The following is a 60,948-nucleotide window of genomic DNA, read 5'->3' as shown; positions in this document are numbered from 1 at the left end:
TTCGGCCATAATGGTTATTGAGGATTAAGGTTATGTTTCATGCTAAACTTGATGAATCTTGGTGTATGGGTGCTTGAACTAAACGAATGATCAAGTAGATGCATAAATACAAAGTAAGAAGAATCGGCTATTATGTGTAATACTATTGCCGAATATGAAAATGTTATACTTGAATAATGTATATGGTTGGAGTTGATAATATGAAAGGAAGGCTTAGATGTGTTTGTTTAAAGAAGGAATTGTTGAAGAATGTATGTGAACTTGGCCAACGTATCCGGCTTAGTACATATATGATGTGAAAGTCTTGGAATTTATTTTTGATTTTTGTGTATTATGACCATGTATAATCGGCTACATGAGTAATTTGAGCACTTGATGTTATATTAAAATTCTTGAGCTTAAATATATGGATGTATGTATATGTGGTCATATAAAGGCGTTTTGATTTAAAGGTTGAATGATAAATTATAATAAAGCGAGATGATATGAGATGCCGAATGTGATTGACAAGTAAACATTATTGATAAAAATATTGAATACTTCTACTTGTATTCGTTAAGCTCAAGAGCAAAGGGGAGCTAAATCCGATAAAGGGAAGGAAAAAGTGGTCGAATAGCCGTTGAAGCCGTTCGACGACATCCGAGGTAAGTCCTCAAGAAATGACCCTACTCGAATTATGTGAAATGAAATATGGATGTGTAATGATTATTGATTTATGTGTGTATGAGTATTTGAATGATACCCGGGCTAAGTCCCGAAGGCGATTATGTTAAGTGATATGTTTGTGTTTGAGCCTTAGTAACGAAAATGAAATATGGATGTGTAATGATTATTGATGTATATGTGTGCATGAGCAATTGAATGATATCCGGCTAAGTCCAAGACATTTATGCTAGTAATTATATCCGAGTTAAGACCAAGGCAATTGTGCTAGTGACTACATCCGGCTAAGACCAAGGCATTCGTGCAAGTTGTTAAATCTGGGCTAATACCCAAGGCATTTGTGCAAGTCGTTCTATCCGGGCTAAGACCAAGGCATTCGTGCGTGTGGTTATATCCGGTTGTATTCAAGAAGCTTGGGCTGGAGGTGGCGTTGGTTGCTGTAATAAATTTAATTAGTACGCTCGAAAAGCCCAAAGAATAAGGTATGTTTATATGTGCATTGGAAAAGTCGATATGTTTGAGTAACATTCGCTCAATCGACTAACGAGTTTTCAGCTATTGAATTGGTTGATATCTTGTGAAAGTATATAATGATGAAGTGTGAAGTAAGTATGATTATGTGAATGTGTATTAATGAAATGATTCATTTGGCTATGTGAATGTAATGCTTTAGTTAAAGCTGATTTTATTGCTTGAGACTTACTAAGCATAAAAATGCTTACTCGTTGCTTTGGCTCTCTGTTTTATAGATTTTGCTCGTTAGCGATCGGATTCGGGATCATTAAAGTCGAAGTCATCTACACTATCAAAGCCTCCATTTTGGTATAATTTTGGTTGAACTTTGAAATGGCATGTATAGGACTACCCTATTGTTGAAGGTCATGTACCTTTCGGTTTTGTGTAAGCTTGGATAGCCATGCGAAAATGGCTTATTTACGTTTTTAGTATGATTCTATAATCGTTTGTATGATGATCATTATGGGGTATGGAATTGTTTGAAAAGATTAGCCATTGGAATGGTTAATCATGATCACACTTTGTGCTATGTATGCAAAAAGGGCCAATTGAATCGTGGAAATCATGAAATAGGTAATGGTTACCTTGAAAACAGATGCTGGCAGCAGCAGTGGTGCGGTTTTGAAAAATCACAAAAAATTGTAGGAATGGTATTAAATAGCGAATAAGTTATGTGAATGAACCTTGATGAGTCTACTTTCATATGGAAGAAACAAAACGGTCATAGGAGTTACTTGTTAAGAGATATTAAAGTTATCGTGAGACAGGGCTAGAACGGTTTCTGTGTCCCCTATCGCGACTTTAAAAATTTACTATAAATTATCAAGAAATAATTAGGAGTCATGCCTTATATGTGAAGATTCCATTTTGAGTCTAGTTTCATTAGAAACAAATGGCACCGGTATTAAAGCCCTGTACAGAGAGATATTCAAGTTGTAATGCGCGAAGGTCAGAGCAGTCGATCCCTGTAACATGGGTGACTTTAACTAATAAACTGTACCAATTGGCCCGACCAAAAAATTCTAGAAACAAATCCATGGAAGGATATATGAGTCTAAATTCAGGAAAAATTTACGGAATCAGTTTCTGAGTTGTGAAACTCGAGATATGCTTTTTAAGGCGACAGCGACGCAGTTTTTCAGCTTGCCTGGGAATGTCAAATTGGTCGGTGCCATAAGTGGTTTTGGCTTGTTAACCCCTCGCGTCCGACACCGGCAATGGTCTCGGGCTCGGGGTGTTACAATTTTATTGGTATCATAGCTACGGTTTAGTCGATTCTAGGACTACCGTGATATGTTTGGGGTCTAGCTATACATGCCATATAGTGATAAATTGATAGTGTGGTGATTTCTGACAATCTGAATTTGTGTTTGTTTATAGCAATGGATCTCGATCCCAACCGAGCAATAGCTGATGATGTGGAGAGTGTGGCGCCTGCTCCTGCGCAAGGGACAGCGCCGGCGGACTTTCAACCTATGGCCAGCAATCCGAATGAAGAGGCTAGGCAAGCCTTTTATAGTGTGATGAATGATTGGTTCAACCAATACATTCGAACTAACACGGCTGTTCCACAACCTCCATTCCCAACTAATGCAACCCCCGCACCTACAATACCTCTGGTAACTGACCAAATAAGGTCAAGTAAGCCTCCAGTCGACAGAATTCGTAAACATGGGGCCACTGAATTCAAGGCTACGGATAGCGACGATGCCGAGCAAGCTGAATTTTGGTTGGACAACACTATCCGGGTGCTCGATGAGCTATCTTGTACACCCGATGAGTGCTTAAAGTGTACCATCTCCTTGCTACGCGATTCCGCCTACTATTGGTGGAGTACTCTGACTTCTGTGGTTCCTAGAGAGTAAGTGACTTGGGAATTCTTTCAAACCGAGTTCAAAAAGTATATCGATCGAGATTCATCGACCAAAAGCGAAGGAATTTCTTGATCTTAAGCAAGGCTCTATGTCGCCATCGACTACGAACGAAAATTTGTGAGGCTTAGCCAGATGCTGCGAGAATGCATTTCGTCCGAAGCTATTATGTAAACGCAACGAGGATGGGCTGAATGATGATATAAGGATGTTCGTTGGCATTCTCGAGATACGAGAGTTCGTAGTACTTGTTGAGCGAGCTTGTAAAGTCAAGAGCTTAGAAAGAGAAACAAAAGTTGATGTGGGAATTGGAGAATTTCGAAAAAGGTCCTCGGGAAAGTCTCTTCAACAGGCATCGAAGAGATTTCGAGAAGATGTGAGCCGGTCTAGAGGCCCTTCGGGCCTTTTTAGACGAGATCGTGATCGACCCCCGGTGGGTATACGAAGCACTTCGGTCTCCGGTGTTGGGAATGATCGACGAAACAGAATGGAGTGTCAGTATTGTGGTAAATGGCACTCGGGGAGTTGTAGATCCCATGACCGCTCCTGTTACAAGTGCAGGTCAGCCGACCACTTTATTAAAGATTGCCCGAGATTGTTTGAACAAAATGCGAATCAAAGTGGGAACCCGGGTGCTACCACAACTCGAGGTAGGCCACCTAGAAATATGGGCAATGCTAGTGGCGGTCAGAGAGGATCTAAAGATGCTACCATCAGATCTGAGGCTCGTGCTCCTGCTAGGACTTATGCCATACGCCAAGACGCGAGGATCTTTGCCTCACCGATGTCATTACCGGTACTTTCACTCTTTTCGATACTAATGTGATTGCTTTGATTGACCCTGGTTCTAGTCATTCTTATATATGTGAAACCTTAGCATCCAGTAAGACTTTTCCTATTGAGTCTACTGAGTTTGTAATTCGGGTGTCAAACCCCTTGGGTCATTACGTGCTTGTCAACAAAGTGTGCAAAAAAAGTCCCCTAGTATTCCGAGGTTCTTGTTTTCCGGCGGACTTGATGCTTTTGCCGTTCGATGAATTCGACGTTATTCTTGGTTTGGATTGGTTGACCATGCACGATGCGGTTGTAAATTGCAAAACCAAGACCATCAATTTGAGGTGCGCGAATAACGAGATAATTCGGGTTGAGTCTACGGACTTAAAGGGATTGCCAGCTGTAATATCAGCAATGTTGGCTCAGAAATACGTAAGAAAGGGGTGTGAAGCATACCTTGCGTATGTGCTCGATGACAAGGAGTCAGAAAAGGAACCCGAATCTGTGCCCGTGGTTTGTGAATACCCGGATGTTTTCCTGAAGAATTACCGGGTTTACCACCTGTTCGGGAAATAGAATTTGGCATCGAATTGGTACCTGGTACCACTCCAATTTCGATAGCTCCGTATCGTATGGCACCAACGGAATTAAATGAGTTGAAAGCTCAGTTACAAGAATTGGTGGATAGAGGTTTTGCTCGCCCGAGTTTCTCGCCTTGGGTGCGCCGGTGTTGTTTGTGAAAAGAAGGATGGAACCATGAGGCGTGTAGATCGACTATCGTCGACTTAATAAAGCGGCGATAAAGAACAAATATCCGTTATCACGTATCGACGATTTGTTCGATCAACTGAAGGGAGCTTCAGTGTTCTCGAAAATAGATTTGAGATCGGGCTATTATCAATTATGAATTCGAGATTCGGACGTACCCAAGACTGCCTTCAGGACAAGATATGGTCACTACGAGTTCCTAGTGATGCCGTTTGGGCTTACTAACGCCCCTGCGGTATTTATGGATTTAATGAATCGGATCTTCAGACCATATTTGGATCGGTTCGTAGTCGTGTTCATTGATGACATCTTGGTCTATTCAAGAAATAAAACCGAACATGCTGAACACCTGAGGTTAGTGCTGTAAATTTTACGGGATAATCAATTATATGCTAAGTTCAACAAGTGTGAGTTCTGGTTAAGAGAGGTTAGCTTCTTGGGACATGTGGTATCTGCATCGGGTATTCGAGTCGACCTGAACAAAGTTTCAGTCATACTTAACTGGAAGCTTCCGAGAAATATTACCGAGGTTCGGAGCTTTTTGGGGCTTGCCGGTTATTACCGACGATTTGTAAAAGGTTTCTCAACGATAGCCACGCCAATGACGAAGCTACTCCAAAAGGATGTTAGGTTTGAATGGACGGAGAAATGTCAGAAAAGTTTCGATCAACTGAAAACTTATTTGACTGAAGCCCCAATTCTAATGCAACCCGAATCGGGCAAAGAGTTTGTCATTTATAGTGACGCATCCCTACTTGGGTTGGGTTGTGTATTGATGTAAGAAGGTCGAGTTGTGGCCTATGCGTCGAGGCAATTAAAGCCACATGAGAAAAATTATCCGACCCATGATCTCGAATTGGCTGCCATCGTATTCGCCTTAAAGATATGGCGACATTACTTAGTTGGTGAGAAGTGCCATGTGTATTCGGATCACAAAAGTCTCAAATATTTGATGACTCAAAGAGACTTAAATCTGCGACAAAGACGTTGGCTCGAGTTGTTAAAGGATTATGAGTGGTCATTGACTACCACCCGGAAAGGCTAATGTGGTTGCGGATGCCTTAAGCGGAAATTACTGCTTGCTTTCTGACGATGAATGTACACTTGTCTATCTTACCCGACAATGTGTTAGTAGCGAATTAAAGGCCAAACCATTGTTGGCTCATCAAATTCGGGAAGCTCGAAAGTTGATGAGGAGTTGCTTGCAAAACGAAATGAGTGTGTTCGAACAAGGAATCGGAGTTTCAAATTGATGATGACGATTGTTTGAGGTTCGAGAAGTCGTCATGCTTCAAAGAATTGAACTTATTTTGATAATTCTGAACGAAGCCCATTGTAGCCGAATGGCAATCCACCCGGAGTACGAAGATGTACAACGATTTGAAACGTCGGTTTGGTGGCATGGTATGAAACGAGACATCTCCGACTTTGTTTGAGATGTTTAATATGTCAACAAGTGAAAGCGGAACATCAAGTGCCTTCAGATTACTTCACCGATCACGATACCCGAGTGGAAATGGGATCGAGTCACCATGGACTTTGTATCCGGACCGCCATTGTCGTGAGTAAGAAGGATGCGGTTTAGGTCGTGGTAGATAGATTGACTAAGTCGGCTCACTTTGTCCCCGTGACGCACGGATTTTCAATGGACAAACTAGCCGAATTGTACGTTCTCGATTGTGAGATTGCACGGGTGCCTATTTCCATCGTGTCGGATAGAGATCCGAGATTTACCTCGCGATTTTGGAAAAAGTTGCAAGAAGCTTTGGGTACCAAGTTGCATTTCAAAGACCGCCTTTCACCCCAAACCGATGGTCAATCCGGCGGATAATTCAGATACTTGAGGATATGTTGAGATGTTGCATCCTCGAGTTTAGTGGTTCATGGGAACGGTATTTGCCGTTGATTGAATTCGCTTACAACAACAGCTTCCAATCAAGTGTTAAGATGGCACCCTACGAGGCTTTGTACGGTCGTAAATGCCGTACACCATTGTTTTGGACTGAGCTCGGTGAAAGTAAAATTTTCGGGGTGGATTTGATTAGAGATCTTTGAAGAAAGTGAAAGTAATCCGTGAAAGTCTGAAGATAGCCTCCGATCGTCGAAGTCGACGCGGATCTGAAGCGTAAAGACATCGAGCATCGGTGGGAGATAAAGTGTTTCTCAAGTTTTCACCTTGGAAAAGATACTCGATTCGGTAGTAAGGGCAAGTTGAGCCCGAGGTTCATTGGGCCATATGAGATATCCGAAGCGAGTCGGTCCAAGAGCATATCATCGATTTTGCCCCGAACTCGAAAAGATTCACGATGTCTTTCATGTTTCGATGCTTCGACGCTATAGATCTGATCCATCGCACGTGATTAGTCCATCAGAGGTTGAAATTCAAGCCGATATGAGTTATGAAGAAGAACCGATTCGTATCCTAGCTCGTGAAGTGAAGGAGTTGCGAAACAAAAGGGTTCCGTTAGTAAAAGTGTTATGGCTCAAACACGGGATAGAAGAAGCTACTTGGGAACCCGAGAACTCTATGAAAGAACGATACCCAAACCTATTTACCTTTAAGATTTTCGGGGACGAAAATCTCTTAAGTGGGGGAGAGTTGTGACACCCCTAATGTGACCCTAGTTGGAGAGTGGTTTCGGGACCACGAAACTGAGTCACAAGAATAATTAGGTGTTATATTCTGTGCTTATTGTATATGGAATTTGTATGCGTAAATATTTCGTGTCTTGATTTTTATTAATTAGGTGCTAATTTATAAGAAATGACCCATGTGTTAGGACTTGAAAATGTGATAGGTGAATTTTTAAGTGGCCTAATAATGCATGAAGTGAAATGTCAATTATCCCATTTTCTAAGGTTAGTGGCCGGCCATGACAAATTATGGGCAAAGAGAACATGTTTCCAACATGTTTTGCTAATGGTTGATGTTAGAATGGTTATTATATTGGTGTTAGTAGGAAGAAAAGAAAAAAAAAAAGGGTATGTGTGGTTGCCCCCTCCCCATTGCCGTGTATTGAGCAAAGAAAAAAAAAAAGAAGTTTGGTTCATCTTCCTCCTAGCTTAGCCGATCCTTCAAGAAGAAAAGGGGAGACTTAGCATTCGGTCACTTGAGCTTGAACTAAGGTATGGAATCCATGTTAGTCTTTGAAATCTTTGCATATATGAAGCTAGTTACTAAGTCCTTTACTTGCCCATGTCAAAAATTTTGAAGGTGGTAGTAATACAAGTGTTCGGCCATGGAAGATGTTTAGGGGAAATGGTTGTTGCCTTTATGATTTAAGGAATAATTAGAAATAGGTGAAAGAAACAAGTCTTTGTTCTTGATTCTTCTTGGCCGATTCTAAGGGAGAAAAAAAGAGAGCAACCATTTGGTTTCTAAGCCATAAATAAGGTGAGAAATTCATATGAATCCTTGAAATTTTAGATGAAATTGAGCTAGTTACCAAGTATTTTTTTTAGGTGACCCATGTTAGAATTGTGATTTTGAGGTGACTAGAACTTTCGGCCATAATGGTTATTGAGGATTAAGGTTATGTTTCATACTAAACTTGATGAATCTTGGTGTATGGGTGCTTGAACTAAACGAATGATCAAGTAGATGCATAAATACAAAGTAAGAAGAATCGGCTATTATGTGTAATACTATTGCGAATATGAAAATGTTATACTTGAATAATGTATATGGTTGGAGTTGATAATATGAAAGGAAGGCTTAGATGTGTTTGTTTAAAGAAGGAATTGTTGAAGAATGTATGTGAACTTGGCCAACGTATCCGGCTTAGTACATATATGATGTGAAAGTCTTGGAATTTATTTTTGATTTTGTGTATTATGACCATGTATAATCGGCTACATGAGTAATTTGAGCACTTGATGTTATATTAAAATTCTTGAGCTTAAATATATGGATGTATGTATATGTGGTCATATAAAGGCTTTTGATTTAAAGGTTGAATGATAAATTATAATAAAGCGAGATGATATGAGATGCGAATGTGATTGACAAGTAAACATTATTGATAAAAATATTGAATACTTCTACTTGTATTCGTTAAGCTCAAGAGCAAAGGGGAGCTAAATCCGATAAAGGGAAGGAAAAAGTGGTCGAATAGCCGTTGAAGCCGTTCGACGACATCCGAGGTAAGTCCTCAAGAAATGACCCTACTCGAATTATGTGAAATGAAATATGGATGTGTAATGATTATTGATTTATGTGTGTATGAGTATTTGAATGATACCCGGGCTAAGTCCCGAAGGCGATTATGTTAAGTGATATGTTTGTGTTTGAGCCTTAGTAACGAAAATGAAATATGGATGTGTAATGATTATTGATGTATATGTGTGCATGAGCAATTGAATGATATCCAGGCTAAGTCCCGAAGACATTTATGCTAGTAATTATATCCGGTTAAGACCAAGGCAATTGTGCTAGTGACTACATCCGGCTAAGACCAAGGCATTCGTGCAAGTTGTTAAATCCGGGCTAATACCCAAGGCATTTGTGCAAGTCGTTCTATCCGGCTAAAACCGAAGGCATTCGTGCGTGTGGTTATATCCGGTTGTATTCCGAAGAAGCTTGGGCTGGAGGTGAGCGTTGGTTGCTGTAATAAATTTAATTAGTACGCTCGAAAAGCCCAAAGAATAAGGTATGTTTATATGTGCATTGGAAAAGTCGATATGTTTGAGTAACATTCGCTCAATCGACTAACGAGTTTTCAGCTATTGAATTGGTTGATATCTTGTGAAAGTATATAATGATGAAGTGTGAAGTAAGTATGATTATGTGAATGTGTATTAATGAAATGATTCATTTGGCTATGTGAATGTAATGCTTTAGTTAAAGCTGATTTTATTGCTTGAGACTTACTAAGCATAAAAATGCTTACTCCGTTGCTTTGGCTCTCTGTTTTATAGATTTTGCTCGTTAGCGATCGGATTCGGGATCATTAAATTCGAAGTCATCTACACTATCAAAGCCTCCATTTTGGTATAATTTTGGTTGAACTTTGAAATGGCATGTATAGGACTACCCTATTGTTGAAGGTCATGTACCTTTCGGTTTTGTGTAAGCTTGGATAGCCATGCGAAAATGGCTTATTTACGTTTTTAGTATGATTCTATAATCATTTGTATGATGATCATTATGGGGTATGGAATTGTTTGAAAAGATTAGCCATTGGAATGGTTAATCATGATCACACTTTGTGCTATGTATGCAAAAAGGGCCAATTGAATCGTGGAAATCATGAAATAGGTAATGGTTACCTTGAAAACAGATGCTGGCAGCAGCAGTGGTGTGGTTTTGAAAAATCACCAAAAATTGTAGGAATGGTATTAAATAGCGAATAAGTTATGTGAATGAACCTTGATGAGTCTACTTTCATATGGAAGAAACGAAACGGTCATAGGAGTTACTTGTTAAGAGATATTAAAGTTATCGTGAGACAGGGCCAGAACGGTTTCTGGGTCCCCTGTCGCGACTTTAAAAATTTACTATAAATTATCCAGAAAGAATTAGGAGTCATGCCTTATATGTGCAGATTCCATTTTGAGTCTAGTTTCATTAGAAACAAACGGCAGCGGTATTAAAGCCCTGTACAGAGAGATATTCAAGTTGTAATGCGCGAAGGTCAGAGCAGTCGATCCCTGTAACATGGGTGAATTTAACTAATAAACTGTACCAATTGGCTCGACCAAAAAATTCTAGAAACAAATCCATGGAAGGATATATGAGTCTAAATTCAGGGAAAATTTACGGAATCAGTTTCCGAGTTGTGAAACTCGAGATATGCTTTTTAAGGCGACAGCGACGCAGTTTTCCAGCTTGCCTGGGAATGTCAAATTGGTCGGTGCCATAAGTGGTTTTGGCTTGTTAACCCCTCGCGTCCGACACCGGCGATGGTCTCGGGTTCGGGGTGTTACAAAATCTCTTTCAATTTCAATTTATTTGTTTAATTTTGTAAAATTTAGTATTTTACCCTTAGTTCACCTGATTCCAGATTTTTTTTTCTTGCTTATGCCGCCTCATCCATTCTCTTTAGGCTAATTTTCCTTTTAAGTCGTCCCTCATTTAACACTTGAGCCATTTAATCATTTTATCAAGTTTTGTACCTTTTTCAATTTAATCATTTTTAATTAATTGATTATCCAAACGTTAAAATTTTCTAACGAAAACTTAATACTAACTTATTTACACTCTATAAATATTTTTAAAAATATTTATGGCTCGATTTATGAATTCGAGGTCTCGATACCTCGTTTTTATTCTATTTTATCTACAACTTCCTATACTACATAATTTCATTTAATTCAAAATTATTTCTAAAACCACACTTAACATTTACTTACTAATATCTAAACTCACACGTCAGATTTAGTGATTTCAAATCACTGTTCCGATATCACTAAAATTTGGGCTGTTACATTCCATCTCTTCTTGCATAGCAAACATCCACTTTTCTGAGTCTTCACAGCTAACCGCCTCAGAATAATTAGATGGCTCTTGATTCGCATCTATATCTTCAGCCATATTTAAAGCATAAGCAACTAGATCAGCCTCGACATACTTCTTTGGAGGTTTAATTTCTCTTCTAGTTCTATTTTTGGCGATAGAGTATTGTGGTGGAGAAGCAACTCTAACTTCAATTTTTGTTCTGGCTTGAGGAGTTGACTCTGTATTAATCTGATGCTCCACCTGCTTTTGATTTTCTTTATTGGAAGAGTCTTTAAGAGATAAGTTAGGTAGCATAGTAGTTTCATCAAAAACAACATCTCTGCTAATCACAACTTTTCTATTTTCAGGACACCATAACTTATACCTTTTACACCACTTTATAACCAAGAAAAACGCATTTAATGGATCTCGGTTCCAATTTTCCATTATCAACATGAGCATACGCAGGACACCCAAAAATCTTTAAATCAGAATAATTAGCAGGATTACCAGACCGTACCTCTTGTGGAGTCTTTTTCTCAATGGCAACTGATGGAGATCGGTTGATTAAAAAAACATGCAATAGAGGCTGCTTCTGCCCAAAATGACTTCGATAAGTTGGCATTGACAACATACATCGAACCTTCTCCATGATCGTTCTGTTCATTCGTTCTGTAACGCCATTTTACTGTGGAGTATGACGAACTATCAAGTGTCTCATGATCCCTTCTGACTTGCACAATCTATTAAACTCATCAGAACAGAACTCTAAGCCATTGTCTGTGCGGTGGTATTTTATCTGTTTTCCCGTCTGTTTTTCAATCATAATTTTCCAAGACTTAAATGCGGAAAACACATCGCTTTTCTGCTTCAGGAAGAACGCCAAAAATTTTCTGAAAAAATCATCAATAAAGGTTAGCATATAATTAGCTCTACTCTCTCGAAGGCACTCTGGATGGCCCCCATAGATCAGAATGAATATACTCCAATATTCCCTTCATGTTATGGATTCCTCTAGTGAATCGAACTCTCTTTTGCTTCCCTAAAACACGGTCTTCACAGAAATTTAGTTTGCAAATTTCTTGCCCATCAAGAAGTCCTCTTTTACTCAATTCTACCATGCCATTCTCACTCATATGCCCTAGGCGCATATGCCAAAGTTTAGTAATATCATCATCTGGCAACGAAGAGGAAGCGACAGCTGCATCACCGAGAATGATAGAACCCCAAAACATATAACTTGGAAGTTTTTCTTTGCCCTTTCATCACAACAAGGGAACCTTTGGAAATCTTTAAAATCCCACTTTCAGTTGTATATCTGTACCCTGTTGAATCAAGAGTACTCAACGAAATTTAGGAACATGTCGTACCTCACTAAGTGTTCTGAAAACTCCATCAAACATCTTAACTTTAACTGTTCCAACATCTACGATTTTACACAAAGCATTATTTCCCAACAAAACAACACCTTCAGATGTACTGTTTCGTAAGTTGTAAACCAATCCCGATTGGGACTCATGTGGAAGGTGCAACCTGAATCAAGTATCCATTTCTAGCTTACTTTAGAATCATTGATAGAAGCAACTAGAAGTTCACCATTGCTGTAATCTTCTACAACATCAGGTTCACCGGAATTTTCTGGTTGTTTTCCCTTTTAATCCACAGCCTCCCTTTTAATCTTATTTTGTAGCTTATATCACTCAGATTTAATGTGCCCTTTCTTCTTGCAGAAGTTACAAGTTTTACCTCTGTTTGAAGACTTCGATCTACCTTTAGATTTACCACGAGGATTCCGTTCCTGTGTCCTACCACGATCATCATCAGCATTCCGATCTTGTCTCCCACGAACAATGAGACCCTCTCCCTAAGAGTCGGGTTTAACCACAAGATGCTTCATCTTATCATACGAGGTTAAAGAATCATAAACCTCATCAACTGTGAGAGACTCGCGGCTTTATAAAATCGTGTCTCTAAAGGTTGAATAAGACGGGGGCAACGAACAAACTAGAATCAACTCTAGATCTTCCTTATCATACTGAACCTCCATGGCCTCCAAGTTTGAGAGAATTTCTTTAAACACTGTTAAGTGTTCGTGTACAGACGCACTTTCCTTCAAACGATAAGCATAAAGACGTTGCTTCATATGCAACTTGCTTGTTAAAGTTTTCGACATACATATTTGTTCTAGCCTCTTCCATAATGCAGTGGCAGTATTCTCTTTCATCACATCCCGCAAAATTTTGTTGGACAAATGCAGATGTAATTGTGTTAATGCCATTCGATCCTTACGCTTCTTCTCTTCATCTGTTAATATCGAAGGCATCTTATCTATCCCTAGCAGGGCATCCTCCAGATCCATTTGCGCAAGAACTGCTTGCATTTTAATTTGCTATAACGTAAATCTGGTGTTGCGATCCAACAGCAGAATTTCATACTTGATGAATAACCCGGAAGCTCGGATACCAATTTGTGAAAAAATAAAATAAAATAAAATAAAATAAAAATAATAAAGAACACACAAATTTTACGTGGAAACCCTTTCGGGAAAAAACCACGGGTAGAGGAGAAGAAAATTCACTATGTCAAAAAATTGAATCCAATACAAGAAGAATAGACTATGTCTATTTATAGGCTTGTAAAGCCATATTCTATTAGGATTGAAACACCTTATCATAATCAATATAAAATAGATGAAGTTTAATAAGGTTTAAAATCTTATTCTAAAATAAAATAAAAGAAGTCTAGTTCTATATGAATTTTACTTTTATTTTATTTTCCATCGTATTTTATTTAAATAAAAATTTGGGTCACTTAATTCTAAGAGAAACTAACAAACAACATAGCATTACAAATGCTATAATATGTTTCACACATCAATTTTAAAATTACAAAACATAACTTAATAGATTTAATAATTATCAGTTGGTTAGGATTAAAATTTTAAAATTCTAAAAGTAAAAAAATTAAAATTAACAGGTATACAACTTACACAAAATATAGGTTCTAATGGCATAAATTAACACAAAATTTATATGAATGTTACCCAGTGATTTGTATGAATTAAGAAAAGCCCTCCTAGGTTGTCTTCAACTATATATTTCTTAAATTTAAGTTGTCCTTTTCTTATCAAAAAAGATAAACATGTCGTGGGGATAAGATATGACTTGGTGAAAATGAAAGACCAACAAAAGTCTGTTTCAACAAATACACAAGAAATTTATTGTTTCATCACTGTTCCAAAACACTTTTCAAATTCTAAAAGTTAAAAAAAAAAAAGAAGTTAAACAGGTCTACAATTTATACAAAATATAGGGTCTAATAGCATAAATTAACACAAAATTTATATGAATGTTACTCATGAATTTGTGTGAATTAAGAAAAGCCCTCCTAGGTTGTCTTCAACTATATATTTCTTAAATTTATGTTGTCCTTTTCTTATCAAAAAAGATAAACATGACGTAGTGATACGATATGACTTGGTGAAAAATGAAAGACCGACAAAAGTCTGTTTCAATAAATACACAAGAAATTTATTGTTTCATCATTGTTCCAAAACACTTCTCTTCAAAAAAAGAAAGAAAGAATGAAAATAAACGATGCAAGAGACGATCGTCCTCTACCCATCGCTCGGATTGGGCCATGTGGTGTCAATGGTGGAGCTTGGCAAACTCATCCTTCACCACTACAACAACCGATACTCCATCGCCATCCTCCTTACCACTGGCCTTTCGGACACCCCAACCATCATCTCTTACATCAATTCGGTCTCCCAAGGCTACCCATCTATCTCCTTCTTTCGCTTCCCTTCCATCTCCATTGACCTATCTCAAAACTGCAGCGGTGCCGCCATTGCCTTCCACTTTATCCGCCTTCATGCACCCAACGCCCTCTCTTCAACAAATCTCCAAATCTCACAAAATCTCCGCTTTTATCATTGATCTTTTCTGCACTTCGGCTTTATCTATGAGAAAAGATCTTAACATCCCTACTTTTTACTTCTTTACCTCTGGTGCTTCTACCCTTGCTGCTTTCCTTCAAATCCCAAAGCTTGATAAACAAACCTTTGGAAGAAGCTTCAAAGATCTGCCCAACACGGTCTTCCATTTTGAGGGTGTGCCATCGTTGAGAGCTGTACACATGCCTAAACCTTTACTTGATAGAGAAGATCCAGCTTATCATGATTTTATGTACTTCATGTCAAGTCTTCAACAATCAGATGGAATCATAGTCAACACTTTTGAAGATCTTGAACCCATTTCCATTAAGGCTATTGCTAATGGTTTATGCCTTCCTGATGCTCCAAGTACTCCACCAACTTTCTACATTGGACCTCTGATTGCACCAAGTAAACATGAAGCTGAAAATGACTATTGTTTATCATGGCTAGAGAAGCAACCGAGTCAAAGCGTTGTGTTCTTGTGTTTTGGAAGCGGTGGAACGTTCTATCCTCCCCAAGTTAAGGAAATAGCCAAAGGGTTGGAAAATAGTGGGCAAAGGTTCTTATGGGTTGTAAAAAATCCACCCAGTCATGAAAAGACTAAGCAAGCTGAAGATAACCCTGATGTGGATTTAGACAGGCTTTTACCAGAAGGATTTATGGAGATAACCAGAGATAGGGGTTTGGTTGTGAAGTCATTTGCGCCACAAGTAGCAGTGTTGAACAAGGACTCAATTGGTGGCTTTGTGACTCACTGTGGGTGGAACTCGGTATTGGAAGCGGTGGTGGCTGGCGTGCCTATGATTGCATGGCCTTTATATGCAGAGCAACACTTGAACCGGAACATTTTGGTTAAGGATATGAAGATGGCTATTCGGGTGGAGCAAATGGAGGGGGATGGGTTTGTGAGTGGAACTGAGTTGGAGAAACGAGTGAGAGAGTTGATGGAATCGGAGAAGGGTGAGGAGCTTAGAGAAAAGAGCAGGAAGATGAAAGAGAAGGCCTTGGCTGCCATGGGTCCATTAGGGTCTTCTACTAAAGCACTTACGAAGCTGGTTGAGTTATGGAAGAAAGGTTGAGGCCGGTTTTGTTCTATTGGTCTCTTACAAGGTCATTAGTTGTGGTGTGAGGAAGGCAGTCACTAATGGATCTATTGTTCTTATATTAGTATTAGTATGTATAGGTATCCGTATCTAGCTTTTGTTTAAAATATTTTATATAAAAATATTAATGAAATAAAGATTTTCTTGAAGCGATAAACAATATTTAAAAAATGCATGTATGAATTTAAATCTCACCATATATAAATTTTAAGATAAAAAATTTATTAATTATATAAAATTTTCTTTAATAAACTTGACAAATACAATCTTTCATTAAACAAATTTAAAATAAAAGTTTTTCATAAATCAAACAGTAAAATCATCCCATATTATACAATTTAATAATTCATAATTCAACAAACTCAAAATAAATAAAAATAATAATTTAAAATTAAAATATTTTTAAACTTAAATTTTTGGTACTGTTCAAATAAAATTAACTGATACGCATCGATATAATCGGTATTGATCAAAATTTGTACCAAAATGGAACTTAAAATTTATTGTTCCGATTTACTATCGAACGGAAATTTGAATGAAACATTTCAACTGATACGAATAGTACCGGAACGATGTCAACTACCATAGTGAGGGTTGCAATTCTGCACTCTCTGTTTGTGTATGATGTTAATTTATGCTATAAAATAAATATAATTTTATATTATTAATTTCTTAAAATTCAAAAATCATAAATAAAAGTATACTTCCAAGCTTTATAAAAAGTTCTTCAAAATAAAAAATAAATATTATAAAATTATATATATTTTTCAAATTTCCTATAAAATATAAAATCTCTTTTCACTGCTTATATATAACTCTCGCTTAATATACAGACACAATATTTTTTTCTCAAAAAGCATGGAAAGATTGAGTTTTGTTGGTTTTATTTTAATAAAGTAAAATAAATACAAAAGTTAATATTTAGAATTATTTATTTTAATCTAATTATTAAGATTATTTTAGTTCTTCTTATTCTCATTTTAAACATTTTCACTGTAGTTGACATAAAATTTTTATTTAAAATGAATAAATTACATTGTTAATCACTTTAAAATAAGATAATTTATTTTAATTACTTTAAAATTTTCTATCAATTTAATCATTGCCGATAGAAAAATTGTTCAAAATGATTACTTAACGATTATCTCGTTAACGGACTGCTAATTAGACCGGCCACATTAGCATTTTTTTCACATACCATTCTGTCGAAAAAATTACAAAATGAAAAATTATTCTTTTAGTCCATTTAAAAATTACAAATTTTTAAATTAATGTTTTGACCCAAATTCGTAACCAAGGAACCACTGACGTCCAGGTCACTGTTGTACAAGCCCAATGTTGCCCGGGCCCATAAACAAATAAAATATAACAGCCCAACAAATAATTTTACAAACTCAAACCCCATCAGCCCACTACTAAACCAAACCTTAGCCCTTTGCAGAGGAGAGAAAACAGCAGCAGCCCTGGCACCCCAGCTCTCCATGCCACCATGTCGGCCACCACGCCCCATGCGTCTGACACTCCCACCAACTCCTCCATGTGCACCCACCTGATGATTTCCATCACCTGCAGAATAAGACAAAAAAGAAAGCAAACACTAAGATAGAGGCAGACGACAGGAAGCAATGGCAAGAAATTTAAAAAATGTTGTATTGAAATGGCTATAAAGGCCGGATCTGAATGTAATAACGTAGGGGGGACGGATTGTAAAAAGATTTTTTTCTTACAAAAAGAAGGAATGTAACACAGATATTAGGAATCAAAACGCACACAAGCAAATCGAAAAAAAGTTTGGAAACTAAAAGGTGTTCTTGGTTCTTTTGATTTTTTATTTTGATTTATTTTTTTATTTTGTATTTTCTTTTATTTTTTTTCTCTTCTCGAATCTGTTTAAGAAAAAACTAAAAGGAAGGAATGGCTCACCTGAATCCCTTCGAGCTCGCCGTCGGAGTGATTTCTCCGTCGTTGTAATCGAGTTCGACAAAGGGACAAAGAACTCATTTTTTTTTCCTTCGTTCTTGGGTGGCTGAAGGTTTAGTCTTCAAAAGAGGCTTTGAAGACAGAGCTCAAAAGCTCGTCCTCCGCAACACCGGTCACCGGCCATGGCAGCGTGTAGGTGAGCATGAAATGGGCTTGTCGGCTGATAAGAAGGAGAAGAGATAGAGGAGTCTGAAAGTGTTAGGTTTAGAAAAAAATAAAAAAAAGGAAATAAAGGCATAGATGGTTTCAAAATAAAAGTATGATTTAAATAATAAAACTAAAACAATACCGTTTGGGTAAAGGAAAAGAGCCTATGCGTCTAAAATGGGTTATTTTTGTGGCAAATCCTTCTCTTTTGCGCTGCTATTGGATTAGGCCCCTGTTCTTCTTTTTATTGTTTTTAATCTGGCCGCATAATTTTCTCCTAATTACATTTGAGTCCTTGTTGAAATAATGCGTATAAAGGTTGGGATTATTTCCCTTTTAGTCCCTCCATGTTATTCACGTGTTCTAATAGGTCCTCCCATTTCCTATTTTGTTTCGAATCTATCCCCTAACTCTTGTTTTAAATTCAATTTGGCCCCATTTCTTTTTTTATTCTATTATTTTCGCCCCGAATTTCTGTTTAAAGTTCAAATTAGCCCTTTTGGCTACCTTTGTTATTATAAATTAATATTATTGTTACTCTATAATCATATTTTTTATGCTTATTTTCGCTATTATTATTATATTTGCTTTCATTCTTTATTATTATGGTTGTTGCTATTTCTCTTGATTGTTTTGTTATCGTCATCATTATCTTATCACTTTATCATTGTCATTATCAATATGCTATCATTATTCTCATTAATGTATTGTCATCATTAGTTTCTACTTTATTATTATTATATGCTATCATTATTCTCATTAATGTATTGTCATCATTAGTTTCTACTTTACTATTATTATATTATTATTATTGCTATCATCATATTATTGAACTAGGTAACTTTATATTGGTTTTGTTATATTGTATATTTTTGTATTTATTTATATTATTATTACCATTATTATTATCATATATTTTATATTATTTTATTTTACATATGTTATTTCTTTTAAACTATTATACATATTGTTTGTTTTGAAACTTTTATATACATTTTGTATTTTAAATTATTATGTATATTGTTTACTTTAATATTTTATATATATATTATTTATTTTAGACTTTTTATATTATTTTAAATTGTCATATGTTATTCATTTCAAATCGCTTTATTTTACCTTAAATTGTTTTGTATGTTAATAATTTTAAATTATTTTATACTACTTACTTAAAATTATGTCTTTATAATATCTATTTTGAACTCATTTTTATATATTACTTAGTCAAAATTGTTTAATTATTTATTTCAAATTGTTTTACCTTATTTCATTCTTTTGATTATTCTGCTGTCTTTTAAATGATGTATGTCGAGAAATTATTGCCATTACGTTCATTTTCACATTATTGTCATTCACTAGTAATATTCCTATTCATATATTATCATTCTATGCCCATTATTATATTTTTATTTCATAGCATCGTATCGTATATTAAGCCCCAATACGTTCTTTCAATTTAGATCACTTTATTTTATTTCAAACAAAAACACCCATTTTAATTTTCACTTTCAAAACCAAAGTCGATCCCGTTTTCAAAAAATGGTTACGACACTATCTTGTATGTTATGTGTAACACCCCTAACCCGTACCCGTCGCCGGACTAGGGTCACGAGGCGTTACTGAACAAAAACAAAATTCCAAACATTCACTTATTCATATAAGTCATACTCATAATTATATTAAGCATATAACTAATTAAATAATAAACATACTTTATTTATCATATTGCATTTACAAATCATACCTCAAAATTCAACCGAATCTATACCTTTCGAATAATCACATTTTCATTAACAAATATATATTCACATATGAAAACATGTATAAACATCTTATAAATTACATTTTCTAAACTCATTATTCAAATATATTTTACTCAAACTAAAAACCTAAACCGAACAAATAATTATATCATGAAATCTATATATATATAGTGATCATTACATCAATCCACTTTCAAATTTACTAACATCAATTAACCATTTTAAAACATACCACATATATCACATACTCCATTCACATATAATTTATAACACATCAACTAAAAGTAAGCTCAAACCATATCCAATTATGAACGAATCTATCATGAAAATTAAGCCATTTTCGCATGGCTAAAGTTATACATATTCAAGGTCGAACAAAATACATATTAGCCTATACATGCCATAAGTTTGAAAATAGACTTTTAAAAGTACCGAAGGTTGGCGATAGCGTGGATGACTTTTCTGATGATCCCCGAGCTCGTAACTTACAACAAAATCTATAAAACAGAATAACAAAGATACACACAGAGTAAGCTAACTTAGCTTAATAAGTCATAAGCAATTTTAACATTTAAAATAATAATCAAACATTAAAAATTATCCAAATTAAAACATTGATGTTGTACATTATCTCGATCATATCATCTCTTTTATTTATTTCTAACTTATACTTTTACACAAAAGGGTTACCTTGGCCGAATGCCAACAATTCACATTTAGCATAATGTTATTCAACTTTTCATTCTCAAAATAACATTATCTCAAATATGTTTACATTCAAATATATATATACTCGTGAATCAAACTCAACTTTATAAGCCAACATCACTCATTTAGTCGATTATAGAGAATCAAAGATAATATCACAAATGTGCATACCTATGTGGCCAAATATGCAAGATCAAATTTAACATCACCTAAGTACTTACTCATATGGCTGAATATACAAATTCAAATATAATATCACTTTTGTGCATACCTTCATGGTCAAATATTCAAGATTCAATATAACGTCACATATGTACATACCTATGTGGCCGAATAAATACAAGATCATTTAGCTCAATTTACTTGATCAATTTCCACATCAACTCGTAATCTTATAAGCATAGGCTTGAAAATAAATCACCGGTATAAAACCTGCTAGGCATAAGCCTGAATCACACACCGGCACAAGGCCTGCTAGACTCAAAGTCTGATATTATTCACCGGCAATAACCTGCTAGGCATAAAGCCCGATTACATTCACCAGCATAAAGCTTGCTAGGCTGAAAGCCCGAATATCCCTATTATAATGCTGTCTCGGACACAATTCATATAACAAAAACTCCATATATTCCATATAGATGATACAAACTTTTAAATGATATAACTCTGTCGAATTAAACTCAAATATAATATTTCTATGCTCAAACACATTCGACTAGCTCTTTTATGAATCAATAGATTCCAAACAGCATATTAAACTAAGTTATAAAAAATGATATTTAATTGCTTAAAGACTTACCTCGGACTATGAAAACCCAGATGCAGATCGACTAGTCAACAACTTTACTTTTTCCCGATCTAAATCCGATTTTCTCTTTTCTTGATCTAAATTAATATAAATTAAATTTATCAAATCAAATATTCAACCAAATTCATCCAAAAACACACAAATGGGCAAATTTCAATTTTACCCCTAATATTTCACTTTTTTCACAATTTAGTCCCTATTGCATAAAACACAAAATATGCAAAATCTCACAACAACATTGTTAGGCCGAATATTCCTTATTCTCATACTAGTCCATTTATTTCATTTATTTCACATTTTAGTCCCTCAATTTATTATTTTCACAATTTAGTCCTAATTACTCAAAATCATTAAAAACTCCAATACAAAACATGATAATCTAAAACATATTTTTAATATCTCATCATCAAACATCTCAAAACACAAATATTCATCAATGGCATAACTTAAAACATTCATCAAAATCAGAAATTCTAGCATGGGTCTTGTAGATAACTTAACAACGATCTCAAAAACGTAAAAATTATCAAAAACCGAGCTAATTACATACCTTGATTGAGCTTAATAAGTTGCCGAACCCTTAAAGCTTTCTTTTCTTTCTTATTTTCTTTAGTTTCGGCAATAATAAAGAACATGCATGGTTGTTTTTAATTTATGTTATAATATATACATATTATTACTTATATTATAACTTTAATATTATTATAATATTATTTCCACCCACCCACTAACTAGTGACCGAATGTGTCCATGCCAATTTCAATGGTATAATTGCATTATAAGTACTCCACATTAAAAGAACAAAGCAATTAGGCACTTTAACAATTAGCATGCAAATTTTACATTTTATGCAATTAAGCCCTTTTATTAAATCAGCCACTCAAACAACAAAATTAAAACACGAAAGTTTCACATATATAAATTCACACATGGTAAACATAGAAAATAATTTTAAAATATTTTTCTAACTTGGATTCATGGTCCCGAAACCACCGTTCCGATTAGGGTCTAAATTAGGCTGTTACATTATGTTTTATCATGTTAACGCGCTCCTTCATGCATCGGTTTTAAAAATGAGACTTCAAGGATTTCAAAAAATATAAAGGCAATGCTTGGTGTTTGAAAATTTCGAGAAAGTAGTGCCCTAACTTATTGGGTTGCCACTTTTCTCGTTGAATTCGAATAATTAAGTACCCTTCTAAGTTTTTTTTAAAGGTTTTCTAAATGCAAGCCACTATCTTGGAATTTCAACGCAATATGTCCTAACTTATTGGATATAGCGTTTTGCTATTTCGAAATAGGAATTTCAAAAAAGGTTAACTTAATGTCAATACTTTGACACGAGCGAATCCCAATTTTCAAATTTAAAATATTTTAAAGAGGACTACATCTTAATTTTTTTTTAATTTCCGACATTAAAGACATTTGATAATCAATTAGGTACCAATTTTTGGGCGTTACGAGGGTGCTAATCCTTCCTCGTACGTAACCGACTCCCGAACCCGTTCTTTTATTTCGTGGACCAAAACTAATGATTTTAAAACAAAATGTTTTAAAGGTGATCCAATCACACCTAAAAAGATCGGTGGCGACTCCCGTTTTCGTTTTTTAAAAGTCGATTCTCATTTTCCTAAAACTCGATTTGAAAATGGTTTCGACAACTGTCCCTGCAAATCTAAAAACTAAAAAGAGCTTTGGCCGTGGATTGCTCATCGTCATCATCATCACCGGCCGGAAGAGTAAGACAGTTAAATAAAACATGGTAAAGTGTTCATTAGAACAGTTGAAGAAGGCAAAAACAATGGCAACCATTGCTGCGTGGCAAAGCTCAAAGACTGCTCTTTCTTTATCCTCAAACTCCTCCTTGGGCCAGCGTCTCCCAATTCCTCCTCCTCTCTCCCCTCTGCATGTAAGTTCTTTTGTTTTTCCTCTCAATTTCTTTTACCTCATTGTTTGCTTCAATTTACACAATTTTCTTGTATTTTTCAGTTCATTGAAGGTTATATAGAAATGGGTGTTTCACATTTTTCACTCTTTTGCCTTGGATTTCTTTTGACCAAGTCTAAAGCAACTTGCTTTATTCTTTTGGTGTTGAAAGGACCGAACTTTTTGTTAGATAAAAGATGGTATAAAACTATAATTTCACATTATCCTTATTTCTTTTTAATAAGAGAATGACAAATTCATAATTATCTAAAATCGACTCTCAAATCGCACGAGAATATTCCTATTATTATATAAAATCAACACCTAAAGGAGATTTATGAAATGAATAAGGGCAAAATTGGTACATTAACTTAAATTTAAGGATAAAATTGAAATAGGGTTATTTTGACATTTACCTAATTGGAATTTTTTTTATTTGCATCTAAAGTATATTATTTTTCTCATTTTGGTACCTAACTTTTTTTTTTGCTTAGATTAGTACCTAAAGTTACATTGTGTTACCAATTCACTCAAATCTGTTAAGAAAAAACTCATTACCATTTAAAAACTCATTAAAATGTGGCCTAATTACAATATGCCACATGACATTCATATGTAATAAAAATACAAATAAATTAAAATTTCTAAAATAAATAAAAGTTTTAAATAAATTAAAAATAATTTAATTAATAAAATATAATAAATAGAATTTACTCTTTGACTTTTACCAGTGTTAACCAATCATTGACTAACATTAACCAATGTTGACCAATGGTTGACCTAATAGTTTTGATATGTTTTTTTACAAATTATTTTTGAAAATTCTAATATATTTTTATTGTTAATATATATATATATATAGATGTCACATGACGCTTTCTAATTGGATTGAAGTGTCACATAGCACATTCTAATTTAGTCACATTTTAACTGAATTTTTTAAAGGAAATGGAGCAAATTGGTAATAGAATGTAAATTTAAGTAGAAGTCTGAGAAAAAAATAGTATACTTCAGAGCCAAATGATGCTTTTAAGCCTTATTGAAATAAGTAATAAAAATATAATATAATGATAGTTTATACTATATGAATTCAAATAAAACATTTACATTTTTAATTTTAAAATAATTATAAAAATACAAACCACAAACTTCTTACCCTATAGAATAGACACAAAAATTAGGTACTATCCAACAAATTCAAGAATATTCGATCCACTATTAGTGTATAAGTCTCATGCACCACTAGTTAACAATAAGATAATACATCGCTACTTATGTAAAACAAAAAATATTGAAGGGTTTAAAATAAAAATAAATAACTTTATTTTTAAAAATAAATATTAATTACAATTTCAAACTAAATTTATTATGTTGACAAATTTTGTAAATGTTGAGAGCTAAATTTATTCAATTTTTAGTATTCGAACTAAAATGACAAATTTTGTAAAAATTGAGGGTTAAATCTGTTGAATATTTTATATCTAGGATCAAATTGATAGAATGTGTAAACATTAGAAGGCTAAATTTATTATTAGACTAATAAAAAAACTCACATCAACTTTCTGCCACTAATCTAATGATAAGTAACAGGAAAGCGACCAAAATATTTAATTTCGAAAAATTTAGTGACTAAATAAAAATTAATAGTTCAATGACCAAAATAGAACGAATGCAATAGTTCAGTGACCATTTTTTAAATATTTATTTTTTATAAAAATTATACATATTTAAAAAATACATAATATCCGATTGAGTCTTAGTTCAATTAACATAAGCATTAACACAATAAATTTGAGTCTGTTAAAGCGTATTATTCTCTATGTTAATTTGGTAAAATAATTAGCCGACATTACAGACTACAATATGTTTATGTTAATTACAATTATACCTTCATCTAGGAAGCTACCAGAAACTTTCATTTTGTCGACCGACTTATCCAAACAACCAACACCATTTGATATGTTAAGGGAGAGGCTTTAATACCATTTCAAGAAGAAAAATAAAAGAAAAATTTGTAGGAAATTAATACTTTAGCAGTGTCAACAATTTGTTGTACTATCATACAATAATTTATTATATTTCAACTTCGTACAACATGTAGTTTAAGTCTTAATACACATTAGGTTCGAAAATACACATGTTTACGCAATATACTCATAATGATAATTTTTTAATGAATAGGTAAGTGCTAAACTCTTATTACATAATCTATACAATTTTTAAGTATATATTGTTTTCGACTTGTTAACATAAGAGATCAATTACAATTAATCACACATTAAAGTAGCTTTAAAGAAGCATAAACAATTTGCTCAATTTCAAGCTCGGTTGGAACTACTCATGACACTGCTCTCATATTTGCCACAACAATCTGAATAGAGAATAAAATCTAATAATTATTAAAATATACATGATAAAAACTTTTTAAAAATCAATATAAGATATACATACATAGATGAGGTAGGTTCGTTCTTGATATTTTTGAGGTTTTAGATGAAACAATAAATTGGGTCATTTTAAAAAAATTATAAAATGTAATACAATAAAATAAAATCATATACTAGTAATTTCACTAAAATAATACGTTTTATGACATTAACCGAATAATATATTTTTCTAACAAAATTAAAAAATATATATATTTTTCATTCGATCTACTCTTATGTCATCAACTACAAAAACACAAAAAAATCATTAAAAAAGGATTCTACGAGTATTTTGAGGTGCAAAATCATTAATGATAAAATCCTTCTCGATTTTTTATTTTAAAATTAGTTATTACTAATAAAAGGGACAAAATTTAAAATTATATACTAATTTTGGTCTAATATGTAATGGTATACATGATTATTAAATGAGTATATTTTTATTTTCAAATATCATATTAGTGAACTTATTAGAAAATTTTGACGGAATTAATAATTGAATTTTTACTCCATTAATATTAGATAGAATAATTACGCTACTAAAAATCTATTGTTTATACAAAACAACAAATAATATTTAAGGATTTTTAATCTGATATAAATATTATTTTAAAAGTATTTTATCTTTTGACCTCTTTTATCATTAATAAAATAAAAAAAAATTGGACGTGGGCGGTGGCGGCTGCATCTAAAAGCAGCCCCAGGCCGGCCATAAAAACAATAAATTTGAATAATCATTCACACAGGAGTCAACATCGACTGTTAGTGAAACACCCTCCTTAATCCATTCGAATAATCTTAATAATTCCATTACTTGTCCAAATTTTCTCTGTTATTTGATTATTTTTAATTGTTTAAAGCAGCCACAATGGTTACACCCCATTCACCCTCCTATAAATACTTGGCACTTCCTTACCACAAACAAAACATCTAACAACAAATTATCTATTTTTAATAACACAAGAAAGTTGGCTTTTTGAAAAGAAAAAAATGGAGAATGTTCCTTGTACAATGAAAGCTTGGATTTATGGACAACATGGGAAACCTGAAGATGTTCTGAAACTCAAGTCCGATGTTGTTGTTCCTGAATTGAAGGAAGATCAAGTTCTTGTTAAGGTCATGGCTTCGGGGCTTAATCCAGTTGATAATAAAAGGATGATTGGCATTTTTGTTCACGCTGAATGTCCTTTTCCCGTAAGTTTTTTTACATTACTGCTGTAACTTAAACTCAGTTAAGTGTCTGATATGGATATATTGTTTTATTTTTATTTTTCCAGACAGTTCCAGGGTACGATGTAGCTGGTGTGGTGGTGAAAGTAGGAAGCCAAGTAAAGAACTTAAAGGTAGGTGATGAAGTATATGGTAACATCCATGAGAAAGCCTTGGATCATCCCAAACAATACGGCACTTTGGCCGAATACACGGCGGTTGAAGAGCGGCTATTGGCTCCCAAACCCAAGAATCTCAGCTTTGCCGAGGCTGCTTCACTGCCGGTCGCCATCGGAACAGCTTACGAAGGCCTTCAACGATGCGAGTTCACTGCTGGTCAATCCATTCTTGTGTTGGGAGGCGCGGGTGGAGTTGGCAGCATGGTCATTCAGGTACGTTTATGTCAATATTACTAAATGATTGTATTACCTTTGTGGTATGATAAATTTGTATTATTGGATCAGCTGGCCAAGCATGTATTCGGAGCATCAAGAGTTGTGGCTACTGCTAGTACAGGAAAACTAGAGTTGTTGAGGAATTTGGGTGCTGATTTAGCAGTTGATTACACCAAGGAAAACTTAGAAGATCTCCCTGAGAAATTTGATGTTGTATATGACTGTGTCGGTAAGATCCTAGGTTCTTTTACTTTCAAATTTAGTTTGAGAATCGAAAAATGTTGTAGATGTTGGAATTTAAACTTTAAATTAAGCCTCGGGCCTATAATAAGACTATTGTTGCTCCTTGAACAAAATTTTATCTACTTAATAAGTTGACAACATAATCCAACTGAATTAAGCTCGGGTTTATCATCTATTTAACAAGTATAATTTGTGTATGAAAAAATAGGGCAATGTGAAAGGGCAGTGAAGGCAATGAAGGAAGGTGGGAAAGTTGTGACAGTGAGTGGTGCAGTGACTGTGCCAGCATTTAAGTTTATAGTCACTTCAAATGGGGCTGATTTGGAGAAATTGAATCCTTACTTGGAAAGTGGACAGGTGAAGGCTATTATTGATCCCAAAGGCATCTATCCTTTCTCTCAAACACTTGAAGGACTTGCATATGTCGACACTGGTAGAGTCGCTGGAAAAGTAGTCATATATCCAATCCAACAAGATAATTAATTTAAATCACAACAACACTCACATTTGTGTTGCAAGTGTTTGATCCTATGTTACCGATTGGTCTCATGTAATAAAAACAATAATGTTTCCCTCTAATGTTTCTCTATAAATGCACTTCATCAAAGTTACAATGTAATTGCAGCTATGCGAAAAGTAAAAATTGATAATATCAAATTAAAACTCAGAAGTCGTTACTACTTTTTTCGAGGATGGATCCCACAAAAAAAGATTTACAATTTTCAAAATAATAAAATAAAAATTCCAACACAAGAACTGATATAAATTTAAGAATTAACTAAAAATAAATATAGTAATTATTAGGAGAACAAAAATAAAATATGGGTTAGTAAAAGTGATTAAGTTTATTTATCTAATCCAGTTATTGATAAGTTTAAGATTTATGACTAAGATGATCTCAAAATGTAGGTTCTTGGTTGGTGTAGCACTTATAGGTATTTAGAGAATCTTATGTTGATATATGCCGTATAGGAATTAAACAAACCTTAAACTAACACTGACATTAACCCTCACTATTTAAATTGGTGTATATGTTATAGATAATCCCATCCGTAGGTGTATATCTTAGCAGATTTAGATAACTATTCAACTAGATCGCTAAGATCAAGCAAACATTCTCGATATTTAACTCTTCTTAAATTATTGCTTAATCTAACAGTCACTTAAATCAATTGTGAATAATCAATTGAACACTTAATATTTATACTAAATTATTGCTTAATCTAACAGTCACTTAAATCAATTATGAATAACAAATTGAACACTTAATATTTATACTAACTTAAATTTATCTCTAACAACCGATTTACTTCATCATTACTTGAGTTATTAGTTCATAAAAAGCATTATTGTAATAGGCTCAATTTGCTCGAGCCCATAAAAAACCAAAAATAATAAATAATAAACCAAATTATTTATGGGTCCAAAGTCCATTTACAATTCATTTAACCCAAAAATAACAGCCCGAACATTAAACCTAATAAGCCTACAACCAAAACCCCTAATTTAATTCCTAGCTCAATTTGCACATGGCGCAAATGAGCCCAATATTGTGAAAGCACCAGAAACCCTAGAGGTTTCTGGAATACACCATCGCTGCAGCTAGTCAGGATCGGGCTCCCACGAGTGGTTTCCCACGTACGACCTCCACGTCACCAGGGCCTATTCCTCCGTACGGCCACACTTGCAGCAGAGTACACGAGAAGTAGCAGCAACAGAATACACGAAAGGCAACAATAACAGAATACGATGGAAAAATAGCAAAAAAAGAAGAGGAAGTAGATTTCTTGTAATTTTAATTCTTATTTTTCCGTCTATAAAAGGCCATCGTTTGTACTCTAAAAACTTACACATACTAAATATCAAAAAAGGATTTCAAAAGCAATTCTGAAAAGGTGATTTCTGTTTTTTAGTTTCTTTAATTTTCTGTTGAATTTTCCTATCTCCTTCCTTCGATTTTTTCATCATTGCATTTAAAAACAAAAGAAAGAGGGAAAAGTGAGATCTTACCTTGCGAATCAGCCATCGGTTTCTTTTCGCTTCATTGAAATCGAAGCCGAAAAGGGATCTCAAGGCTAAAAACCATCTCTTCGAAGCTCGAAAATGCTGGTCGCCGTTCATGGTGGTGGATTGGTGTTTGAAAGAAGGGATTTAGGGTTTGCTAGTTGAGAAGAAAGGGGCTAGGGTTGGTTCGGCCGATTGTGGCCTGGTTTTAGTCTTTTTAAAGGACTAAAAACGGTGCCGTTTTGAGCTTGTTTCAGTGGCTCCAAAACGGTGCTGTATTGACTATACCTGACCCGACTTGACCTGGTTGCCTGTGAGGATCCGCGCGTTTTGCTTAAAGGGGATATTTGCGCCATAAACCATTCCCTTTTGCGCTGTTGTTCAATTGAGTTTTATTTGTTTTTTTCCTTTTTTTAAAAAAAATTATCTTTGTAATCTGCGCGTAGATCCAATTTGATTCTCGCCTAAGCATTGCGTTTTGGGATCTGGAATATTTCCAGCTTTGATCCCTGTACCTTCGCGCGCATTGCGCTTTAATCCATATTTTAATTTTAATGGTTTTTTTATTTTTAAAATATCCTTTTCATTTTATTTTTATTTTAATTGAGTTTTTTTATTTTGTATAATTCATAATTATTTTAAAAGATCCACTTAACTTTCATTTTAATCCTCGTTTATTTATTTTTATAGTTTGAGCTACTTTGATAATTTTGTTTTTAAAATCATTATTGTAAAGTTTGTATATCATATTATTTTAACATCTTGTATAGTATTTCATATAAATGTTCTTATATATTATTATTATTATTATATATATATATATATAGTTCATAATAAAATTAATTTGATCATATATACATTATTAATTCCATGTTATTTTTATATATAATTGCCTCTAAATCTATTTATATATATATATATATATATATATATATATATATATATATATATTTTTAAAATCTACTATGTATATAGTTCATTCCCTAAGATTATATTTTATCATGTGCTTTTGCTATCCTTTTCATATTTTATGTATTATTTAAGTTATCTTTTATTGTATGTATACTATTAACTTTAAATAAATGTATTATTTTTTAAAAACATTTTACATATTATTTGATTCAAATATCTTATTTTTTATAACATCTATTTTAATGATCATATATATATCCCTAGGTTTTTATGCAAATTATGTCAAATTTTAGTATATGGTATTTGTTCTTCAATTCATCATTTTAAAATTATTTTGTATCATATTGGTTCCTAGTTTTATTTTGTTTGGTATATGTGTTAATTGTTTTATATTATTTCATATATCACTTTTACATATTATTTATTCATTTTTATATTGTTATATTAATTGTTGTTCATCCATGCTTGGAAATTTGGTTATATTTTTCTTGGATTTGTTCTATCTTATTGTTTGTTTATTAATTGGTTTCTCAAGTTTATATTATCTTCATTCACCAAGTATGATACTTTATTTGTGCATGTTGTCCCATGTTTATAATTTCGTTTTTTTGTTTACAAATGTTACTTTGTAATTTGCAACTTTTTGTTTTAAGATTAATTATTTTATTTTATTTCAAGTCAAATTAATGCGTTTTGAGCTAGTTTAATTTACAATTGTTTATTTAAAAATTCTAAAATAAGGCAATGTTCAATGTTTGAAAATTCGAGAAATCGTGCCCTACTGTGCTGGGTTTCGGTTTTTCGTTGGACTAAATAATTGGGCATCCTTTTGTAATTTTCAACGTATAAGCTTTTGGAAGTCAAAAATCAATCGTGTTTTCGAAAGTATAAAGGATCGTGTCCTATCGTGTTGAATGTGATGCTGTATTTCTTTGAAACAAGAGAATTTTGACGACCAACTTAAGCCATTCAAATGTTTTAAAAGGAACCATATTTAAAAATATTTTTTTAAAATTTTAGACATAAGGACAGTACTTAATCAATTTGGTACCAATTTTGGGCGTAATGAGGGTGTTTGCCCTTCCTCATACGTAACCGGCTCCCGAACCCTTTTTTTTTCAAATTTACGTAGGCCAAAATTGATTTAAATGGAATAAAATATTTTATTAGGTTATCCAATCCTACTTAAACAAAATGATTGGTGGTGATTTCACACTTTATTTAAAAGTCGATCCCTATTTTTTTTTAAATAAAAAAATGGTTTCAACAATCATAAACAAAAATAATAAAACAATCATAAGAACATTAATTGAAAAGATATGAACAGAAATAGAAATCCTATTGAATAATTGCAACTCCAAATCTCAATCCAAACATTACTTCGATGAACATTAGCTCGACCACTACAATTACTTTAAAAGAAAACTTAATAAATATAAAAATTAATGTTGCTCTCTTTGTGCACACCTAATTGAAACCTAAATATGGTTATTGTGTAGACCTAATTACGGCTTCATTAAATTTGGCAGCGACTAAACGAAACCAAGTGCTAAAAAGCGGTTCGGTACCATATGTGGCAGAATAGTGTACTGTGGCGCACATGTTGCTTCGACACTCCCGCATATTTTTTCAATCTCATTTTTTTTTCGCTCGTATTCAAACTCGTTCTTCATTTCAAATTGGACCTGATTAAAGCCAAAGCATTTATTAAAATGCCTATTACTTAAATAACTAAAAATAAGTAAAAACAACATAAAATATAAATATGATGCAACCTATGAAATTTATCCTAATTATGCAATTAAATATAATATTTACTTCAAAAATCATAAGTGAAAAAAGTACAAATATATTTATATGATGAAGACTTTGATGATGGTGTTTGATCAAGAAAGCCAAGAAAAATCAGAGGATGAACTTTTATGGAAATCTGATTCCATTTGAAACCAGTGAGATTCAAAGATGAACTTGTAGGTGTTGAGTGGTCCTCACAAAAAGCGAATCAATATTAACCATGAGGTGAAGATGGTGCCAAATGCATGGTAAATATCAAACTCTCAACTAAAACATATGAAAAAAGTTGTCCACATTTTAAAATTTGGAAATCCCAACATTGATCATCATCCTGGGAGAAAAACCCAAGATAAACAGGCAGCTGAAAATTGCAGAAAACCTCTGGTAAATTTATTAGAGAATTGAAATAATATTGTTATGATATTCATGTTTCATAATCTCTATATATGTTGAATTTGTGTTCTTGTTGGAATTTTTTACCGTGTCTATAGGTTGATTATTTAACAGATTAAATTTCATTTGGTTCGGATAATTATAAAAAATAATCAGTTCACTCAAATTAATAGAAATTTAATATTTAAATGTTATTTCAATTGTTAAATTTATAATATTTTGATTATTCATTCAGCTTAATTTTGTTAAGTTTGTATGCTTTCTTATTAGTTATTTTAAACTTTTAATGTGTGACGAATTTGATTTTTGAAAGCTATTAATGTATTTATCATTCTAGTTTCTGGTTAATGAAAGTTTAGTTGGATAATAATTAAATCGACTTATTGAATACCCTTAATCATAGTAATAGAGATCAGTTAACCATGGTACATTCATTGCCTTCGATAGCGGTTTTTTTTTTTTTTTTGAAAGAGGACTGTATTCTATAAACCAACCGAGCTAAACTTACTCTATGAATACTCTTATAATTCCATTTATTTAGACGATTTCACTAGCATACATACATGTATATATAATCCAATAAATTGTTACTAGTACAAATAAACACTAGGGAAATAACAATTAATTACTTCCTTCTTATTGCTATAACAAGTAATTGGGGGAGGAGGAGAATGAAATAGTGGCATTTCTCAGTGTTTTTACGCAGAATCCAAGCACCAACAGTAGTAATCAGACCTTGAGATTGCCAACATTTCTTCAGGGGACATCCTCTCGAGCTCGTTTTGCCTCCACGATGCGAAGTTGTTCCGGTTTTGAGGGTCGGAAGCCAACGGATAGTCTTGTCTCCTATGAACTTGTCTCCTCATCCTAACGTAAAGCCTCATTGTTGCAACACAATCCTCATAAGGATCTTGAATGCCATTTTGAATGTCATACCTAATTCACACCCAACATAATGCATCACTCTCTCGTTAACGATCATCGATCGGATACCGATCGTATAGGGGAGAAATGGATGATCTATAGATACTTACCCCAAATATGCTTGAGTTAAGTACTTGAGTGAGTTGCTAAGTTTGCTTGTTTTCATCAAGGGAGGATATTTTGCAGTATCCCTGTAAACAAATATCGAACATGAATACTTTAAGAAAACTGAAGAGTTCGAATAATACAAAACCTGCAAGCTGTATTGAACAAAGATTGTAGTTTGACTCATATATATTCCTTTTGAATGTATGTTATATATATATATATATGGCATCCTTAATCTTTTACCTTATCATAATTGGTGGATATTCGACTTGCATTTTATCTAGGTCATGATCAAGACCATGCCCTACAAGAATCCTAGCTTTTCCACCTTTAGGTGATCGAATTTTCCACGTTGGTTCTCCATTGCAAAGGAAATCTTGAACCTTTCTTTGAACTTGTCTCAATGGCATTGCATCCCTCAAATGTTCTGGTCGAATGCCTGTTGTTTCGTACCTGAAAGTAATTCAAACAAGGAACCTATGTTACTCAGACTAAGGCAAGTGTCGGACCAAGTTTGAATATATGTTGAACATGAAAAGATTAGGGATTACTCGGATTTATTCTATGGGCATACCTATAGTTTGTAACTGGAATAGAAGGTTTAACATAAGTATGGAAGATTATATTCTCATTTTCATCAATGATGCAAACCCTTGCACAAAGATCCAATGACCTATCGCTTCCACCACCAACAGTTTTGCATGCAAGTGCAACAACTTGTGGGCCTCTTGAATAACCATTGTCGATTGTTAAGCTATCTCTAAGACCCAAGTTAGCCATGTAAGCTGATATCCCCTATTACAAGTAAAACCCACATTTTAAATCAATTTCAATATGGGAAAAAAAGTGCCATTATAAATATACATATAATAAAAGTATCATGGAGTCTCAAGAGTTAGATTGCATTTTGCCCTCCTTTACTATAGAAAAAGGGATAAATTAGTCCCTATACATTAGATCAAAAAGCAAATTAGTTTTTTCTATTAAAAATTTTGTCCAATTCTACTGTTAAAAATTGACGTGACTGACAGAATAACTAGACGATTCTACATGGCGTGCCACATATACTTCATTCTGACATATAGAGATCATTTTTTAACAGTAGAAATAGATGAAATTTTCAACAGAATGACTAGTTTACTATTTGATCTTATGTATAAGTACCAATTTGCTTATTTTTTGAGTAGAGGGAACAAACGCAATCCAACTTTTAGTACAGAGACCTTTATGATACTTTTACCTACGTATAAATGTACGTATATAAAGATAATTTGACTTGAATTAATACATGGCTCACTCCAGAGAGCTGGCATCTGTCTTGATGAACCCTAAGAGCATAAGGGCTATCGAGAATGGCTAAACAAAACTTGCAGCCTCGGATGTTGAACACGTTCCTGCATTCTTGTTTGGGCAATGGACCTGTATTTATTAACAAATTTATATAGTTTTCAAGAATCTGTGACATATATATATATATATATATATATATTACAAATGAATTGAATTAGTTACCTATTAGATGTTCCCTTAGAGATTCAAAGGATCGGCAGTGCTTTTTACAAACACCACAAGTAGGTTCATGAACTGAATGAAACGAAGTTCTCATATGATCAACCAAATGTTCCATCCTATTGAACTGTCTATAGCAAGCTGCACATTTGTTCCTGCATTACAACATTAATCATTGAAACTTGTTATACATATATAAAATTATTATACATATCAAATCTCCGGTCACATCCTCGTAATACTATGACAACCTAAGTATTAGACCATTATTACCAAAGCCTACGGAAAACGAAAAAAGAGGGGACAAGGAAACAGCAGAAGGGACTTTTTCCTCTCTTCTCTTCTCCATCTTTCTTCATAACTCTCCATGAGAGAGCTTACTTCTTCCATTATCTATTACCGGAACAACTGGCTCTCCGACCCATCTCAAATGGGGTGAACCGACCAATACGATCATAATCTCGGCCTTGTTCGATCATTGCATCAACAAAATTACTACATTGTTGGGTTTCATATGCATGTGTCTAGGGTTGAGATTGAGACATACCTTGGGTTATCTGCACACTCCATAGCTGGTTTTAGTGATGAAATATAGGTGAAGTATATATTATTGGGGGGGTACTTTGAAGGTGAGGAAGAAAGGGGGGATTGGGGAAGGTATTTATATGGGATTAAGGAAGAAATGGTGGTGTCCCACTAGGATGATTCCTTGAGAAAAAATTAGTCGTATATCTGCTATGGTGCACCAGAACATTCGTAGTAATCCAGATGCTCTAATGGCCCACTCATCAACTTAGAATATTTCCCTTCTCTTTCTTTTACGTGTGTGTGCATGGCATGCTTGGGTATACCACACCAGCGCATATGTGTGTATGATTAACTTTATATGTGTTGATAACTTAAAAGTTATTAAAATGCTCCGAACAAGAGAGTTTGTCAACATTTTTGGAAATTTCTACCTATCTTGTAAGATATATTTAATAAAATTTTATCGATATGTAACTTCGACCAAAAGATGTGAAATTATAATTTGATTTTTTCAAAAATTTTAGAATTATAAGTTAATACAATGATAAAATTATATCTTTTACCCTCAAAAAGAAAAATTTTCAATCTATTAAAACTCCAAAGTAATACATCACAAAAACAGCAAACAACAAAATCCATAGTTATCTTAATCGAATCGGATTGATCAGTCAAACTAGTTGATAGGAATTAGTCAGGGTATCGATTCGGAGAAAGGTTTTAGTCCAATTGAGTCACAAACTGATATGAACTAGTTGAATCAGGCTAAAAAATTGGTTGAATTGATTTTTAATATATTTTTAATATTCTTTATTTTTATGAATTTTTAATAATTTGTTTAATAAAAAACTGATGAATTGGTGACCCAATTGATTCTATCATCGAGATTTTTTAAGAGGTTTAGGTCCCAAAAGCGCATATTAAATACCGCCAAAGTCTAATATAATAGAGGAAATTAAGTGAAGTACTCTAGATAGAAGTTATGGAAAGGTGTCTATAACTTCTTTACAAGGACCTACCCCCAACCTAGAGTAGCTAGGTGGGGAAGTAAAATTAATCCCTAATCGTACATGGGTTTTTCTCGAACAAAATAAACCACTTCAAATAATTTCATTGCTCCAACTTAGAATATAATTAATCAGGCATGGGCTACGTGTGCCCCCAATAGTTTACTAAATAAATTGATAAGTTGCCCACCAAGTGAAACCAATGGTTTCTTGGTCAAGATTGACTAAAGCTAAAGTTTCATTAAAAAGCGTTTCCACGAGGCAAAATCTCCTCAAGGGAATATAAGGTTTTCATGAGGTTGATCTTAAGCCGCCATCCAAGCACAAATACCTTCGCTTAAAAGAATATTTTTAATATAAAAAATCTCAAATTCAAGATCTTTCACTACACGAATTTTTTAGAAAACGAAATCATAGATACATAAGTTGAATTCTAGAAAGGTTGACAAAATTAATAAATTAACACCCAAAAAAACATAAGCAAAGTCCAATGGTTGCATGTGTAGGAAAAGAACAATTTCAATTAAAACAAACAACCAATGTTTCCACAACATTCAAATGTTGCAGCATTTTTCTAACTTTTCATGTTGGTATTGCTTCATCTTCTCTTTTCATTTCCTCTTTTGCATTCTCAAATTTTTTAGTATAAAATAAAATGTTTACAACATATTTTTTCGATGAAATAACCATTTCATATTATTCTTTCTTTTTTGTTAGGACTTGTGATTTTCTTTTAACGTTGACAATGTTCTTGTAATAATTTGTCATGGTTCACTTTTTTCCCTTTTAGATTTGGTCAAAGATTGCATTGTTCCCAATTGTCCTCTTTTACTTAACATATAATAGCAAGTTTACAAGTTTTCAATGGAAGAAAAAGAAAACTTAAGCAATTTGGTCAGATATTTATTTTCAGTGCGATGCGTTTATTTTATAATTTTATTGTAGTATTTAATTTCACTATCACTAATTTTTTACACTAATCGTAGATAAACACATTGTCCATTCAAAATTAAGTGTTTATGAGATAACATATACAAACAAGGCGAGTTCCATTAAAAGAAAAAAAAATCTTGAATTTAGCTAAATCATTGGAATTGAGCTCAAATTAGCCAAATTTTAGTATCCTACAATATTTAATTTTATTAGTTCACAAGTATGATGTGACTTTTTTTACTTGAATAAGTTTTGAATAATTTCTATTATAGATTAAAATTACTGTATCATATAATATTAGAATTTGGGTTCAATTCCTAATAATCTCATTTCCTATATATATGAAAAAACTACAACTCGAAAATAATTTATTTATTTTACCTAATCTCATTTATGAACAAGTCAACAATCTCAAAGTTGATGTTCACTTAATAGTAAAAATAAAACTTATTCTTACATTAATGTTTTAGAGTTAATAGCATTAGGCATCCCTTAACTATCACTCTTATTTTAAATTGGTTCTCAAACTTTAAAACATTCTAATAACATCCTTAAACTATCAATGTTATATCAATCAGGTCATTATTGTTGAATAACATGTCAAGTTTTATGTGACATAATTTAAAATGAAAATTTTAAAGAAAAAGTAAAACATTGTCGGATAACTTTTAAAAGTAGAAACTAAAAATAGAGTAAAATAGAACAAATAGATTCAGTGTTCGATAAAGCTTTTGTAAAAGTTTTGGAAATCTCAAAACCAAGATTTTTGCAACATCTATTTTACAATATTCATTTTATTTTCATTTTAAATTATGTCATATAAGATTTAACATCTCATTTAATGATTAGAATAACGATTTTAGTAATTGAAGGACCTTATTGATATAGCCTCGATAGTTTGAAGATGATTTAGAATAAGGATCATAATTTGAGTATATCTGGTGCAATTAACTCTAACATTTATAAAATTTATAATTAAAATTTAAAACTTTTTAATTATTAAATATGAATTCAAACCGGTTAAGGTTAAAGTTCTTTAGTTAATATCATTTTCAAGTGATATCTACATATCGAACAAGAAAAGTGACATGAGATAGAGTCAAAGATTTACGTACAATATAGCACAATGTTATTTGAATTGGATCGGTTAAACCAGAAATTAGTTAGTATATTAATTTGGACATGAGAGTTGAATTAATTTCAGAGTGAACCGTTCAAAATCGATAAAAAAATTCAAAAATCAAGAAATAATTAGTAGCTGAATCCGTCTTTTAAATTTCTTATTTTTAACTTTTATGAACTTTAATTATTATTAGACAGAGAATTAAATTAACTAAATTGAAAATCGATAATTTAACTAATTTAACTATCGATATAATTATTAAATCATCGGAATAGCAAGATAGCTTAAGGTCGTTGTCTTTGGGCAAAGATTAAAGTTAGAAGAATGAAAGAGGTTTGACTTGAACTCAATAAAAGACATGGAGAATGTCAGTACAGCCTCACTTTTGACTGTAAAGGAGCCTTAAGAAGATTCCCTCAATGTTGCTTTTGTAGACGATAAACAAGAGGCTTGAAATTAAGTCAAACAACACTTTTCATCTTTTGCCTTAGTTGACTTATGGTCCATACTTCATACAACCATCCCACATTATCAAACAACATCTCCTTTAGACTTCTACCCAGATTATTCGAGTTTAAATATTTTTTTTTATTTAAACTCGTTTTGGTCTAGTTTGATTGGATTCGTGATTTTAAATAATTTGAATTTATTATTTAAGTTTTTAAATGATATATTTTATAGTTAATTTAATTAAAATTTTTTAATTAAAAGATAGTAATTCAGATCGGTTGTATCAAGTTGTTGTCTACACTTATATGGAAGAGAGTTGTCCTATATTGTTTACAAAAAAAAAAAAAAGTGTTTTTTCTCTGCTACCATTTGTCATTTTTTATTCGATATAGCAACTTGTCATTTTAATGAATCTAAAGGTTTATATAAGTAATTTAATATTTGTAAAAAAACCACTAAAACCCTTTTTTTATAAATAATATATATTTTATCAATAATTATTATTTTAAAAATATTAGTTCAATATTTTTATATTTTTCATTTACATAATAAATGTACATAAATATATATATGTATTTTATAAATGATATCGCTACAAAAGGAAAAATTGCCTTTTACTACTTTTGTATTGTTTTAGCATGATAGAATTTATCAAAAAAATACATGCAAAGTGATACCATTCTTTTTCTTTTTTTTTTTCTTTCTCTTGGTTCATGAAATCAGCTTTCCTTTATCACCATATAAATTTTCTCTTGTGATAAAACTTGAAATTATATAAATATGTGTGTAATATAGCACTTCAAATAGGAAATACAAAGTAAAAAGTTTTAACATTTTATTTCTTGAGCATTAAAAGAAGTTAATTATTCACATTTTTATATAATTTATATTTATATCTACATTTATATTATTATAATGATTTTGAATGAATTTAATGCTGCAATTCTCTAAAAAAGTTGAAAACTTTATTATTCAAAGAGAAGAATCACGAAATACATCTCGAACAAAATTAGGCGTTGAAAACTTGAAGGCAAGCTAAAAAAAAAGGAAAAAGAATAAGGCGGCATTGAGATAAGAACATAGAAAACAAAAAACACAACAAATTATTTATGTAGTTTGGTTTACATACGTTTGCAGAGCCTAGCCGTGAGTAAATTTACTATCTTTAATCCAAATATGAATTCAATGACACCACAAAAGCATACTTGAAATATTACTATTGATTCATTCATTCATTCAAGATTTCTAAAACATAAAGGATAGTTTCATATATATATATATATATATATATATATATATATATGCACATGGTATTTAGTTAACACATCATTGGATTTTCAACTTCAAGTTCTAAACAAATTCTTACGATAATCTATATTACTACTTACTCGAGTTTTGGAGGCAAAAAGGGTTATAACTCTAGGCTCATACTTTCTATATATTACCTACTCAAAAGTATATTCACTATACTAAGCTTCGAGATAGCCCTACTCGTTCATGAGTCGAGGTAGTCCTTAGGATTTTCTTCCATCTCTAGTTTTGGCTCGTCAATTGAATCTTCATTGATTCGGTTTAGGTCTATCTTTAGATCCTCTTTTGTTTTTTTCCCAAAATAGGTATGGAGTTTATTAACTTTCTAGTTAGCTTTCTAGTATGATATTTGCTTAACAATGGTGTTTTAGGAGCTTTTCACTTCCCGTTACATCTCTGTAGACCTTAACTCAATGTGATAACTCTCCTTGTACTATAGAAGGTTGTGATCACGACAAACCATTTGACTAACTTTCTATACTTCGATGGCTTCATCTTTTCCTAAAGTTTTCCCAAAGACATCAGTTGTTCAACCTCTATCAGGGTGCCTTTCAGAGTAAGGTATTGTATCTTATCTTCCGGATCAATCTATGCCCTTCCAAAACAACTTCTTACATCATACAACTTACTGTAATGGGATGTTGGATGATACAATTAATCACTCAATCTCATCCTATAATCTTGAATTTCCTTCATCAATTCATCTACACCTTCACATTTCTCTTACACAGTAATTACCTCAGATACACACATCACTATTGCCATAATTGTGTGGTAACTAAAAAAATTTCTTATGGATTCTATTCATCATAATACTTATCTTCATATACTCTTTAATTCATGATACGAATCATATAAAATTTGATGCTAACCCATTTTCCTAAGATTTTGTCACCTCAAAGGATCAATGATAGTATAACTTCATGAATGTAACACCCCTCACCCAACCTACTCGTTGGGTCCGAGCTGTAGTATGCTACATTCATTACCGGAGCAATTACAAATGGTTTTTGCAACATTCAACCAATTATATATACAAATAAGTATCATTCACATTCAAAACATACAACACAATCATTTTCAGGTCCTACACGAGCTTACAAAAGCTCTTTTGTTAAATCGAGCATGAATTAGGACCAAATTGTAAAGTTTTGAAATTCTTGGACTGAAATCGTCACTTCATAATCTCCACATCATGGCGTTGTTGTCTTAGTGAGTTACGTTGCGGCGTCACTCACTGTCGAACCATATTCTGACGTTAGGGACTCGAGGTCACGACATTGCCCTTGTTTTGGAAACTTTACATTTTGGTACCTATTCATTTATTTCATCCAAATCAAAGTCATTACACAATTACATATACTATTTCTACCTATGCTAAAACATGTAAAATTCAAGCTAAATTAAATTCATGACACTTATGACAATGATCATTCAAATGATGTAATGACACGAAATTCACGAGCAATAAAAAAAGTGAGTTATAGGGCCTCCGTCTTAGTGAAATAAGTTCAAAAATAATTATTAAAAATATTTATGAGCTTAGTGGTGTGTCTAATTAAGATTTAATTAGGTGAAATTAGCTTAATTTAGAATAATTAGCAAAAAGAACTAAATTGAAAAAGGGTAAAAGTTTAATTCTAAAGTAATAGAAAATAAAAGGATCAAAATGGCAATTAAGCCATTTACATAAATTGAGGCGGCATATTGAAATAAAATCAAAGATTTTATTTAGGTTTTATATATTAAATTATATATATATATTATAATGATTATTATTATAGTTTTATATTAAATTATTATGATTACTTAATTGATAATATATTATAAATAAATTAAATAAAAGACAATTGTATGGTAATAAAATATACATGTGTAAGAATTGTATTGGTACATTTGTAATTTAAATACTAAATTACTTATAATTTAAGTAAAAGATATTTGTTAATTAAATAATTAAATTATTAAATTATGAGATTTTTGTTCAAGAAACAAATTAAATAATGACAATTGTAATAAAATTATTGATACAAATGTAAAATTAAATATGTATCCAATTGTAATATTAGTATTTGTTATTAAAATAGATATTTATTAAATTAATTAAATATAAAATATAACATAAAAGAATTGAAGAAACATAACAAAAGAAACAGAGAAGAAACGAAACAGGGGAGAAAGAAGGAGAAAAGAAAGGAAAGAAAGGAAATAGGGGAAATAGGGATTTTAAAGCTTGGAAGTTTAATAGGTAAGTCAATTTAGCCCTTTTTACTTAATTTTGATGTTTTAAAAGCTTTAGAACAAAGTTTTGATGAAATTAAGTTGATATTTTGAAAGTTGTTAGATTTCTAAATATTGTTCATGTTGAATAAAAAGATGAATTAGGGTTAAATTGATAGGAATTCAAGTTAGAAATGAAATAAGGATTGAATTGCAAAGTAAGCTATAAGTTTTGTGTTTTAGGGACTAAATTGAGGAAAATTCGGAATTAAGAAAATATGTTGAAAATTTAATAGTTAAATTTGAGTTTAAATGAAATTTGAATAGGAATAAGGTGTGAATTGGGTTATAAATTTGGTTATTAACATTTTACATCAAAACAGTTTTAGGAAGTAGCAATGGTCTGACTTTGAAAATTCACTAAAAATTTTATAAATTGAACTAGAGGATGAACAAAATATGGAATTAAATCTTATTGAGTCTAGTTTCTTATAGTAGAAACAATGTAAGCAATTAATTGATGAATCAAGAGATATTTGAAGTTTTGTAATACTGGTTCGGGGTGATTTCGAGATGCCCTGTTTTAACTTTGGAAAATCATTAAAAATTGTACAAAAATTATTATGGAGTGTAATTTATATATGTGAACTCCTTAATTAATCTAGTTTCAAAATAAATAAACAAGAACCTTATTCGAGTTCTGTACAATGAGATAATTTATTTTTAGTAGAGAGAGGTCAGAACTGTCAAATGAAATAACAGGGGAGTATTTAACGAATAAACTGTATTAAATGGATAGACCAAAAATTCTGGAAATTTTATGGTTAGAAGATATATGAGTCTAGTTTTAAGAAAAATTTACGGATATTAATTTGGAGTTTCGTAGCTCAAGATATAAATAATTTAGTAACAATGACTCAAGTAGACAGCTTAATGGTGAAATTATATATATACATTAAAAATGGTTAAATTTGCATGTTTAGGCTCATGAATTAAATTGAATCATGTTGTATTGATGATTAGAAATTATTATTTTAGTAGCCAACAAAGAACCTGAAGCATCAGCATCGAAAGGAAAGGAGAAAGTCATCAAGGACTAAAATGGGAGAATTACGGTGTGTATTACTATAATTCGAATTTTAATTATTATTGATTGCTGAATTTTTTTTTATTGTTATGTATGGTAAGTAAGACTTGAGGTAAGTATGTGAAATTGATATGAATATTGAGTGAAAATGAAAGTGATGCAAATTGAATCAAATTGAATTGAATAAGTGAATTATGGAATATGTAATTATTTGAAAAGCGTATTGATTGAAAAATGATTGGTGATTTGAATGGTGAATTGAAAGTGATATAGGATCGAGAAAGTGAATTGAATACCCTATTAACTAGTCGGGCTGAGTCGGATATAGTTGGCATGCCATAGGATTGGAAGTGTTCAGGGATACTTCGACCTCGAGTCGATGAGACACTGGGTGTCACTATATTTCTTCGGATAGATTCGATGAGGTACTGGGTACCAACTTTACTTGGCTAGGCCGATGAGACACTGGGTGTCAACTATTACTTTGAACTATCCGATGAGGCCTTTGGGTGCCATATTGGTGTGTTTGGTTGGATCCGTGTATCCGCCAAAGTTCGATTACGTTAATAGGGTGAAAAATTGAAATGTGAATTTGAGGCATTGAAATGAGAAGAATTACAATTGAAATTGGAATTGTGATAATAAGAGAAAAGTATGAAATGTATATTCATAAGTGATATAAATTGAAGTTTGAGAAAATACATTGATTTATGAATTAGTACATATGACATTAATTGTTAGGTATTTTAATATTTATGTTTTACTATTGTTAATATAATTTGATTTATAGTAATACCCTTGAGTATATCCATACTCGGCGTCAGTTGTTTCCGTCTGTGAGGTTAGTAGAAGTCAAGTGTCCCGACTCAGCATCCAGAATAATCCCGACTCCAACACAAACTTGGTGATATATATTTTTCTTTTGGGTAAAGTGGCATGTACATAGGTGTTGTTTAGTCACTGAATATGTATATTGTTTTGAGTAGTGAAGGATGAATTATAAGATTTAGATGGTTGAATGAAATAGTAAGAAAAGTACATGATATTTTGATACAGGAACATTAAGTTATTAAATGAATAAAGTTTTAATCAATTTTGAATGATGCTATGATAGTAATTAAGTTAAAATTTTGTTAATGATATAAATATTAGTTATATGAATGTGAAATATTGGTGTTGGTTGTTTTGGTTTGAATTTGCGGAGGGTTAAGTAAAAATAAGCGAAATGTTGCGAAATTTTATAAAAAAATTAAAAAAATTTGGAATACGCGAACAAGTTCCGTTCTTCTTTTAATACGTGTTGAACTTCGAGAGTCCAAGATAGTGACTTAATTATTATATTATACTATGAAAGTTATATTAATTGTAAATTATTCTAAGTTGTCTGATATGTCCGGTAATGCCTCATAACCTCGTTCCGGTAACGATTTGGGGTTAGGGGGTGTTACAATTGTTGGTATCAGAGCTATCAGGTTTAGCCGATTCTCGGGCTAAATTGGGCTCGGAAGTGAGTTTAGAAGTACATGCCACTGTCGAGTCGAAATTGAGTCGGGATTTTTGGATGCTAATGTATTTATTTGATTTTGTTTTATAGATAAAATGTCAGATGAAAGAATGGATAATGTTGAACAGGAAATGTATACTGGAAGTCGAGAATTAGAAGAAAGCTGAATCGCTACATCTAGTGTAAATCAGTTAAATAATCAATCTCCTAACGTAGGAGAGAAAGAAATACCTCACAAGTGTTAAGAGATATAGCTGGTGCATTCTGACATATAGTGAGAGCTATACACGCTACTACATCATACCCTCTTGTCAGACAGGCCCCGATTAAAGAGCTACAAAAATATGGTGCCACGAATTTGAGGGATTAAAAGGAGCTGATCCATCATTCTTTGAAAATTGGATAGAAACAACAAAAAGAGTTTTGCAACAATTAGATTGCACCCAGAGAGTCGATATGTCTTTGTATCAACATTACAAGGAGAAGCATATCTCGGTGGGAATCGTGGTTAGACATTTGCGGATGATCGGGTAACCTAGGACTTGTTTCAAAAAGAATTTGAGAAGAAGTATATTGGGGAAGCGTACATCGAAGAGAAAAAACAAGAGTTTTAGTGTTGAAGCAGGGAATATGTCGATATTGGATTATGGCGAGAGTTCTCTAGATTGGCGGTATGCTTTAGAATATGTTCCAACCGAGGTGATAGTTGTAAGCGATTTCTCACGGGGACTACGAGATGAAATCAAGATTCAATTGGTAAGTCTCAAAATTCTTGAACTTGTTGATCCGGTCGAGCGAGCAAAATGATAGAACAAATCTTGGGCTGGATAAAAAATCGAAATTGGTAAATCATTTGAAGCGTATGGGAACTACTAGTTCTAATCCATTACCGAAGAGATTCAAAGAATCAAGAAGTATTGGAAATCTAGTTTTAGTTCGAGACGGAGGTGGTAGAAGCGAGGTAAGCAGATGGCGGTAACTACTAGCGATGTGAGAGGTCCATCTCGAGGTGTAGAAATTCGATTTGTGAGCACTGCTGGAAAGAAACACGAGAGGAGAATGTTGGAAAGTAACTAGAGGTTGCTCGGATGTGGTTCTCTGAGACCATTTTATCGAGATCTGTCCAGAATACCGATAGTCTTTGCACTGTATCGTCACAAAGATCGGTATTCTCTGCTAGAGGCGGAGGTCGGGTAGAGGTAATTCGGCTTCGGAGGAGGTCTTTGGTAGAAGGAGCGGTGATATTGCTACTCAGCAGTCTGAAGCCAGAGTACCAGCTAGAGCTTATGTGGTCAGAAAACGAGAAGAAGGTGATGCTCACGATGTGGTGACAGGGTTGTCCAGCATACTTGGCATATGTTATTAATCCTGATTCAGTTGGGAGTTAGTGCAGTCAAATTAGGACTGTACGTGAGTTTCGAGATGTATTTTAGAAGAATTACGGGTTTACCGCCGAGATAGAGAGGTTGAATTTGCTATTGAGGTGTATCCGGTACAACACCAATTTCTATACCTCCGTATCGAATGTCGCCCATTGAGTTGAAAGAGTTGAAGGTGCGATTACAAGATTTACTAGATCGTGGATTTATTAGACCAAGCGTTTCACCACAGGGAGCTCCGGTATTGTTTGTTAAAAGAAAGATGGTTCTATGCGGTTATGCATTGATTATCGACAGTTGAATAAAGTGACGATCAAGAACCGGTATCCGTTGCCTCGTATAGATGATTTGTTTGATCGACAAGGAGCTTGATATTTTCAAAAATTGATTTGAGATCCGGGTATTATCGGTGAAGGTGAAGGAAAGTGATGTGTCTAAAGCGCTTTCCGTACTCGTTATAGCCATTATGAATTTTTGGTAATACCATTTGGATTGACCAATGCCCAGTACTTTCATGGATCGATGAACCGCATTTTCCAGCCGTACTTAGATCGGTTTGTAGTGGTTTTCATTGATGATATATTGGTATATTCAAAAGGCGAGGCGAGAACATGATCAGCATCTTGAATAGTTCTACAAATTTTACGAGAGAAAGCGACTATATGGAAAGCTCAATAAATGCGAGTTACGGTTATCGAAGTGGTATTTACGGGACATGTAGTATCTGCAGATGGAATCGAGTTGATCCTAAAAGATCAAAGCAATTATTCAGTGGAAGACGCCAAAGAATGTATCGGAGGTACGCAATTTTCTTGGTTTAGCTGGGTATTACAGGAGGTTTGTAAATGGATTCTCGAAGATAGCATTACCAATGACTAAACTACTGCAGAAGAATGTTCCTTTTATTTGGGATGAACAGCGTCAGAAAAGTTTTGAAACATTGAAGCGAATGTTAACCGAGGCACCAGTTTTGACATTGCCAGAATCGAGTAAAGATTTTGTAGTGTATAGTGATGCTTCTTTGAGTGGTTTGGGTTGTGTATTGATGCAGAATGGGAAGGTAATAGCCTATGCATCTCGTCAATTGAAACCACATGAAAGGAATTATCCCACTCATGATCTTGAGTTAGCAGCTGTGATTTTTACATTGAAGATTTGGAGACATTATCTTTATGGTGAAAAATGCTACATCTATACTGATCATAAGAGTTTGAAGTATCTTCTTTCTCAGAAGGAATTGACTTTGAGACAAAGGCGTCGGATCGAGCTTCTGAAAGATTATGATTGTGTTATAGACTATCATCCAGGAAAAGCTAATGTTGTAGCTGATGCATTAAGCAGAAAAGCTGTAATTGAATTAAGAGCAATGTTTGCACGGCTTAGTATCACTGATGATGGGAGTCTTTTGGCCAAATTAAGAGTAAAACCGGTAATGTTTGATCAGATTAGATCAGCTCAGTTGGAAGATGACAAATTATTGAAGAAAAAGAGATAGTCTGAGAATGGCACAATGAGAAAATTTTAGTATTGATGATTGTGGATGCTTGAGGTTTAAATCGGATTTGTATTCCAAATACTACGAGCTTAAAGAGTTGATTCTAAGGAAGCTCATGATAGTTCATTTGCTATGCACCGGAAACGAAAATGTATCGAGATTTAAGAGAATTATCTTGGTGGCGAGGATGAAAAGAGACATAGTAGAATTTGTAAGTAAATGTTTGACTTGCCAGCGAGTAAAGGCGAACATCGAGTTCCTCTTGGATTGCTTGACCTATTAATATTCTGAATGGAAATGGGATCGCATTACAATGGATTTTATTACGGGATTACCGTTGTCGACAAGAAAAAGAATGCTATTTGGGTGATAGGTGATAGACTTACCAAGTCAGCACATTTTATAGCGATCGGGGTGATTGGTCGTTCTGAAGCTTGCGAGCGTGTATATTCGAGAAATTGTTAGACTCCATGGCATTCGATATCAATAATTTCAGATCGAGATCCTCGGTTCACATCGAGATTTTGGAGACGATTACATGAGTCGTTGGGTACTAAACTTAGTTTGATCTGACTTTTCATTCCCAAAGCGATGGACAGTCCGAGCAGGTAATTCGGTACTAGAAGATATGCTTGAGCTTGTATTATTGAGTTTGAAGCGAGGTTGGGGCGATATTTGCCACTAGCTGAGTTTGTCTATAATAATAGTTTCCAATCTAGTATTCGGATGGCTCCGTATGAAGCGTTATATGGTCGAAAATGTAGATCACCGGTATGTTGGATGAGTTGAATGAAAGGAAAGTAATTGGGGAGAATTGATTCAAGAAAGCGGAGAAAGCAGTTAAGAAGATCAAAGACAGATTGAAGGCTGCTTTCGACAGACAAAAGTCTTATGCCGATTTGAAACGTCGAGACATTGAATATTCAGTCGGAGACAAGGTATTTCTTAAGGTTTCTCCTTGGAAAAAAAGTTTTGAGATTTGGTCGGAAAGGTAAATTGACCCCACGTTTTATTGGGCCGTATGAAATAGTGGAAAGAATTGGACCAGTTGCATATCGATTGGCTTTACCTTCTGAATTACAAAGGATTCATGATGTTTTTCATGTTTCGATGCTACGGAAATATAGATCAGATCCTTCTCATATAATTCCTACAGAAGATATTAAAGTTCGACCTAATCTATCATACGAAGAAGAGCCAGTTCAAATTTTAGCACGAGAAGTGAAAGAATTAAGAAATAAAAAGGTTCCTTTAGTGAAAGTCCTATGGAGAAATCATAATGTTGAAGAAGCGACTTGGGAACCAGAGGAAACTATGAGAGTACAATATCCTCATCTCTTCTCGGTAAATTTCGAGGACGAAATTTATTAAGGGGAGAAATGTAATGACACGAAATTCACGAGCAATCAGAAAAAAGTGAGTTATAGGGCCTCCGTCTCGATGAAATAAGTTCAAAAATAATTATTAAAAATATTTATGAGCTTAGTGGTGTGTCTAATTAAGATTTAATTAGGTGAAATTAGCTTAATTTAGAATAATTAGCAAAAGAACTAAATTGAAAAAGGGTAAAAGTTTAATTCTAAAGTAATAGAAAATAAAAAGGATCAAAATGGCAATTAAGCCATTTACATAAATTAGTGACATATTGAAATAAAATCAAAGATTTTATTTAGGTTTTATATATTAAATTATATATATATATTATAATGATTATTATTATAGTTTTATATTAAATTATTATGATTACTTAATTGATAATATATTATAAATAAATTAAATAAAAGACAATTGTATGGTAATAAAATATACATGTGTAAGAATTGTATTGGTACATTTGTAATTTAAATACTAAATTACTTATAATTTAAGTAAAAAGATATTTGTTAATTAAATAATTAAATTATTAAATTATGAGATTTTTGTTCAAGAAACAAATTAAATAATGACAATTGTAATAAAATTATTGATACAAATGTAAAATTAAATATGTATCCAATTGTAATATTAGTATTTGTTATTAAAATAGATATTTATTAAATTAATTAAATATAAAATATAACATAAAAGAATTGAAGAAACATAACAAAAGAAACAGAGAAGAAACGAAACAGGGGAGAAAGAAGGAGAAAAGAAAGGAAAGAAAGGAAATAGGGGAAATAGGGATTTTAAAGCTTGGAAGTTTAATAGGTAAGTCAATTTAGCCCTTTTTACTTAATTTTGATGTTTTAAAAGCTTTAGAACAAAGTTTTGATGAAATTAAGTTGATATTTTGAAAGTTGTTAGATTTCTAAATATTGTTCATGTTGAATAAAAAGATGAATTAGGGGTTAAATTGATAGGAATTCAAGTTAGAAATGAAATAAGGATTGAATTGCAAAGTAAGCTATAAGTTTTGTGTTTTAGGGACTAAATTGAGGAAAATTCGGAATTAAGAAAATATGTTGAAAATTTAATAGTTAAATTTGAGTTTAAATGAAATTTGAATAGGAATAAGGTGTGAATTGGGTTATAAATTTGGTTATTAACATTTTACATCAAAACAGTTTTAGGAAGTAGCAATGGTCTGACTTTGAAAATTCACTAAAAATTTTATAAATTGAACTAGAGGATGAACAAAATATGGAATTAAATCTTATTGAGTCTAGTTTCTTATAGTAGAAACAATGTAAGCAATTAATTGATGAATCAAGAGATATTTGAAGTTTTGTAATACTGGTTCGGGGTGATTTCGAGATGCCCTGTTTTAACTTTGGAAAATCATTAAAAATTGTACAAAAATTATTATGGAGTGTAATTTATATATGTGAACTCCTTAATTAATCTAGTTTCAAAATAAATAAACAAGAACCTTATTCGAGTTCTGTACAATGAGATAATTTATTTTTAGTAGAGAGAGGTCAGAACTATCAAATGAAATAACAGGGGAGTATTTAACGAATAAACTGTATTAAATGGATAGACCAAAAATTCTGGAAATTTTATGGTTAGAAGATATATGAGTCTAGTTTTAATGAAAATTTACGGATATTAATTTGGAGTTTCGTAGCTCAAGATATAAATAATTTAGTAACAATGACTCAAGTAGACAGCTTAATGGTGAAATTATATATATACATTAAAAATGGTTAAATTTGCATGTTTAGGCTCATGAATTAAATTGAATCATGTTGTATTGATGATTATAAATTATTATTTTAGTAGCCAACAAAGAACCTGAAGCATCAGCATCGAAAGGAAAGGAGAAAGTCATCAAGGACTAAAATGGGAGAATTACGGTGTGTATTACTATAATTCGAATTTTAATTATTATTGATTGCTGAATTTTTTTTTATTGTTATGTATGGTAAGTAAGACTTGAGGTATGTAATATCCTAAATTAGGGTTTAATCAAAATAATGGTTTCGTGACCACAAATCCGAGATAGAAATAATTATTTTACAATGATTTTGATGTTTATGATATGATTGCATGATTGTGTGAAAATTTCGTGATGAAATTCTATGCCTAAAGTGCTTAAATTGAAAGTAGGGACTAAATCGAATAAGTTGCAAAACTTGCATTCTAGAAGTTTTTAGTATGAAATTGTTTTGGAATATTAATGAGGAGGTCTTAAATAGCAATTTTACCAATTTTAAGTTCATGGACAAAATTAGGACATGGAAGGAATTTTAGAAAGTTTAGTAGTAAGGGTATTTTGGTCATTTAGTTATTAAAATGAATTAAAAACAAAATTAAAAGCCAATTTTGCCCATCTTCTTCATTAGGCCGAAATTTCAAGGGTTCTCCATAGCTAGGGTTTGTTTCAAGCTTCCAAGCTCCATAGTAAGTGATTCCAAGCCCGTTTTAATGATTTTTACGTTTTGAGATCTCGGTAACTCGATAAAGCTTATGTTAGCAATAATTTAACCTAGGGTTTATATTTGGAAAAATACCCATAGGTGAAATTTGTGTATTTTGATGTTTTATGATAGAATATGAAGTTTTAAATTATGTTAGACAACTTGTACTACTCGATTTTAAGCAAAAGCGAGTAAAAGGGCTTAATCGGTAAAAATACCTAATAGTCACAAGTACATGTTAGAGTGAGAATTTGATGTTGCCATAGAGAGAAAAGTGATCAGCATGTTGTAAAACATAAGAATAAGGAATAAAGTTTAATCCAGAGCCTAGGGGCAAAAATGTAAATATGCAAAAGTTTAGGGGTAAAATTGTAATTTTGCCAAAATTTGAGTTAAGGATTAATTTGATAATGTGAGTATTAAATAAGCTAAATGTGTTATTTTAGATCAAGAAAGGCGTGGAATCGACCTCAATCGAGGAAAAGAAAAGATTGTGGACTAAATTGCAAAATCTTTGTATTTTGGTACCAAGGTAAGTTCATGTGTAAATAATGTAGCATAATTGTTATTTTTAAGTTATTGATATTAATTATGTGTTATGCTGAATTTTATTATGAAATGTATGCTTTGTGGTTAATTTCAAATAATATGTAAATTATGTGAACTACTTGTTAAATATAATTGTTACAGTATTGATTTGGCATTCTACGGAAGGCGGCAAGGATAAGTGTTCGAGGAAAAAGCCCGTTTGAACCTTAGGAATAGATTAGGATACAAGTGACATGTCACTAGGATGGTTGAGCATCCGAACTCGTTGAGTTGAGTCGAGTTCACTTATGGATGCGAATGTCCGAACTCGTTGAGTTGAGTCCGAGTTCGTGAGATGTAACTAGGCATCGAACTCGTTGAGTTGAGTCCGAGTTCACTTATGGATCTGACGCCCGAGCTCGTTGAGTTGAGTCCGGAGTTCGCTTATGGGCGGGTTACATGATTGCTTGATTGAATATGTGGCACTTATGTGCAAGTTATCCATGTATCCGAATTATATTCGATGTGTTCAGCGGGTAAAGTTCTACTCAAATGGAGGAAAATTTGAGATGTAAAGAGCGTATTGGTAAGTGATATGAAATGGATATTTTGGACAGGTATGTATTTAACCCTCGGGTTGAGTATTGATACAACCACGATAAGGTAATAAGATGATGAAGAATGATTAAAAATGTGATATGTGTTTTAGTGATATATGCTAATGTTGGTGGTATAACTGTTTGTTATGTTACTTATTATTTTCATATGAACTTACTAAGCATTTATGCTTACTCCTCCTTCTTACTCATTGTATTTTGGACAAGCCATTTCGAGAGTCGGGATAGGTCGAAGGCTCGATCACACTATCCGGAAGATTTTTGGTAAATGGCTTGTAAATTTAAGTATGGCATGTATAGCAATATACCCATTTTGTGTAAATGATCTTATGGTATGGTTGTGAAATGGTTGAGGAAATGCTTGATAATGATAAATTATGAAAATGGTTAGTTTAGATTATGTTTGATGTTAAGGAAAACTATTAAGATACTTAGTGCATAAAACTCATAAAAGGATGAAATTTACCATAAACAGAATACCGCAGCAATACTAACACGAGTTTTAAAATTTACTAAAATCATAGAAATTGAATTTGGTGGTGAAATACATATCAAATTGAAGCTTATTATGTCTAGTTTCACATGAAACAAATGAAACAAGTAAAGGAAGTATATGTTAGAAGATATTTTAATTTTAGTGAAACAGAGTCATAGCAGTTTCTGAATCCCCTGTTCCTACTTTAGAAATTCACCATAAATTGTAAAGATATAATTAGGTGGTGTATTTTATATCCTCAGAATCCTTATTGAGTCTAGTTTTAGTATAAACAAACCTCATAGTCATATGAATTTTGTACAGAGAGAAATGTGGTTCGTAGTAAACAGAGGTCAGACCAGTCGAGTCTTGAAATAGGGGTAACTTTAACTAATAAAATGTACTAATTGGCCCAACCAAAAGTTCTAGAAAAAAATTAGTAGATAGTTTTATGAGTATAGATTCAGCAAAAATTTACGGATCTTAATTTCAAGTTTCGTAACTCGAGATATAATTTTTATTGTGACTGTGACGCAAGTAGCTTAAAAGCTGTGAATGTAGAAACAAATAATTCAAAGTTCTAAAAATGTTAAACTAAGCTTAGTAACACCTCATACTCGACTCCGGCGACGGTCTCGGGTGTGGGGGCGTTACAAGGTAAGTATGTGAAATTGATATGAATATTGAGTGAAAATGAAAGTGATGCAAATTGAATCAAATTGAATTGAATAAGTGAATTATGAAATATGTAATTATTTGAAAAGCGTATTGATTGAAAAATGATTGGTGATTTGAATGGTGAATTGAAAGTGATATAGGATCGAGAAAGTGAATTGAATACCTATTAACTAGTCGGGCTGAGTCGGATATAGTTGGCATGCCATAGGATTGGAAGTGTTAGGGATACTTGACCTCGAGTCGATGAGACCTTTGGGTGTCACTATATTTCTTCGGATAGATTCGATGAGGTCTTGGGTACCAACTTTACTCCGGCTAGGCCGATGAGACACTGGTGTCAACTATTACTTTGAACTATCCGATGAGGCCTTTGGGTGCCATATTGGTGTGTTTGGTTGGATCCGTGTATCCGCCAAAGTTCGAGATTCACGTTAATAGGGTGAAAAATTGAAATGTGAATTTGAGGCATTGAAATGAGAAGAATTACAATTGAAATTGGAATTGTGATAATAAGAGAAAAGTATGAAATGTATATTCATAAGTGATATAAATTGAAGTTTGAGAAAATACATTGATTTATGAATTAGTACATATGACATTAATTGTTAGGTATTTTAATATTTATGTTTTTACTATTGTTGATATAATTTGATTTATAGTAATACCACTGAGTATATACATACTCAGCGTACGGTTGTTTCCGTGCGCAGGTTAGTAGAAGTCAAGTGTCCCGGTTCAGCATCCAGAATAATCCCGACTCCAACACAAACTTGGTGATGTATATTTTTCTTTTGGGTAAAGTGGCATGTACATAGGTGTTGTTTAGTCACCTGAATATGTATATTGTTTTGAGTAGTGAAGGATGAATTATAAGATTTAGATGGTTGAATGAAATAGTAAGAAAAGTACATGATATTTTGATACAGGAACATTAAGTTATTAAATGAATGAAGTTTTTAATCAATTTTGAATGATGCTATGATAGTAATTAAGTTAAAATTTTGTTAATGATATAAATATTAGTTATATGAATGTGAAATATTGGTGTTGGTTGTTTTGGTTTGAATTTGCGGGAGGGTTAAGTAAAAATAAGCGAAATCTTTAGAAATTTTTATAAAAAAATTAAAAAATTTGGAATCTGCGAACAAGTTCCGTTCTTCTTTTAATCGTGTTGAACTTGAGAGTCCAAGATAGTGACTTAATTATTATATTATACTATGAAAGTTATATTAATTGTAAATTATTCTAAGTTGTATACGATATAATAGGTAATGCCTCATAACCTCGTTAGGTAACAATTTGGGGTTAGGGGTGTTACAATTGTTGGTATCGAGCTATCGGGTTTAGCCGATTCTCGGGCTAAATTGGGCTCGGAAGTGAGTTTAGAAGTACATGCCATTGTCGAGTGAAATTGAGTCGGGATTTTGGATGCTAATGTATTTATTTGATTTTGTTTTATAGATAAAATGTCGATGAAAGAATGGATAATGTTGAACAGGAAATGTATACTAGAAGTCGAGAATTAGAAGAAACTGAATCTGCTACATCTAGTGTGAATCAGTTAAATAATCAATCTCTAACGTAGGGAGAGAAAGAAATACCTCACAAGTGTTAAGAGATATAGGTGATGCATTACTGACATATAGTGAGAGCTATACTGCTACTACATACATACCTCTTGTCGACAGGCCCCGATTAAAGAGCTACGAAAATATAGTGCCACGGAATTTGGGGATTAAAAGGAGCTGATCCATCATTCTTGAAAATTGGATAGAAACAACAAAAGAGTTTTGCAACAATTAGATTTGCACCCCGAGAGAGTCGATATGTCTTGTATCAACATTACAAGGAGAAGCATATCTCTGGTGGGAATCGTGGTTAGACATTTGCTTGGATGATCGGGTAACCTAGGACTTGTTTCAAAAGAATTTCGAAGAAGTATATTGGGGAAGCTGTACATCGAAGAGAAAAACAAGAGTTTTAGTGTTGAAGCAGGGAATATGTCGATTATTGGATTATGAGCGAGAGTTCTCTAGATTGAGCGGTATGCTTTAGAATATGTTCCAACCGAGGTGATAGTTGTAAGCGATTTCTCACGGGGACTACGAGATGAAATCAAGATTCAATTGGTAAGTCTCAGAATTACTGAACTTGTTGATCTGGTCGAGCGAGCAAAAATGATAGAACAAGTACTGGGCCTGGATAAAAAATCAGAAATTGGTAAATCAGCTGGAAACGTATGGGAACTACTAGTTCTAATCCATTACCGAAGAGATTCAAAGAATCAAGAAGTGACTGGAAATCTAGTTTTAGTTCAGACAGAGGTGGTAGAAGCAGAGGTAAACAGATGACAGTAACTACTAGCAGTGTGAGAGGTCCATCTCGAGGTGTAGAAATTCCAGACTGTGAGCACTGCGGAAAGAAACACAGAGGAGAATGTTGGAAAGTAACTAGAGGTTGCTTCGGATGTGGTTCTACTGAGACCATTTTATCGAGAGGTGTCCAGAATCTGAGATAGTCTTTTGTATCGTCACAAAGATCGGTATCTCTTGCTAGAGGAGAGGGTCGGAGTAGAGGTAATTGGCTTCGGAGGAGGTCTTTGGTAGAAGGAGCGATGATATTGCTCTAACATTTATAAAATTTATAATTAAAATTTAAAACTTTTAATTATTAAATATGAATTCAAACCGGTTAAGGTTAAAGTTCTTTAGTTAATATCATTTTCAAGTGATATCTACATATCGAACAAGAAAAGTGACATGAGATAGAGTCAAAGATTTACGTACAATATAGCACAATGTTATTTGAATTGGATCGGTTAAACCGAAATTAGTTAGTATATTAATTTGGACATGAGAGTTGAATTAATTTGAGTGAACCGTTCAAAATCGATAAAAAAATTCAAAAATCAAGAAATAATTAGTAGCTGAATCCGTCTTTTAAATTTCTTATTTTTAACTTTTATGAACTTTAATTATTATTAGACAGAGAATTAAATTAACTAAATTGAAAATCGATAATTTAACTAATTTAACTATCGATATAATTATTAAATCATCGGAATAGCAAGATAGCTTAAGGTCGTTGTCTTTGGGCAAAGATTAAAGTTAGAAGAATGAAAGAGGTTTGACTTGAACTCAATAAAAGACATGGAGAATGTCAGTACAGCCTCACTTTTGACTGTAAAGGAGCCTTAAGAAGATTCCCTCAATGTTGCTTTTGTAGACGATAAACAAGAGGCTTGAAATTAAGTCAAACAACACTTTTCATCTTTTGCCTTAGTTGACTTATGGTCCATACTTCATACAACCATCCCACATTATCAAACAACATCTCCTTTAGACTTCTACCCAGATTATTCGAGTTTAAATATTTTTTTATTTAAACTCGTTTTGGTCTAGTTTGATTGGATTCGTGATTTTAAATAATTTGAATTTATTATTTAAGTTTTAAATGATATATTTTATAGTTAATTTAATTAAAATTTTTAATTAAAAGATAGTAATTCAGATCGGTTGTATCAAGTTGTTGTCTACACTTATATGGAAGAGAGTTGTCCTATATTGTTTACAAAAAAAAAAAAGTGTTTTTCTCTGCTACCATTTGTCATTTTTATTCGATATAGCAACTTGTCATTTTAATGAATCTAAAGGTTTATATAAGTAATTTAATATTTGTAAAAAACCACTAAAACCCTTTTTTTATAAATAATATATATTTTTATCAATAATTATTATTTTAAAAATATTAGTTCAATATTTTTATATTTTTCATTTACATAATAAATGTACATAAATATATATATGTATTTTATAAATGATATCGCTACAAAAGGAAAAATTGCCTTTTACTACTTTTGTATTGTTTTAGCATGATAGAATTTATCAAAAAAATACATGCAAAGTGATACCATTCTTTTTCTTTTTTTTTTCTTTCTCTTGGTTCATGAAATCAGCTTTCCTTTATCACCATATAAATTTTCTCTTGTGATAAAACTTGAAATTATATAAATATGTGTGTAATATAGCACTTCAAATAGGAAATACAAAGTAAAAAGTTTTAACATTTTATTTCTTGAGCATTAAAAGAAGTTAATTATTCACATTTTATATAATTTATATTTATATCTACATTTATATTATTATAATGATTTTGAATGAATTTAATGCTGCAATTCTCTAAAAAAGTTGAAAACTTTATTATTCAAAGAGAAGAATCACGAAATACATCTCGAACAAAATTAGGCGTTGAAAACTTGAAGGCAAGCTAAAAAAAAAGGAAAAAGAATAAGGCGGCATTGAGATAAGAACATAGAAAACAAAAAACACAACAAATTATTTATGTAGTTTGGTTTACATACGTTTGCAGAGCCTAGCTTCGTGAGTAAATTTACTATCTTTAATCCAAATATGAATTCAATGACACCACAAAAGCATACTTGAAATATTACTATTGATTCATTCATTCATTCAAGATTTCTAAAACATAAAGGATAGTTTCATATATATATATATATATATATATATATATATATGCACATGGTATTTAGTTAACACATCATTGGATTTTCAACTTCAAGTTCTAAACAAATTCTTACGATAATCTATATTACTACTTACTCGAGTTTTGGAGGCAAAAAGGGTTATAACTCTAGGCTCATACTTTCTATATATTACCTACTCAAAAGTATATTCACTATACTAAGCTTCGAGATAGCCCTACTCGTTCATGAGTCGAGGTAGTCCTTAGGATTTTCTTCCATCTCTAGTTTTGGCTCGTCAATTGAATCTTCATTCAGATTCCAGTTTAGGTCTATCTTTAGATCCTCTTTTGTTTTTTTTTTCCCAAAATAGGTATGGAGTTTATTAACTTTCTAGTTAGCTTTCTAGTATGATATTTGCTTAACAATGGTGTTTTAGGAGCTTTTCACTTCCCGTTACATCTCTGTAGACCTTAACTCAATGTGATAACTCTCCTTGTACTATAGAAGGTTGTGATCACGACAAACCATTTGACTAACTTTCTATACTTCGATGGCTTCATCTTTTCCTAAAGTTTTCCCAAAGACATCAGTTGTTCAACCTCTATCAGGGTGCCTTTCAGAGTAAGGTATTGTATCTTATCTTCTCGGATCAATCTATGCCCCTTCCAAAACAACTTCTTACATCATACAACTTACTGTAATGGGATGTTGGATGATACAATTAATCACTCAATCTCATCCTATAATCTTGAATTTCCTTCATCAATTCATCTACACCTTCACATTTCTCTTACACAGTAATTACCTCAGATACACACATCACTATTGCCATAATTGTGTGGTAACTAAAAAAATTTCTTATGGATTCTATTCATCATAATACTTATCTTCATATACTCTTTAATTCATGATACGAATCATATAAAATTTGATGCTAACCCATTTTCCTAAGATTTTGTCACCTCAAAGGATCAATGATAGTATAACTTCATGAATGTAACACCCCTCACCCAACCTACTCGTTGGGTCCGAGCTGTAGTATGCTACATTCATTACCGGAGCAATTACAAATGGTTTTTGCAACATTCAACCAATTATATATACAAATAAGTATCATTCACATTCAAAACATACAACACAATCATTTTCAGGTCCTACACGAGCTTACAAAAGCTCTTTTGTTAAATCGAGCATGAATTAGGACCAAATTGTAAAGTTTTGAAATTCTTGGACTGAAATCGTCACTTCATAATCTCCACATCATGACGTTGTTGTCTTAGTGAGTTACGTTGCGACGTCACTCACTGTCGAACCATGTTACGACGTTAGGGACTCGAGGTCACGACATTGCCCTTGTTTTGGAAACTTTACATTTTGGTACCTATTCATTTATTTCATCCAAATCAAAGTCATTACACAATTACATATACTATTTCTACCTATGCTAAAACATGTAAAATTCAAGCTAAATTAAATTCATGACACTTATGACAATGATCATTCAAATGATGTAATGACCTGAAATTCACGGGCACCGAAAAAGTGAGTTATAGGGCCTCCGTCTTAGTGAAATAAGTTCAAAAATAATTATTAAAAATATTTATGAGCTTAGTGGTGTGTCTAATTAAGATTTAATTAGGTGAAATTAGCTTAATTTAGAATAATTAGCAAAAAGAACTAAATTGAAAAAGGGGTAAAAGTTTAATTCTAAAGTAATAGAAAATAAAAAGGATCAAAATGGCAATTAAGCCATTTACATAAATTGAGGCGGCATATTGAAATAAAATCAAAGATTTTATTTAGGTTTTATATATTAAATTATATATATATATTATAATGATTATTATTATAGTTTTATATTAAATTATTATGATTACTTAATTGATAATATATTATAAATAAATTAAATAAAAGACAATTGTATGGTAATAAAATATACATGTGTAAGAATTGTATTGGTACATTTGTAATTTAAAT

General features: G+C 32.6%; 2 protein-coding genes and 1 pseudogene across 2 annotated transcripts; 2 read left to right on the top strand and 1 right to left on the bottom strand.

The window, feature by feature from the left end:
* Positions 1–14,468: 14,468 nt before the first annotated feature.
* On the top strand, positions 14,469–16,239 carry LOC108482012 (UDP-glycosyltransferase 88F5-like; annotated as a pseudogene).
* A 10,487-nt stretch (positions 16,240–26,726) lies between these two features.
* LOC108486047 (2-methylene-furan-3-one reductase-like) lies at positions 26,727–28,292 on the top strand. Its single transcript, XM_017789864.2, has 4 exons — positions 26,727–27,020; positions 27,104–27,427; positions 27,500–27,659; positions 27,882–28,292. The coding sequence occupies exons 1-4, from the start codon at positions 26,817–26,819 to the stop codon at positions 28,154–28,156; spliced, it is 963 nt and encodes a 320-aa protein (XP_017645353.1). The 5' UTR covers positions 26,727–26,816; the 3' UTR covers positions 28,157–28,292.
* A 4,988-nt stretch (positions 28,293–33,280) lies between these two features.
* Positions 33,281–35,942, bottom strand: LOC108475241 (RNA exonuclease 4). Its single transcript, XM_053031324.1, has 7 exons — positions 35,865–35,942; positions 35,321–35,472; positions 35,097–35,227; positions 34,383–34,603; positions 34,052–34,261; positions 33,811–33,891; positions 33,281–33,712 (listed from the first exon to the last, which is right to left on the bottom strand). The coding sequence occupies exons 1-7, from the start codon at positions 35,885–35,887 to the stop codon at positions 33,475–33,477; spliced, it is 1,056 nt and encodes a 351-aa protein (XP_052887284.1). The 5' UTR covers positions 35,888–35,942; the 3' UTR covers positions 33,281–33,474.
* Positions 35,943–60,948: the final 25,006 nt, after the last annotated feature.

The sequence above is a fragment of the Gossypium arboreum genome, chromosome 7, assembly GCF_025698485.1.
Source record: "Gossypium arboreum isolate Shixiya-1 chromosome 7, ASM2569848v2, whole genome shotgun sequence".
Lineage (NCBI taxonomy): Eukaryota > Viridiplantae > Streptophyta > Magnoliopsida > Malvales > Malvaceae > Gossypium > Gossypium arboreum.
Note: the sequence above shows the minus strand (reverse complement) of the source record. Positions and strands in the feature narration are given on the sequence as shown.

Excerpts from the sequence above, each read along its gene's own strand:
- LOC108486047 (XM_017789864.2), top strand. The coding sequence starts at position 26,817 with ATGGAGAATGTTCCTTGTACAATGAAAGCTTGGATTTATGGACAACAT. Across the intron at positions 27,021-27,103 it reads ACGCTGAATGTCCTTTTCCC|ACAGTTCCAGGGTACGATGT; the intron begins GTAAGTTTTTTT and ends TTATTTTTCCAG. Across the intron at positions 27,428-27,499 it reads TTGGCAGCATGGTCATTCAG|CTGGCCAAGCATGTATTCGG; the intron begins GTACGTTTATGT and ends TTATTGGATCAG.
- LOC108475241 (XM_053031324.1), bottom strand. The coding sequence starts at position 35,887 with ATGGAGTGTGCAGATAACCCAAG. Across the intron at positions 34,604-35,096 it reads AGCTCTCTGGAGTGAGCCAT|GGGATATCAGCTTACATGGC; the intron begins GTATTAATTCAA and ends TACTTGTAATAG. Across the intron at positions 34,262-34,382 it reads ATTCCAGTTACAAACTATAG|GTACGAAACAACAGGCATTC; the intron begins GTATGCCCATAG and ends AATTACTTTCAG.